At 50.7% G+C, this 72,089-nt stretch overlaps 1 protein-coding gene across 6 annotated transcripts; it reads right to left on the bottom strand.

The window, feature by feature from the left end:
* Nucleotides 1-25,092: 25,092 nt before the first annotated feature.
* LOC109778157 (uncharacterized) lies at nucleotides 25,093-41,689 on the bottom strand. 6 transcript variants are annotated; one of them, XM_020336713.4, is made up of 16 exons: nucleotides 41,259-41,689; nucleotides 40,386-40,748; nucleotides 40,179-40,307; nucleotides 38,578-38,785; nucleotides 38,176-38,322; nucleotides 37,916-37,990; nucleotides 37,682-37,753; nucleotides 37,429-37,500; nucleotides 35,960-36,031; nucleotides 35,418-35,489; nucleotides 29,223-29,294; nucleotides 28,801-28,872; nucleotides 26,651-26,794; nucleotides 26,224-26,295; nucleotides 25,602-25,748; nucleotides 25,093-25,528 (listed from the first exon to the last, which is right to left on the bottom strand). In XM_020336713.4, exons 2-16 carry the CDS (start codon nucleotides 40,596-40,598, stop codon nucleotides 25,344-25,346), a joined length of 1,752 nt encoding a protein of 583 aa, XP_020192302.1. In that variant the 5' UTR covers nucleotides 40,599-40,748; nucleotides 41,259-41,689; the 3' UTR covers nucleotides 25,093-25,343. The 6 variants fall into 6 exon arrangements, with proteins under 6 accessions (XP_020192302.1, XP_020192303.1, XP_045085864.1 ...); XM_020336714.4 differs by having other exon boundaries at nucleotides 41,263-41,563; XM_045229929.2 differs by lacking the exon at nucleotides 41,259-41,689 and adding an exon at nucleotides 41,119-41,191.
* Nucleotides 41,690-72,089: the final 30,400 nt, after the last annotated feature.

A 72,089-nucleotide genomic window follows, 5' to 3' on the forward strand; every position in this document is an offset into this window, starting at 1 on the left:
TCATACAATAAAGCGACAACCATATGGCTCCTGCCAGTTGCCAATAACTCGGTTACAAAACATGATCATCTCATACAACAAATTATATCACATCACAACATGCCCTGCAAAAACAAGTTAGACGTCCTCTACTTTGTTGTTGCAAGTTTTACGTGGCTGCTACGGGCTTAGCAAGAACCGTTCTTACCTACGCATCAAAACCACAACGATAGTTTGTCAAGTTGGTGCTGTTTTAACCTTCGCAAGGACCGGGCGTAGCCACACTCGGTTCAACTAAAGTGAGAGAGACAGACACCCGCCGGTCACCTTTAAGCAACGAGTGCTCGCAACGGTGAAACCAGTCTCGCGTAAGCGTACGCGTAATGTCGGTCCAGGCCGCTTCATCTCACAATACCGCTGAACCAAAGTATGACATGCTGGTAAGCAGTATGACTTATATCGCCCACAACTCACTTGTGTTCTACTCGTGCATAGCATCAACGCATAAAACCAGGCTCGGATGCCACTGTTGGGAACGTAGTAATTTCAAAAAAATTCCTATGCACACGCAAGATCATGATGATGCATAGCAACAAGAGAGGAGAGTGTTGTCCACGTACCCTCGTAGACCGACAGCGGAAGCGTTATCACAACGCGGTTGATGTAGTCGTACGTCTTCACGATCCGACCGATCAAGTACCGAACGCACGGCACCTCCGAGTTCTACACACGTTCAGCTCGATGACGTCCCTCGAACTCCGATCCAGCCGAGTGTTGAGGGAGAGTTTCGTCAGCACGACGGCGTGGTGACGATGATGATGTTCCACCGACGCAGGGCTTCGCCTAAGCTCCGCAACGGTATTATCGAGGTGTAATATGGTGGACGGGGGCACCGCACACGGCTAAAATATCGTATATCAAGTGTGTCCATGGGGTGCCCCCTGCCCCCGTATATAAAGGAGCAAGGGGGAGAGGGCCGGCCAAGGGGAGGTGGCGCGCCCAAGGGGGGAGTCCTACTCCCACCGGGAGTAGGACTCCTCCTTTCCTTGTGGGAGTAGGAGAAGGGAAGGGGGAAGGAGGAAGAAGGAAGGGGGCGCCCCCCTCCCTAGTCCAATTCGGACTAGCCCATGGGGAGGGGTGCGGCCACCCTTTGGGGTCTTTCTCTCCTTTCCCGTATGGCCCATTAAGGCCCAATACGAATTCCCATAACTCTCCGGTACTCCGAAAAATACCCGAATCACTCGGAACCTTTCCGAAGTCCGAATATAGTCGTCCAATATATCGATTTTTACGTCTCGGCCATTTCGAGACTCCTCGTCATATCCCCGATCTCATCTGGGACTCCGAACTCCTTCGGTACATCAAAACTCAATAAAACTGTCATCGTAACGTTAAGCGTGCGGACCCTACGGGTTCGAGAACTATGTAGACATGACCGAGACACCTCTCCGGTCAATAACCAATAGCGGGACCTGGATGCCCATATTGGCTCCCACATATTCTACGAAGATCTTTATCGGTCAGACCGCATAACAACATACGTTGTTCCCTTTGTCATCGGTATGTTACTTGCCCGAGATTCGATCGTCGGTATCTCGATACCTAGTTCAATCTCGTTACCGGCAAGTCTCTTTACTCGTTCCGTAATACATCATCCCGCAACTAACTCATTAGTCACAATGCTTGCAAGGCTTATAGTGTTGTGCATTACCGAGTGGGCCCAGAGATACCTCTCCGACAATCGGAGTGACAAATCCTAGTCTCGAAATACGCCAACCCAACAAGTACCTTTGGAGACACCTGTAGAGCACCTTTATAATCACCCATTTACGTTGTGACGTTTGGTAGCACACAAAGTGTTCCTCCGGTAAACGGGAGTTGCATAATCTCATAGTCATAGGAACATGTATAAGTCATGAAGAAAGCAATAGCAACATACTAAACGATCGAGTGCTAAGCTAACGGAATGGGTCAAGTCAATCACGTCATTCTCCTAATGAGGTGATCTCGTTAATCAAATGACAACTCATGTCTATGGCTAGGAAACATAACCATCTTTGATTAACGAGCTAGTCAAGTAGAGGCATACTAGCGACACACACTGTTTGTCTATGTATTCACACATGTATTATGTTTCCGGTTAATACAATTCTAGCATGAATAATAAACATTTATCATGATATAAGGAAATATATAATACTTTATTATTGCCTCTAGGGCATATTTCCTTCAGCATTCATATAGAGTCACATTTTGTTCTAAGTATTGAGTTGTAATTTTTGAGTTGTAAGTAAATAAAAGTGTGATGATCTTCATTGTTAGAGCATTGTCCCATGTGAGGAAAGGATGAGGGAGACTATGATTCCCCCACAAGTCGGGATGAGACTCTAAACGAAAAAAAGAGGCCAAAAAATGAGAGAAGGCCCAAATAAAAAATGAGAGAAAAGAGACAAGGGGCAATGCTACTATCCTTTTACCACACTTGTGCTTCAAAATAGCACCTGATCTTCATGATAGAGAGTCTCCTACTAGTGGGAATTTTTCGTTATAGAACTTGGCTTGTATATTCCAATGATGGGTTTCCTCAAATTGTCCTAGGTCTTCGTGAGCAAGCAAGTTGGATGCACACCCACTTAGTTTCTTTTTGAGCTTTCATGAACTTATAGCTCTAGTGCATCTGTTGCATGGCAATCCCTACTCACTCACATTGATATCTATTAATGGGCATCTCCATAGCCCGTTGATACGCCTAGTTGATGTGAGACTATCTCCTTATTTTTGTCTTCTCCACAACCACCGTCTATTCCACCTATAGTGCTATGTACATGGCTCACACTCATGTATTGTGTGAAAGTTGAAAAAGTTTGAGAACATCAAAAGTATGAAACAATTGCTTGGCTTGTTATCGGGTTGTGCATGATTTAAATATTTTGTGTGATGAAGATGGAGTATAGCCAGACTATATGATTTTGTAGGGATAAGCTTTCTTTGGCCATGTTATTTTGAGAAGACATAATTGCCTTGTTAGTATGCTTGAATTATTATTGTTTTTATGTTAATATTAAACTTTTGTTTTGAATTATACAAATTTGAACATTCATGCCACAATAAAAGAAATTACATGGATAAATATGTTAGGTAGCATTCCACATAAAAAATTCTGTTTTTATCATTTACCTACTCGAGGACGAGCAGGAATTAAGCTTGGGGATGCTTGATACGTCTCCAACGTATCTATAATTTTTGATTGTTCCATGCTATTATATTATCTGTTTTGGATGTTTTATATGCATTAATATGCTATTTTATATGATTTTTGGAACTTACCTATTAACCTAGAGCCTAGTGCCAGTTTCTGTTTTTTCCTTGTTTTAGAGTTTCACAGAAAAGGAATACCAAACGGAGTCCAAACGGAATAAAACTTTCGCGATGATTTTTCCTGGACCAGAAGACATCCAGAGGACTTAGAGTGCAAGTCAGAGAAGCCACGAGGAGCCACAAGGACGGAGGGCGCGCCCAGGGGGTAGGGCATGCCCCCACCCTTGTGGGCCCCTCATGACTCCACCGACCTATTTCTTCTGCCTATATATTCTCATATATCTCAAAATAAAAAGAGAGAGCCATGAAAACACTTTTCCACCGCCGCAACCTTCTATACCCGTGAGATCCCATCTAGGGGCCTTTTTCGGCGTCCTGCCGGAGGGGGATTCGAGCACGGAGGGCTTCTACATCAAAACCATTGCCCTTTTGATGAAGCGTGAGTAGTTTACTACAGACCTACCGGGTCCATAGCTAGTAGCTAGATGGCTTCTTCTCTCTCTGATTGTCAATACCATGTTCTCCTAGATGTTCTTGGAGATCTATTCGATGTATTACTTTTTTTGCGGTGTGTTTGCCGAGATCCGATGAATTGTGGATTTATGATCAGCTTATCTATAAATATTATTTGAATCTTCTCTAAATTCTTATATGCATGATTTGATATCTTTGCAAGTCTCTTCGAACTATTGGTTTGGTTTGGCCAACTAGATTGGTTTTTCTTGCAATGGGAGAAGTGCTTAGCTTTGGGTTCAATCTTGCGATGTCCTTTCCCAGTGACAGTAGGGGAAGCAAGGCACGTATTGTATTGTTGCCATCGAGGATAGCAAGATGGGGTTTTCATCATATTGCTTGAGTTTATCCCGCTACATCATGTCATCTTACTTAATGCGTTACTCTATTCTTATGAACTTAATACTCTAGATGCAGGCAGGAGTCGGTCAATGTGTGGAGTAATAGTAGTAGATGCAGGCAGGAGTCGGTCTACTTGACACGGACGTGGTGCTTATATTCATGATCATTGCCTTAGATATCGTTATAACTTTGCACTTTTCTATCAATTGCTCGGCGGTAATTTGTTCACCCACCGTAATATTTTCTATCTTGAGAGAAGCCTCTAGTGAAACCTATGGCCCCCGGGTCTATTTTCCATCATATAAGTTTCCGATCTACAATTTTAGTTTCTGATTTACTTTCTTTGCAATCTTTTGCTGTCTAATCTATAAACCAAAAATACCAAAAATACTTACTTTACCGTTTATCTATCTCTATTCGATCTCACTTTTGCAAGTAACCGTGAAGGGATTGACAACCCCTTTATCGCGTTGGATGCAAGTTGCCGATTGTTTTTGCAGATATTTGGTGACTTGTTCATTGTCTCCTAATGGATTGATACCTTGGTTCTCAAACTGAGGGTAATACTTACTCTACTTTGCTGCATCACCCTTTCCTCTTCAAGGGAAAAATCAACGCAAGCTCAAGAAGTAGCAATAGACCGGCTGTGTGACAAGTTCAAACTGTCACCGATTAAATTATTGAATTGGACCCTTATGTTGCATGGAATACACTATGTAACAATTAAGAATAATGTAGTCAATAATTAATGATATGTACAGTACAAGAATTGAGAAAATGGTTAGAATTGAATGATGAACATTGTTACCCCAGATTTTTCAAATCCATCCCTCAAGAAGAGCACGAATTCTACTGCATGGGATAAACTATCCCTACAGGAATTTTTGCAGACGTTGCAGACCTTAAGCACCATGATCCCCTCATTCAAAAGTTAAAAAATGCCATCAATAAGAGGTATGGATTTTTAACTTTTGAAGGAGGGGATCATGGTGCTTAAAGTCTGCAATGTCTGCAAAAATCCCTATAGGGATAGTTTATCCCATGCAGTAGAATTCGTGCTCTTCTTGAGGGATGGATTTGAAAAATCTATGGTAACAATGTTCATCATTCAATTCTAACCATTTTCTCAATTCTTGTACTGTGCATATCATTAATTATTGACTGCATTATTCTTAATTGTTACATAGTGTATTCCATGCAACGTAAGGGTCCAATTCAATAATTTAATCGGTGACAGTTTGAACTTTTTGGATGGTCAAGGGCGATTGTACAAAATTGACGTTTGTAAACAAAAGGATAAAACCATCATAGGAGGCGTTGGATGGAACAACTACATTTCAAATAATAAGCTCATCGGGGGAGAGTACATAGGCTTTTACTTGAAGAAAGTGGTCAACAAGTTAAGGATTAAGTATTTCTCTGACCAAGATGATGAGCTTGACGAAGATGATGCTGATGATTCCCAGGATGATGAGGATGATGATGATGATGAGAGCGAGGAGGATGGTGATGCTAGCGAGGATGACGATAGCTAGGAGGATGAGGATGAGGAAGATGATGAGGGTACCGAAGATGATGACGATGATGATCCATACAATTATGTAATTTTGTCTCAAAGAATGGAAGATCTTAATGAGGATGAGAAGGCCAATCTCATCACGATCCTACCATCAAGTGTGCACTACTTGGGGAGGCCAATTGTGCACCGTTTTACCAAGACCAACATCGTGAACCACACGATGGTATGTTTTGTATCTTTTCTCTCTTTTTTGTTCATAACACTATATGGTAAGATGTCTAACATTGTGTGCTCTATTTTGCTTTTAATCACGAGGATCATAGAAATTACCTATGAAGATGATTTCCGCCGAGGACATCCCTGCTGTCGGCATGGCTGGAGTACGCCTTGGAGTAGCAGGTCCTGTCACCAGCGTTCGATACAAGACGACCACAGACGGCCGCATATCATTCTATGAGGTCGGCTGGCGGGAATTCCAGAAGGGAAAGAGACGACGACTAACGGTTGACACAACAATGGTCCTCACGATAAGGAACAACGTGAACAAAAACTTTGAGATGATGGTTGTTGTAGATCTTATTTAGAAATAAGGTCTAGTCAAATATCTCCAAGCCGATGAACACTTAGTTACTTAGTTAACATACTGTGATTCTTTGATGTTGGTTTGTTAATTGGAACAAATTTGAAGTGTTAGTAGTTGTTATGAAGAGTACTAATTACCTGTGAATAAGTTGCATGCCTAATCTTTCAATGTGTGCTTTGTTTGCTTCTAGTATTGAATTTTTCTTATATACGGTTTATGCAAAACACAGCCATGGCAACACAATTAGTGTTGTGGCTAATTTTTTTTAATTTGCATGAATAAGCTTGCAGTGGTGGGCGCTCCTGTACACTCGCCATTGCAACAGGAATAAATAGTGGTGGGCGAGGGCGCGCCGCTCGCCAATAAAGAGACACACTCAGTGGTGGGCAAGTACTCGTTGCCCGCCACTGTTGCGATCTACTAGTGGCGGACGCGCGCCCACCACTGATGGGGTACTAGCAGTGGTAGGAGGTCGGTGGTGGGTGCCCCTAGTAGCCCGGCCCACCATTGCTGGCCTTTTTGCGCCCGCCACTGCTAGGCATTCCTGCAGTAGTGATATGTCTGGATCGTGCGGTCCAGGCGTGTTTTACCATCCAAAATGGTCATGTATCTGTCCATGGGCCAGTCCGGGCATCTTTTTCCTGCAAACTGGAACCAAACCATGGGGGCCATGCGGGCCCGGACCACTACCACCATGTACGACCGACAACCTGAGCCCACCCAAACTCTCTTCCTTGCCCATTGTTGGAAATATGCCCTAGAGGCAATAATATTGTATTATTATATTTCCATATTCATAATTAAGTGTTTATATTTCATGCTAGATGGGCAACACTGGGCCTTTGTGTGTCCCACAAGCCAGCTAGGCGCGCCCTGGGGGGTAGTGTGCACCCCTTGGCTTGTGACCCCACCAAGGGTCTTCTCCGGTACTTCTTTCTTCCAGTATTTTTATATATTCCAAAATAAATTTCCGTAAATTTTCACATCAATTGGAGCTCCAGAGAATTTCTATCTCCGATATAGCTTTTTCAGTCACAATTCTAGCTGCCGGCAATCTCCTCCTTTGATGTGTCATGCATATTAAGAGAGAAAATACATTAGTGTTGCATCATAATAAGGAATATAACTACAAATATATATAAATAACAGTAAGAAAACATGATGCAAAATGGATGTATTAGCCTGCCAATGTCCTTTGGCCTATATATTTCCTCCCGACCTTAAAACCCATATGGGCTTTTTCAGCCGTCCTCTGCGAGGTGGAACATAAGAGACCGCTTTTGCCTTGCAGCAGACTGTTGATCTAACGAAGATCCATCGCCCCGGGAGGGAGAATTCGAAGCCATCGCCATCACGAACACTCATTTCATCATTGTGATCACCATCGTCATCTCCTCAACCCTAGCTTTCTGATATATGAAGTAGTACCTCACATCCTTTTTTGGGGTATAGTTTCTGGTGTTGATTACTCTTTGTATTATTAGAACTTTTATTGGTGAAAAATTCATATGTTCATATTTTCAACATAAAAAAGCTCAAGTTTCTTCTTCAGGCGTTATCAGCAATCAATACTTCAGTTACCAGTTGCAACGCTTGTAATAAACCTCATACCTCAATCCCCTCTGTAACCTAGCTAGGCGAAGGGGCGGTGCGCTCTATATAAGCCGCCCCATTGAACTTGGACAGGGGTTCGCATTCTCTGTAATCTTCCATACACAAGGAAAACAAACGGCTCCAGAGCTCGAGACATAGGGTCTTTACCTCCACCGCGAGGGGCCTGAACTCGTAAACCCTTGTGTCACATCGTTGTTGTACCTAGAGCATGCTACTCTACCCTACCCCTCTTCTACTGTCAGGACCGTTCCCACGACAGTGTCGACTGTGCTGGGAGTCAGGGGGTTTCTGATCGGGGCCTTAGAACATCTCTAGCCCTTCCGTCATATCGCTTAACCCCCCCCCCCCACACACACAAATTTTTTGGTTCGGGCATTAACACCTACCCCTGGTTCTTTAATCCCCCATATATAGGGTAGCGACAGTTGTCCCCGTCCGCCCTTGTCCCCGACACTGGCAAACAGGAGTGCTAAAGCATAAAAATAAGAAGAAGGCGTCGCACGCCCTGTAGCCTCCCCCTCGGCCTTCCACGGAGCCGATGCCCCCTCACAGCGATGTACCGCAGCCGCTCCACAACCCCCTCCACCTTCGACGACAGTTGAGGAGCTGGATTTTGATTATGGGCAAGCCAGCTGATGCGGCTTGAACTACTTCGGTATTTCCCCAAAGAGGAAGGGATGATGCAGCACAAGTACGGTAGGTATTTCCCTCAGTGATGAGACCAACACTACTGCAGGATGCTGCTAACGCGACACTACGATCAGAGACCCTTCGAGAAACTGTGTGCGATGCAATAATCGCAAACGGTGCTGTATGGAAACCGTCAGAAATGTATAAAACATTTGCGATGACGGATGCATCAAACATGGTTCAGGTTTTAGTTGCGTGTGCGATGAAGGGCATACGGTTCAGTTCAATTAACTATTTGCGATGAGGAGGAACAAAAGAAACGGGCAGCCAGATGAAGGCGTGTGCGATACACAGCATACGGTTCACTCGGATGAACTGTTTGTGATTAGGCAACACAAAATAAATGGGCAGCCAGATGAAGGTGTGTGTGAGATACAGCATACGGTTCACTCGGATGAACTGTTTGTGATTAGGCAACACAAAAGAAACGGTCAGCCAGATCAAGGTGTGTGCGATATATGCATGCGGTTCACTCGGCCCTTGTCGTCAGTGTGTGACCTCTGTGGCAACCGTTCGCTCCCCAGGCGCCTCTTCGTATACCGTGGCAACCGTCCACCGCATCTTCGTATTTCCCTCTCGATTTGGAACTGTTGTCGCACGCTCTTCCTCCCTCCATTTGCCTTCACCCTTCCTTCTGCCATTGTTCGATCATCTTCTCCATGGAGGGAACAGGCCGGAAACGACTCCGTTATTCTTGCCCCGATCTGAAAGATGACGTGGTGGAGGAACTCATTGATTGGTGCGACGTCATCACCTCGGCTAGCATGGCAGGTTCGTTCAAGACCATTCTCGACTCAACTAATAACATCATTACAAGGAACCCAAGGGTCCATGAGTGGTTTGATCTCCCCTATCTTCTTTGCCGAGACCCTGCTGACTGGCGCGGGGACGAGGGAAGCCTCGCCTTGTGCAAGTTGATGCCGCTTGATAATGATATGTATGATGTTAAGATGCCATCGCTTGAGGGCAAGGCTTGGGCAGGCGCAAATGGAGATTGGGTTGTTTATATTGGGTACAACTGCGAGTGGGAACTTGTGAATGTGTACACTCGTCACCGGGTTCCACTTCCAAAAATCTCAGACGACTGCCCAGAGGTTGAGTACACCGGTATTCTACTTGAGTTCAAATACGACCATGGTGACAGTCGTCTACGGAAGATAGCAATTTGTCGAGTTCCCAACTGCTATTGGGATTACTCGAACTATGAAGTTGTTGCTATCTTCGACAAGCTTGATGCCTTCCTTACTTCCACGCCTCGATGGATATTGCTCAAAAATCAATTTCTGTACATGGATGAGTACTATGATGCAATTCAATACGAGGGTCTTGTGTTTGCTGCCACCACTCATGGCACTGTTTTTGCATGGAATCATCATGCTTTCGGTACATTTGTCTTCCACCATAATTATAATTGTTTCATCCACATGCATGCGGGTTAGCTAGTTTCCCTTTACTAATTAATTAACCTTCTTGTGTTTCCAAGGTCCTGTGAACATTCCACCACCTATAATTGAAAAACTTTATAACCAAGGGGAGATGACGATGCTGATGATCACGAGCATGAGGACGAGCTGGACCCATATACTCAGTGGCGCCTGGCAACTTATTCCGATGGATCACCTCTTCTTGTCTGTATACAAGGCACTGCTGATGTTACTAAGGAAGCAGGTGTTGTCTCGCATGGTCGCACTCTCTGGACATATTCCAACATCCGTTGCAGGGTATTCGGGATGGATACTAGTGTACTAGCGCCAACACCTTCTCCCTGGTTCAGTATTGAAAGTCTTGGAGGAAACTCGCTCTTCCTTGGACAAAACTATCCAATGATGGTGGAAGGCGATCCAGCTGCTGTTGACACAACGTTACTACCATTTATGAGAAGCAACTGTATCTATACCTTGGACATTGCTATGCTTCCCTACCGTCCCAATATGGGTCCTGACATAGGCCGCTTCATCCTGGATGATCAGTCCTGCGTTGGTCTCGAGATTGACAGTAGTTGGCCCTTCCCAGAGAATCACTTCTGGTTCAAAGCAAGCGTTTCCAACATCGACGAGTGGTTGAGCTGAAGTTCATTTCATTGCTTTGTTATTTGTTGTGTGAGAAAAACTTTACTAGATTGTTTTGTTGGAAATGATCTATAATCCAACATGTATCCTCGTTGTCGTTGTGGGCTGATGACTTGTTGTATGTAATCAATGGTACATTTGCATATGCGTCCATCAACTCATGCCTGCTAGTGGTGTCCTTTTGACAAATCGCAGTGTTACAAGGTTGACAAATGGAAATGTTACTAGATAAACAAATGTCAACCTTTCCAGTTTGACAAATGGCAACATACCCAAATGACAGATATGCAAATCTTACCCAATTGTTTGTACGTGGTTGCACACGGGTCATGCAAAACAACCGTTTGCGTTGAAGGGATGCAGAAATCCTGCTCAGCACATTTTCCCTTGGCTTCCTGGGGAAGCTGTCGGTTTGCATCCGGGTGTTCTAACTAAAACATTTGCGATGAGTGTTTTATATTTAAAAACCATTGATGTTTTTTTAAAGTAAATGGTTTGATAAGTCTGTACATTAAGAGAGAAAAACGCAAGTTTGTTCAAACCATATCTTTCATTCAGTCACACTGCGAATTTATATTCATATGATCGAGAATTCGAGATACAGTATTAAACCCCAAAAAAACTATTTCCGGCGGCGGCGGAGGCGGCGTGCCGCGCCGTCGTTGTTGTCCTCCGGGACGCCGTTGTTGAAGTCTTCAAGGCAGCACAAAATGTTCTTCACTTGTAAATCAAACATCATGTCGTCGCGCGATCGACGGGCGGGGCGCGGGAGGACGACAACTGGCGCCGCTGAGAGGTAGCGGTCGACGGCAGCGTCCCGTGCCGCTGAGGGGGGCGCGCGCACGGGCACGGGCGCGGCAGGTGCAGCCAAACGCACGGGGGCCGGTGCCACGGTCGGTGGAGGGAGCGCACAGGCACAGGCACGGGCGCTGGTGCTGGCATGTACACGAGCTCGCGCGGGTCCGCGGAGACCTCGCTGACGCCCGCGGCTTCCAGCTCTGCGATAGTGCTCGGCGACCAGCCCATCAATGCTGCGGGGATGGTCGCTGGCGCGGGCGCGGGGATGGGAGCTGGGACGGGAGCGGGGGCAGCAACCGCCATGGCCAGCTCGTTCTGGGCCATGTCCATGAGGCCCCATTCCTCCTTATTTTTTATCTCCTCCGGCTCGGAGTCGACTTCACCAAACTTGAAGACTAGTGACAGATGATCGTTCTGCGCCATGGCGTTGGTGGAGGTCCGCGGGAGGGAGGGGAATGGGAGGCGAACAGTAAGGCCGCCCGTATTAAACAGCGGCTCGGGCGCCATTAATGGAGAGGAAGGCGGGCGGCCATGGAAGTCAAAGGGCTCGCTTCCTAGTGAGCCTGCGCAGCGTACAGCTCGAATGCTTCCCGGTGAGCCTGCGCATTGGAGGACAGCTTGCACGCCTCTCGGTCAGCCTGCGCACCGGACTACGCTCGCACGCCTCCCGTTCATTCAAGGTCAAGCAGCTGTCCGCACGGCACCTCCTACAGCCATTAAAACCAAGACACGTGGTGTCACGTGAATGGTTAAAAGAACGCACACGGTTTGAATTCTACAAACGTTTGAGATATTAAAGTGGCAGCTATTTTTTCAAAATGCCTTTGTTGGCTGTCATTATTCGAGTGCGCCTTCTCTCAAAATGGACACGAAAAATGCCACAGCATGTCGGGAGCCATTCCATGATAGCATGCCAAGTTTCGTGAATTTCAGACGAGTTTTGGATTTACTAGAATTTAAAAACCAAGCATCTCAATGTTTTGCCGGCAATCAACGGTGCCCTGGTGTTTGAAATTCATTCCCATTTCTTGCATGTGACCTAAGCATGCACCCAAAGACACAGATTTGTTTTTTCAACCAATTTATATGCACTGGAGCATGTGCATGTAGTTCAAATTTGAATTATGCACATAAATGCATTGAAAACTCAGTTAATGCATAAAAATATCCAAACGAACCCCGAAAAATCACAAAGATTGACACAACTCTCCTGTTGTTCTATCTTGACACGAGAAACTTTTTGAAAGCAATAAGAGGCAATGGATATCATTTCGTACCCAAAGGTGGGACATTCCATACCGAACCATCATGCTTGTTGTGAGAAGCTCTGGTTTGTGAGAAGCGTATAACCGAACCTGCCCCGAATGGGACAATTTTTTTACCACGGCATGTTGATGCCGCTCCATGATAGCATGCCAAGTTTCATGAATTGAAGATGAGTTTTGGATTTACTAGAATTTAAAACCAGGCATATCAATGTTTTGCCGGCAATCAAGAGTGCCCTGTGTTTGAATTTCATTCTCATCTCTTGCATGGGACCTAGAAATTCACCCAAGGACACAGATTTGATTTTTCAACCAACTATAGTGCATTGGAGCATGTGCTTGTAGTTCAAATTTGAATTATGCACATAAAATGCCTAGAAAATCTAGTTAATGCATAAAAATGTCCAAACGAACCCCGAAAAATCACAAAAATTGACACAACACTCCTGTTGTTCTATGTTGACACTAGAAATTTTTTGAAAGCAATAAGAGGCAATGGATATCGTTTCATCCCCAAAGGTGGGACGTTCCCTATCGAAACCATCATGCTTGTTGTGAGAAGCTCTGGTTTGTGAGAAGCTTATACCCGAACCTGCCCCAAATGGGACAAATTTTTTACCACGACATGTTGATGCCGCTCCATGATAGCATGCCAAGTTTCTTGAATTTCAGACGAGTTTTGGATTTACAAGAATTTTAAAACCAGGCATCTCAACGTTTTGCCGGCAATCAACAGTTCCCTAGTGTTTGAATTTCATTCCAATCTCTTGTATGGGACCTAGAAATTCACCCTAGGATACACATGTGATTTCTCAACCAACTTTGGTGCATTGGAGCATGTGCTTGTAGTACAAATTTGAAATATGCACATAAAATGCTTACAAAACCCAGTTAATGTATAAAAAAGGCCAAATGAACCCCGAAAAATTCCAAGATTAAACACAACACTCCTGTTGTTCTATGTTGACACTAGAAATTTTTTGAAAGCAATAAGAGGCAACGGATATCGTTCCGTCCCCAAAGGTGGTACGTTCCTTGTCGAAACCATCATGCTTGTTGTGAGAAGCTCTGTTTTGTGAGAAGCTTATACCCAAACCTGTCCCAAATGGGACAAAATTTTCACCACGGCATGTTGATGCCGCTCCATGGTAGCATGCCAAGTTTCATGAATTTCAGACGAGTTTTGGATTTACCAGAATTTAAAAACCAGGTATCTCAACGTTTTGCCGGCAATCAACAGTGCCCTGGTGTTTGAAATTCATTCTCGTCTCTTGCATGGGACCTAAGCATGCACCCAAGGACACACATGTGATTTTTCAACCAATTTATATGCACTGGAGCATGTGCATGTAGTTCAAATTTGTATTATGCACATAAAATGCCTAGAAAACTCAGTTGATGCATAAAAATGTCCAAACGAACCCCAAAAAATCCCAAAATTCTTACACAGCACTCCTGTTGTTCTATGTTGGCGCGAGAAATTTTTTGAAAGCAATAAGAGGCAATGGATATCGTTTCGTCCCCAAAGGTAGGACGTACGTTCCCTACCGAAACCATCAGGCTTGTTGTGAGAAGCTCTGGTTTGTGAGAAGCATATACCCAAACCTGCCCCAAATGGGACAATTTTTTTACCACGGCGTGTTTATGCCGCTCCATGATAGCATGCAAAGTTTCATGAATTTCAGACGAGTTTTGGATTTATTAGAATTTAAAAACCAGGCATCTCAATGTTTTGCCGGCAATCAAGAGTGCCCTGGTGTTTGAAATTCATTCCCATTTCTTGCATGGGACCTAAGCATGCACCCAAGGACACATATTTGATTTTTCAACCAATTTATATGCACTGGAGCATGTGCATGTAGTTCAAATTTGAATTATGCACATAAATGCATTGAAAACTCAGTTAATGCATAAAAATGTCCAAACGAACCCCGAAAAATCCCAAAAATTGACACAACACTCCTGTTGTTCTATGTTGACACGAGGAAAAAATTTGAAAGCAATAAGAGGCAATGGATATCGTTTCGTCCCCAAAGGTGGGATGTTCCCTATCGAAACCGTCATGCTTGTTGTGAGAAGCTCTGGTTTGTGAGAAGCTTATACCCGAACTTGCCCCAAATGGGACAAATTTTTACCACGGCATGTTGATGCCGCTCCATGATAGCATGCCAAGTTTCATGAATTTCACACGAGTTTTGGATTTACTAGAATTTAAAAACCAAGCATCTCAACATTTTGCCGGCAATCAACATGCCCTGGTGTTTGAATTTCATCCCAATCTCTTGCATGGGACCTAGAAATTCACCCAAGGACACACATGTGATTTTTCAACCAACTTTAGTGCATTGGAGCATGTGCTTGTAGTTCAAATTTGAATTATGCACATAAAATGCCTACAAAACCCAGTTAATGTATAAAAAAATGCCAAACGAACCCCGAAAAATTCCAAGATTAACCACAACACTCCTGTTGTTTTATGTTGACACTAGAAATTTTTGAAAGCAATAAGAGGCAACGGATATCGTCCCGTCCCCAAAGGTGGTACGTTACCTATCGAAACCATCATGCTTGTTGTGAGAAGCTCTGGTTTGTGAGAAGCTTATACCCAAACCTTCCCCAAATGGGACAAAATTTTCACCACGACATGTTGATGCCGCTCCATGATAGCATGCCAAGTTTCATGAATGTCAGATGAGTTTTGGATTTACTAGAATTTAAAAACCAGGTATCTCAACGTTTTTCCGACAATCAACAGTGCCCAGGTGTTTGAAATTCATTCCCATCTCTTGCATGGGACCTAGAAATTCACCCAAGGACTCACATGTGATTTTTCAACCAACTTTGGTGCATTGGAGCATGTGCTTTTAGTTCAAATTTGAATTATGCACATAAAATGCCTAGAAAACCCAGTTAATGTATAAAAAAGGCCAAACGAACCCCGAAAAATTAATTCCCATTTCTTGCATGGGACCTAAGCATGCACTGAAGGACACAGATTTGATTTTTCAACCAATTTGTATGCACCGGAGCATGTGCATGTAGTTTAATTTTGAATTGTGCACGTGAAATGGCTAGAAAACCAGTTTATTGTATAAAATGTCCAAATGTTTTCTTTATAAATTCAATTCTTTTACGACACACATATAGTTGCATGTTCACTGCAGATAAAAGGTCTAGCAATTCAAACAACGTCCATTGTCGTTGTGACCCCATTTTGTAATTCAAATCAAGTAGATCCCACACAGTTTATTATCACCAACCGTCTGAGATGTAGTATAAAATATCTTGGAGCACCGTCAGTGTACTTCACGCCTATGGCTTACGCGAGAAGGTGCGTCGGCTACAGTCCACAGCCGGCGTGTCCAGCACATTAGCTCACTCCCCAAAAACTCCCGCCTCTCCATCCCTCGCAATCTCGAAAATATCTACCGCCTGGAAGGTTTTAATGTTTGATAGCACACGATTAGTATGTGCGGACCGTGTGCGATGTCTGTTACTCCCGCTCTGCTTCAGTCCCTTGATTCAAATTTTCAGTAGCCCCGGCATTTTACTTCCGCCTCTGCATCCCTCGCAATCTCAAAAATATCTGCTCGCCCTTGATCCAAATTTTCAGTAGCCCCGCCTTGTTACTCCCGCCTAGTAAAATTCTCAGTTGCCGCAGTATTTCCTCAAACACAACCTTGCCCCCCCTCCACACACACCCCCCAAAACCTCCGCTCACACAGACACACACAACCCTCGAAACCATTGGTAGGTCGCTGCCATCGCCGGCGCCTCCATCCTCAACCTCTGCCTGTGTGTCGGGGAGCTCGAGGAGCCAATGGCCAAAAAGAGGTTTATCGCGGCCTTTTCGCCCGACGCCGGCGAGGTGGCCGCCGAGGTGTCCCCGTCGTCCTCCGCGGGCCCGATCCACCGTCGCCGGTCCCCCGATCCGCCCGTCGCCGTGCCCCTACGCCGGTTCGAGGACTTCCCCGTCCTCCCTCAGACCCGGCAGCCGACGAAGTCCTACCTCGGGGTCTGGCAGCGGCGATGGGGGACGTGAGTCGCCGAGATTACAGATTGAGAGACCCACACCCGCCGGTGGCTCGGTAGCTTCCACACGGCCGAGCTCGCGGCCATGGAGTACGACCGCTGGCAGGTCCGCTACCACGGCACGGCGGCTAGGCTCAATTTCCCCTTCGGCACACGTCTGGTCCACCTCGTTCCCCCGGAGCCAGGGGTGGTGAGCTCGGCTATGGCGGGGGAGGACCGCGAGGCGTGGGAGCGCCTCGAGGCCAAGGCCGCCGACGAGGCCTACATGCAAGAGCTTCACCGGCAGCACCCAGAGCTCATGGAGGTGGAGCGGGCGATCTTTGCCGGCACGGAGGGCGGCGAGGTTATCGCGCTCTCCTCCGATGACAAGGTCGAAGGCGGCGAGGACGGCGGCGAGGTTATCGCGCTCTCCTCTGATGATGAGGTCGAAGGCGGCGGCAGCAGCATGGAGGGCGTTGAGGTGGGCCCCGAGGACGAGGAGATCGACGTCGATGAGTGGAGGAGTGCCTTCCGCAATGACCCCGACGATGGTACTGGCCCGGACCAGGCTCGCGGCACACCATACATGACGAGGAAGGATTGGCTCGACCTCTACTTCGACCGAAAGTAGTTTAGCTTAGTTTAAATTTATGTTTTATGTTCGGTTATGCAAAACTATCTATGTTTATGTTTGAATGCATGCTACTTTCGGTTGAACCTGCTTTGAACTTGATCAAATTGAAGTTTACAACCTTAAGTTTAGGGGATCGACTAGAAAAGGCCAAAAATTGCTGGAGTATATATATATCCACTAAGGGTTTTAGTCCTTTAACTTTTTAAAGATCGCCTAGAGATGTCCTTATGACTTGTTTATTTAAGTTCTTCACAATGTGATGCTCTATATGTGCAACTATTTGCCGTGCAGTTCAATTTCACCAATAACATTTTCAACAGTACCACTATGAATTATGATATTTGGTTGCTGTTAAGGATATTGCAGTTAACATTCCTTTTTGTTTTTCAATTGTTGTTTAGCAACATGCATTGTACTGAATGACTAAATATGCAATCCCAGGCTACATAGCAACCAGGAAGAGTGTTACCTTAATGTTCTGATGATGTCTAGATATACATGTAATAAAATCTTATATAATGGGATGGATGGAGTGTTGTACTACATCATTTTTCAATTGTTGTTTAGCTTCTAATATTAACTTGGTGCTTTTAGGTACATATATCATTGCCAAAGATCCACACTTCGACCCTTTCTGCGTATGGGGCAATGAGATATTCATGAACCAGCATCAAGTGAGGTAACTGATAAAGATTGTTATTAAAATGGGTCAAAAGATGTCAATCGAACTATTTGTTTACACTTTATGCAAGACAACAGTGAACTGCAGGATGGTAAGTAAGAACCCTGTAGCCTTCTTTTTACTGCCCGTAATGAGTTGTGTTAGATGACAATATCTGAATCTTTTTTCTTTTGCAGTGGATCCTGAAGCAGTTTACTCAAGATTACCTCTCAAACTACATGATTGGCGGCCGGCCTTCAGAAGGGGTTGGACTAGAGTCCTGCATGCCTTCTGCATCCAGGAGAGCACAATAGGGCCATTTCGCTTCACCTTGTTCAGCAACTGAAATGTCTGTCGCCTCTTTCTTTACCATTTGTAATAGTACAAGTATAGAACCCTGGTACATCATTCTTTATTTGGTGCTTATGTAATTCTTAAACATATGTACCCGTGAATCGAATAATGCATTGGTTGTTTGAACCTGATGGATATGAATAAAGCTATAGCCTACTTTCAAGTTTAAATTAGGTACAATTTTAAATAGCAGCAATTAAATTAGGGCGAAATTACGTTGTGCAGGTCATTACGGCACACACGGTTGGTAAAACACAAACGTTTGCAATATACACCATAATCCGAGACGGTTCACAGAGAGGAAACGTGTGCAAGCATTCACACAGTTGCCGTTTGCAAAGCGTGTGTGATGTCAGACACTATCACACACGGTGCGGGAAAACTAAATGTGTGTGATTGTCTACCCATCGTACACGGTTTATAATCATGAACTGTTTGTGATGTGCCAGACATCGTAAAACTCCCATGCCTAGAATCTGCCTGGAAAACTCCCGTGCCTGGAATCTGCCTGGTTTTAGGCAGAACCACAAAACTCCGACTACGATGGCAATGCGAGCACAAACGAGTAGCAAGGATGAAGCGTTTGGGATATTCGAGATATCAGAAACGGTTATATAGGGACAACTGTATGCATCAAGGCTCCCTATCCCCGACAATTTCTGGGTCGTGTGGGAAGGACCCCCCTATCGCCCACACTCACTTGGAGACGGTTCCAAAGGCCGTCGCGGAAAGGGGTTAAAAACCGTTTGTTTAGGACCGACGTGCACCAGTGCAAGGTTATCGAACCAGTAGGAGAACCACGCAACACTACGTGAACGGCACCTGCACACAAAGAACAAATACTTGCAACCCGACGTAAAATAGGGGTTGTCAATCCCTCCTGGGTAAAAGATAGGTAAAATTTGTAGTAGATTGGATAAATAGATCTCGTGGGAACGCGAGATAAAATAAATAATTAAAAATTGCAGCAAGGTATTTTTGGGTTTTTGGATTAATAGATCTGAAAATAAAAGCAAATAAAAATAGATCTCGAAGGCAAATATAATAAAGAAGAGATCTGGGGGCCGTAGATTTCACTAGTGGTTTGTCTCGCGAAAAATAGCATACGGTGGGTAAACAAATTACTGTTGGGTGATAGAACTTCAAATAATCATGGCGATATCCAGGCAATGATCATTACATAGGCATCACGTCCAAGATTAGTAGACCGATTCCTACCTGCATCTACTACTATTACTCCACACATCAACCGCTCAGCATGCATCTAGTGTATTAAGTTCATGGAGAAATGGAGTAATGCAATAAGAACGGGGACATGATGTAGACAAGATCTATTCATGTAGGAATAGACCCCATCTTTTTATCCTTAATAGCAACGATACATATGTGTCATTTCCCCTTCTGTCATTGGGATTGAGCACCATAAGATCGAACCTATCACAAAGCACCTCTTCCCATGGCAAGAAAAATCGATCTAGTCGGCCTAACTAAACCAAAGATTCGAATAAGAAATACGAGGCTATAAGTAATCATGCATATAAGAGATCAAAAGACTCAAATAACTTTCATGGATAAAAACATAGATCTGATCATAAACTCAAAGTTCATCGGATCCCAACAAACACACCACAAAAAGAGTTACATCAAATAGATCTCCAAGAGACCATTGTATTGAGAATCAAAAGAGAGAGAGAGGAAGTCATCTAGCTACTAACTACGGACCTGTAGGTCTACAATGAACTACTCACGCATCATGGGAGAGGCACCAATGAGGATGATGAACCCCTCCATGATGGTGTCTAGATTGGATCCGTGGTTTCTGAAACTTGCGGCGGCTGGAATTGTTTTTCGTCGACTCCCCTAGGGTTTCTGGAATATTGGGGTATTTATAGAGCAAAGAGGCGGTGCGGGAGGCCACCGAGGTGGGCACAACCCACCAGGGCGCGCCTTGGCCCCTAGGCACGCCCAGGTGGTTTGTGCCCCCCTTGGGGCTCCCCTCTGGTACTTATTTGGCCCATCATGTGTCTTCTAGCCCAGAAAAATTCTCCAAAAAGTTACGCTGCGTTTGGACTCTGTTTGGTATTGATTTTCTGCGAGGTAAAAAACAAGCAAAAAATAGCAACTGGCACTGGGCACTATGTCAATAGGTTAGTTCCAAAAATGATATAAAGTTGGTAAAAATGATTGTAAACATCCAAAATGATAATATAACAGCATGGAACAATAAAAAGTTATAGATACGTTGGAGACGTATCACCGGCCCGCTCGATGAAATGCCGACATAGTTTTTCCCTGTTTTTTCTTTTTAATTTCCAATGGATCAATTGAATGTTGAATGGTGTGATACTAACTATTATGATGTTTTTTTCTATTGTAGTGAGCAAATGGAGCCTAATGAGATGTTTGAGTTCATGACACAATTGGACGCAAGCCACACCCTTGGCCTCAATGATATTGCCATGTACATGTCCAATAGCCAAGAAATGAGAAGGAATGCCAACATAGAGGTGGGGGAGGAGGTTGAAGAGGTTGGGATCCTGACACCCAAACAATGAGGAGGAAGGCTCAAAGGCCATTAACTGCAAGATGGAAGACAATGTTGCTTTGTACGATGCTTGGATGAACACCTCTCTTGATGCTACGGTCGGGGCCAAATAAACACATGAAACATTTTGGAGAAGGATCAATGAGTACTATTCTAGCCATGTGGAGATTCCCTCCAACCACACAACTAGTTCTCTCACTTGTCGTTGGAGTGTCATCCAAGACCAATGCAACCGGTGGTCCAGTTCTGTTAATCAAGTCAACCTCGCACCGTCAAATGGAGTACCCATCAATAAGTATGGGCCCATAAAGTGGAGTACAAGGAAAGGAACAAGAGGGGTGGCGACAAGGGCTTCTCTTTGCTTCATTGCTACAAGGCTCTTATGGGAAATAAGAAGTGGGCAAGGAGGACCTATGAAACATCATCGAGGATTGCAAGAATTAACACCGCTCTTAATGATGATGACTTGGTAGAGACCCCTCCACTCCTCAAAAAAAAGGGACTTACTTGATTTTAGAATTCCACAATGAAATACTGGATGCTCAAGTGGAATTTGGAACATTCCAAAAAGTGGGAGCCATCCAGATGAAGCAAAAGTTGCAAAGGAGGTGAAGAAGAATGGAGGTGTTGGAGCATACCAAGAAGAGCTCATTGCGATGATGGTGGTAAACATCGCATTGGCGGCCGAAAGGAAGAAGAAGTTGACTCAGTTCTTCGAGCTCAAGATGATGGAGGAGGATAGGTGAAAGGAAAATGCGATGACCAAGGAGAGGAAGGTGCTAGCAAAACAAAGGGGGTTTGCAATTGAGCAGCAAAGGATTCCAATGGAGGCCAAAGAACAAAAGAACAAGAGAAACATTGAGGAGTAAAGTCTTGCATTGGAGGCCGAGGAACAAAAGAACAAGAGAACAATCGAGGAGCATGCTATCATGTTCATGGATCCAAGCAAGATGGTCAAGAGGGCGAGACAATATTGAGGTCTCACTCGTGGGAAGATCTTGGCTAAGTCAATGGGCGATGGCGACGACAATGATGGTGGCGGCAACGACCATGGTGGTGCTCGTGGCGATGGCGCGAGTGCGTGATTCATTTGAGATTGGCGTTGGTTGATCCACCATGTGCTTGGCAGGTTTTTATAGTGAACTTGTTGAATTTGATGCCTTTTGCTTAAATATGATTATGTCTTGGTCGTTTGTTGAACTGGATGAAGAATGTTTATGTTCATAGATGAATTATGATATGGTGTTGAATTGGATGAAGAATGTTTATGTTCATAGTTGAATTATAATGTGGTGCATCCGAATGGTTTAAGTCTATGTCAAAATGTGATGCATTTGTCTGGAATGGTGCAAAACTTCAAAAGAATTAGCAAAAGAAAAAAGTTGAAGTAATAACTTTTGAAGGGTTGGGTGCACAAAAGTTTAATTCCTCAAAAAATAGGGGATGGGTTAGAAAATGGGGGGTGATTTAGAAATGCTCTTACTACTTTCTCCGTTCCATATTTCTACCAAGTCAACGACACGTAATATTGAACCGAGGAAATAGTATACAACTCACGGCCAACTTATACAATCATTTTGAACAGCCTGGAGTAACCAAGAGCAAGTTAATATTTACGGGAAAGTGAAAAATGACGTTCAAGAAAGCGCATAGCCCAAGGAGGTATCAGTGCAGAACACACCGGACACCATTCGTTGGAGGTGGACCGAGAGTGGCACCTACTCTTCCAAGTCCTGCTACCTCGCGCTCTTTCATGGATCCACGACTTCGCCTACTTGGAGCCTCACCTGGAAGCCCTGGGCACCGGAGGGGATCAAGATCTTCCTCTGGCTTGCCGGTCTTGATCATTGCTGGACTTCCGTGTGTCTAGCCCGCCACGGCCTACCACGCACTTGTGCATGTGCTCTTTACGACCAAGAGGAGGAGACCATGCATCATCTGCTTGTCGGATGCATTGTGTCCCGCATGGTTTGGTACGACATTCTCTTCTGGTGCCGCCTTACTACACAACCACTTGATGGCATCGTGGACTTCTATGATTGGTGGGCAACGGCTTTCCATGACTCCCCAGCAAGCCAGCACAAAGGCACAACAACTCTCATCGCATTTACTGTCTAGACCATTTGGAGGCACTGCAACACTTGCATCTTGGATGGTGTTGCACCATTCACATCCCTCCTGGTGCACGACATCAAGGAGGAAGCTCGCACCTAGGCCAATGCCGGTGCTCTGAGGGAGGGCCAATTCTTTTGCTAGCTTTTAGAATAAACTGAAATAAGCTACCTTCTACCCAGCTTATTCTAGAAGCCCAACTAATTTTTTTTTAAGCCTAATAGTTAAGACTTGACTAGTAGGTTTAAAAAAAAATTGATCCGGCTTCTAGAATAAGCTAGGTAGGAGGTAGCTTATTCTGGAAGCCTAAAAAAGCCAACAAAAGAATTAGCTCAGTTCGATCATTCGTGTAACTTGACTTTGTCATGTGAGGGCTGAGCATCCCATCCTCTGCTCATAGCGACCTCGTAAGCGCCTCGTGTACGCTTTATGAGGTCCGCAACTGTACTTTCTTTCCTTCTATCAATCAATGGAATGGAATGATAAGCTCTGCGCATATTCGTGAAAAAAGAATCTGTAACACCCAATTACATATACTAATCCTACATTTTTTTTAAAAGGAGGATAACCCCCGGCCTCTGCATCTAGGCGATGCATACGGCCACTTTATTAATTATTCTCACAAGACCTTACAAAGTAATACAACAGTAAGACTAAAGCCGCCGTCTAAGCACCTCTATCCAGCTGATGAAGGGGCGTAGATAGCCTGGGCCTAATACCAAACAGACATCGCAGCTAAACCTAACATCTAAGACCTGAGATCCCATCCAGGACGCCTGCCGGACATGAATCTCACCGGTCCGGCGTGCACTCAGCTGCTGCCGCCGTCAACTGCCACCGCTCCATCTTCAGAACTGTACTGATGCATCAACCTTACTCGATCTAGCTATCGTCGACGCCACCACGGCGCCAAACGACACCTCCTCCCTGCGCGCAAACAGCTGAGCACGTCGCGGTCGCCACTGATACACCTCAGCGCCATGCTGCCAGGTACCACCAGCCGACACAGCTTGAAGTCCTTGGAAGATCTGTCGTGCGTAGCACCTGCCGACCAGGCATGACAAAGCGTAGCACCTGTCGGTCAGGCATGACTTGACATCACCACCGAAGCTCCATGCAAGACGAAGCCGCTCCACCTCCTGCCTCTGACATCCAGCGCTGCTCCGCAAACGATGCTCCCAAGAGAGAAACGACGCCGCAGTGCCGCCATCGTCCGATCTGGAACACCAGATCCTAGGGTTTCCCCCGGAGCAACACGAGTGGGTCGACAGTAGTTACACGACGATGCCTCCATCAAGGTAACGGCGAGAACGCCGCCATCGCCTGCCGTCGGCTCGGTTTTCACCGGCAACCATGTCTCCCCTACTCGCAGCCGGGACAAGATGATGGATCTCGAGATCCGATCACCAAGCCTCTGGCCGGCCATCTCGGGATGAAGATGACCACCACGTCTACCAGCGTCACCACGCCGGGCACGCGTCGCCTCCAGCACCCCCATGGTGCCTAGAGGCCGACAAGCCCCGACGATTCCCATGCCTCGCCAGCCGCCATGGCCTAGACCCAGGCACCACCAGATCCAGATCGGATCGGGGTCAAGGGCCCCAAGCCGCAACCGCCGCGGAGGCAGCACCACTGGACGGTGCCTAGCCTTCCAGCCCGCCGCCGAGTCATCGCCAGAGCTCCGCCGCGCCCACGCCGCCAAGCCGCCGCCGGGATAACTCGCGCCGCCTCCAGAGAAGCCGCAGCCGCCGCACGTTGGAGGGGCCTCAAGCCGCAGCTGCACCGCCGCCAGGCAGGGGCGCCGCCACCCAGCACGCCCTCCGCCGCGCCGCTGGGCCCCGCCCAGCCCAGCGCCGTCTCACCCAGCGCCCAGCGCCGTCTCGCGCCGGACGCCAACCGCGAGGAGAGGGGCAAGATCCCCGCCGCCACCAACGCCGGTCGGTCTTTGCCCGGCGGCGCTGTGCGGTGGCGGCGGGGGGAGAGATCGACAAGGGAGGACGAGGGGCGGCGCGCTAGGGTTTCCCCCGAGGACGCTCGCGGGAGCGGCTCGGGGCTTACAACCCCACATGGCGAGGAAGCGTGATATTTACAATTTTGTTCCTGCCCGTGGTTCGGCATGGAACAAAAGAAGAAATAGGATAGCAGTCGTGGTTTTTCGTCGCTTCAAACGAAGAACTTACAGTAGAGAGAAAACCTGCGTAAATAACAGGAAAAAAAAAACTATGGCACGGGCCTGCGGAACCATGGTCTTGGGGCCCGATCAGCCGCTCACTCACGTCCATGATGAGGGCGGGATAGGCGGTTTGCCGTACAGGAGGTACTGGGCGCCATGGAGACTACTCAGGCCGAACACTTATCAGATTGGGGAGCGCTGTCACCCTGAGCTTCTTCATCTCGTTCGCTGTCACCCTGCACGAATCCAGCGTCAGCGAGCGCAAGTTCTGCAGCGCCTTCAGGTGACGGAGACCGGTGTTGGACACCCGGGAGTTGGAGACATTCAAGCAGATCAAAGCGGTCAAGCCTGTAAAAACCAGATCCGTCAGACATGACACGTACAAGAAGATACCATGTTGACAGGGAGGACGAAATAGTACCAGAAATCAGCTCCAGGGTTTTGTCTGTCAGCTTGCCATTTTGCGAAAGGTTGAGGAGCGTCAGAGCTTTGAGGTCCTTGATATTCTTCACTCCAGCATCAGTGATTGACCCACCGCATACCTCAAGGGACTCGAGATTCTTGAAATCTGATGCAGCATAAATCATGCCAGGGAGAAGAGGGTGAGGTCGCGCACTCAAGTGGAGAAAGTTATACTTCCTCCGTTCCTAAATATAAGTCCTTTTAGAGATTTCTATATGGAATACATACAGATGTATATAGACTTATTTTAGAGTGTAGGTTCACTCATTTTGCTCCGTATATAGTCCATATTAGAATCTCTAAAATGACTTATTTTTAGTAAAATGACTTATTTTTAGGAACGGAGGGAGTAATTTCGAATGGTATTTCTGCTAAATGGTCTTAGAATTGGGTGGTGCAATCCTTAAAAGCAAGATCCAAGAGAAGTAACTGGCTCTATGTTTCTGATATAACCTCAACTATTAGCTAGGTACAGCAGAGTAGCAGACAGACAAGTGTTCATACAAGTGGTGCAACAAATGTATGTAGGCTAGCGTAACCAATACAACAATGTGAAAATGATCGTGGAGGTGTGCTCTTACATCTCAAGAAGCTTGTCCCATGGTCAGTCACCCGAGCTCCAAAAAGGTCAAGGTGAGTCAACCCAGTAAGACCTGTATTATCTCCAGGGATCAAACCTCTATATATATCAAGTAATGATGAAACAAAGAATCACGACCAGATTAAGTGCATGCTGCAAAATTATGCTATTCTTTGTATCACAAATCTTATTCGAGGTAACCACCATGCTCGCTAATATGAAATATCAAGCACAAAAAAAGAACACATATGGCACACGAGGTCCATACGAGACAACAGTGAAAACCACAACAATCATGCCATAGTGAAAAACAGAACTGCCCCAGCAACTGGCAACTAACAGTCTCGCATCACTATTGAGCATTAGTACTATTTTAATTCAATGAGTTAACAAAGGATTATGTGCCAACTGCATCATGTGATATATACCTATGAGTGCTGCTAAGCCAACATCAGTTATCAGGCGATTGTCAAGATTAACTGACTTCAGTGAATTCAATGTGGAAATCTTCTTCATGCCGGTGTCTGTGACCAATGTAAATGAGAGATTTATGCTGTACAAATTCCGAAGATCTGCAAAATGGAACAGCTTTGTGATTAGGATGTCTCCCGTGCCTGTACAATAGCCAAACAGGAGGGAACAAAACAACTGCAGATAACTTCTTATTCAACAAGTCCTGGTGACAACCAAGTATTATAATTTCCTTAAGTGAGGAAACAATACACGACCATGTACGGTCAGTCTGTAACTAGAGCACATCTTGATAAGGTGTTTGAGATAATATCTATTCAAGAGCAATGAGAATAGGTGAAGATGTGCATTCTGAGTCTTAACTTCTCTCAACGAAAAATAACTAGTGCCGGAAACATCATATTATCAAGTGACCGACTTTTTCACCATCTTGGCATTCTTCTTCTAATACAAAACGGCACGTGTTTTGAAGCGTGTTCAGAATAAAAGTAACCGCTGAATTGCATTGATATAATATGGCAGAAAGATGAATAAAAATGCACTAGAAAACGATGATAAGGTGCACAAAAACTAAAATTAGCATATCGGTAATTCTCCCTGCCTCTGCATCATAAGATGCACAGAGTCAATATTATCCATTAGTATGCTGGTTTTACTTTTTTTAGAAAAGGAGGTTAAGACCCTGGCCTCTGCATCAATCGACGCATTCAGCCATCTTTATTAATTATTCAACAAAAGTCTGACAAGAACATACATCAAGCCACCCGAAGCCACCACCCATACCTACAAGCTCGATAATGTGGAGTGCTCTCACTCCCCATATCTAAAACCGGTGTCGTCCGATCCACATCCACATAACGTATCGGAACCTACAGCCAGTGCAGCAAGCCTAAAGCGTACACCACATGCACACGTTTTAGAAGCCGTCATGATCATCGTACCGCTGACCCATCTTCAGGAGGAGATCCGCGTCATCCTTACCAGTCCGGCCACCCGTCGACACCACCATAGTGCCCAACGGCGCCACCTCCCTGCGCACGAACTGCTGAGCATGTCGCGGTCGCCGCCGGTACACACCTCAGCACCATGCCACCAAGTACCACCAGCCGACACAACTTGAAGTCTCCGGAAGATCTGTCGTGTGTAGCACCTACCGAACAGGCATGCCACAGCATAGCACCTGTCGGCCAGGCATGACTTGACATCTCCACCGAAGCTCCGTGCAAGACAAAGCCGCTCCACCTCCCGCCTCAGTCTTCCAGCGCTGCTCCACAAACGATGCTCCCAAGAGAGAAACAACACTGCAGTGCCGCCATCGTCCGATCTGGAAGACCAAATCCTAGGGTTTCCCCCGGAACAGCACGAGTGGGTCGACATTAGTTACACGACGATGCCTTCATCCAGGGAACGACGCAGAGCGCCGCCATCGGCTCGGTTTTCACTGGCAACTATGCCTCCCCGACTCTCAGCCGGGAGTAGATGACGAATCTCGAGATACGACCACCCAACCGCAGGCCGACCACCTCTGACGGAAGAGATGACCACCACCGCCGGCTGCATCGGCCAGAGCAGATATGACGAGGTGTCGCTGACGCGTCCACCAGGCCCTCCACGCTGCCGCGGCCGATCCAAAGGCAGATAGAGCGCCGCCGCCGCCCGAACAGGCCCGGCCGCCACGCCCACAGCCCACGTCTGAGGCAGGGCCGACCACCACGCCGCCACACCGCAGCCATTGCCATCGTGCCGCAAAGATCGGATCAGGCGCACCTCCACACGATTAAGGGCCCCGCACAACCCCAGAGACGCGGGAGAGAGGCGGTGTCCTCCGCCACCGCCGTCGGCCCCCGGGCTTAACCCGGCGGCGTCCCCCGGCGGCGGCGGAGGGAGGGGAGGAGGGAGTGTGCGCCCCCGGCGGCTGGGTTTAGGGCGCCGCCCATGTCGCCCTAGCGGGGACGACGCGGGAGCTGGTTTTACTACACGAATGCTTGCCATATTCATTATATCTGAATGCAACTTTTATCCAATGTTTTACGATATGAATAGAATAGCACTTAACTGCTATAAGAAATGAAAACTGAAAAGATCAATATCGAAAGCAAAGACAAACCAGAAAGATGCCGGAGCCCATTGCTTCCAATTGCAGTGTCAGAAAGCTCCAAGCTTGTCAATAACACAAGGCCTACATTAACACAGGGACAGAATCTCGTGAGCATAAAAGAGAACAATATTACCAATGATTACAATCAAGTGATACTCTAAAACAGCCACAGTTACAAGCCAACAAACAATTTAGCTTAATAAAGTGCAGTCAACAGCATATGACTGATGCTAGTTCTGCACTAATATTTGGGGAATCACAAGGAATAAACAAATTACTAAATCAACTTACTAGATACAACCCAATTTTGAGATCAAACACCTACTGAAGACCACGAACAAAAATAAATAATAGAACGGTACTTCGTAAATGCTAAACCTCCAGTTTGCTCATATATGCTAAGCCTCAAGACTGGTAAGAAAATAACCCACCCTTCAGATGTAATAGACCTTCATCTCCGATCTTGCATGAATCCAGGTTCAAGGACTCCAAATTGATTAATCCTAGAAGAAGAAAAATGCACAGCTAGGTTTATATACCGCATAAAAGCCGTGCAACTCAAAAATGATTGTCTAGCTTTGATGTATTTCTTCAGGCACCAAAACTAGAAGAAGTGCGGCCATCAGTCTACAGCGACTACCATGATGGCCAATGTACAAGGGAATCCCATGCGTTGCTTTTTATCTTGTCTTTGCAGTTTGTGATGCACATTTAATTTAGAGACATATATGAAGTACAATAGTATATTGCGCTTATTAATGGACAAATATCTCCAACATTTCAGCTTCAAACCAACCACCAACAACTTGTCAATTTCATGTTTTATAAACAATATCAAGTGTTTCCAGGCATGTTCATCATTAATTCATTATAAGATAACCATTAATGGCACCAAGCCCATTTCTCCTTCCAAACACACGTACTTCAGCCGTTGCAAGAAAGAAGCACGATTGGATATCTAATAAGGTGATATCAGGGTGCAAAATCAAGCTAGAAGTGTTGTGTAGATAAACCAGCAGATGTGTTATGACCGGTTTAGCTTATAACCGAAGGAGGCCCACCGGGCAGTAGTTAGGGGCTTGGCCCACAAGTTATCTTAGGCTATTCGTATTGAGGTTATAAATACTAGATGTAAAACACTTTTGAGATCAAGCAATAAGAATATTATTATCCCTATTGCCCGGCTCCCAGAGGAGCCGGAACCCTAGCCGCCGCCGCCATCTCCCTCCTACGCGACGGCGCCCAGCCGCTGGCGCGCCCGCTCGTCACCTCGCCCCGCTCCATCCTTCCCCTACAACCTCCGGAGCAGGTCCGGTAGGACCCCTGGTTCTACCAATTTGGTATCTAGAGACAAGGTTGCGATCATGTCGTCATCATCCTCCACGCCAATGCTGCCCGGCGGCACCACCGCCCCGATGACGACCGCTCCGCTGGCCACCGCCCCGATGGCCTCCGCCGGGGCCCCCATGTTGTCGGATCAGGTCACGACCGCGGGCTCCCCCACGCCGCCAGCCCCAGTCACCTCCGCGCCGCCACCAGCCGCTGTCTTCACGTCGGAACCGATGACCAGCACGCTGCAGCAGCTCGTGACGGCCGTCCAAGGTCTCCACATGAACCAGTACCATCAGTACATGGCAGGAGCATACGGCCCCCCGCCGGCTGCACCGATCGCCACCTACGGCCACCCAGCGCCGTGGCCGTTCCCGGGCGCACCCGCAGGCGGCGGGCCCCCGCTGTTGCCGTTCCAGGCGGGGAACCCCAGCAGGCCACCACCAGCCGCCGCGGGCCTGTGGCATCTGCCGCCGCCGCCATCGACGGCGGCCCTCTGGCACCTGCAGCCGCCACCGTCCCCGGCACCCGCCGGCCCTGTCCAGCCCCGCCGCTGCCGCTGCACCCACCGGCGCCGCCCCTGCCCAGCTCGGGGGCACCCTCGCCGGCCGGCCTTCCAATACACCAAGTCCGGTTTCCGCCATCCCCGTCGCCACTACCAGCTTGGGCGGCTGGGTCTTCGCCTTCGCCGGTCTACACCACGGCTCCGGAGCAACCGACCCCGTTTCCGCAGTTCGGCGGGCCATCCGGCTCCCCGGGTCCCTACCCGGAGTACTCCGACCAGGCGCCACCTGCCTCGCTGCTCCGCACATCCGAGCCCTCTCGACACGGCGCTCCGACCCAGACACCGCCGCGGTTCGCCAAGATCGACTTCGCCACCTATGACGGCACGGAGGACCCCCCTCAACTGGCTCAACCAGTGCGACCAGTTCTTTCACGGGCAACGCACCCTTGCCTCGGAGCGGACCTGGCTCGCCTCGTACCATCTCCGCGGCGCGGCACAGACCTGGTATTACGCCCTCGAGCAGGACGAGGGCGCCATGCCCCCTTGGGAGCGCTTCCGCGAGCTTTGCCTCCTTCGCTTTGGGCCTCCGGTGCGCGGGAGCCGACTGGCGGAGCTCGCCCGCCTTCCCTTCACCTCCACGGTGCAGGACTTCGCCGACCGTTTCCAGGCCCTGGCATGCCATGCGTCAGGTGTGACGGCGCAGCAGCGGGCCGACCTCTTTGTCGGTGGCCTTCCGGATCACATCCGCATGGACGTGGCGCTTCGCGGCCCTCAGGATCTCCAGACGACCATGTATTACGCCCGCGCCTTCGAGGCTCGCGCCCAGGCCATGCTACCGGCCGCCCCGGCTCGAGGAGGCCGGCCACCTCCGGCCGCTTCCGCGACTACTACACCAGCCACGACGCGACCCTTCCGTCGTCTCTCTCCGGCGGAGCAGATGGAGCGGCGGCGCTAGGGCCTCTGCTTTAACTGCGATGAGCCCTATACGCCGAGCCATGTCTGCCCGCGCCTCTTCTACTTGGAGACGGTCGACTACATCAAGGAGGACGCCTCGCCCGACGGGGCCGACGCACTGCCGCCCCCAGCGGTTGCTGAGACCGGACCCCCCGGCGACGGCCCTCGTGGTCTCTCTCCACGCGCTCGCGGGCATCCGCGACGAGCGGACCATGCTGTTGCCGGTGATGATCCACGGCGAGCGCTTGGTGGCCTTGGTGGACACAGGCTCCACCCATAACTTCCTGTCCGAGGCTACCATGCGGCGCTTAGCACTTCAGCCGACGGGCGGGGAGCAACTTCGGGTCACGGTGGCCAACGGCGATCGTCTCCGGTGTCATGGACTCGCCCGGGACGTCCCCATCACCATCGGCAACGAACACTTCTCTATCACATGTGCGGGCATCGACTTGGGCTGCTTCGACTTCATCCTTGGCGTCGACTTCCTTCGGACCCTCGGTCCCATCCTTTGGAACTTCGACGCTCTGACGATGACCTTCTGGCGACTGGGCCGCCGCATCCGGTGGGACGGCATTGGGGGCGCCGCACCGGCGACGCCGCAGCTCCAGCTGGCTGCGGCCACCTCTGAGGCCGAGCATCCCCTCCTGGATCACCTCCTGCAGCAGCACAACGACCTCTTCGACGAGCCACACCTGCCCGGGTGTATGATCACCGTATTCATCTCCTGCCGGGCTCCGCACCGGTGGCGGTTCGTCCTTACCGCTATCCGCAGCTGCAGAAGGACGAGTTGGAGCGGCAGTGTGCACTCATGCTCGCCGCGGGCATCATTCGGATCTCCACGTCGCCCTTCACCGCACCGGTCCTCCTCGTCCGCAAGTCGGACGCCACGTGGCGCTTCTGCATCGACTACCGCGCCCTTTATGCGCTCACACTCAAGGATAAGTTTCCTATCCCGGTGGTCGATGAGTTACTGGACGAGCTCCATGGGGCGCGCTTCTTCACCAAGCTCGATCTCCGGTCGGGGTACCACCAGGTGCGCATGCACCCGGACGACATCGCCAAGACGGCGTTCCGGACTCACCACGGCCACTTCGAGTTCTTGGTGATGCCCTTTGGCTGCGCCAACGCGCCGGCAACCTTCCAGGCCCTGATGAACGACGTCCTCCGTCCCTACTTATGTCGGTTTGTGCTCGTTTTCTTTGATGACATTCTTATCTACAGCGCCTCGTGGGCGGAGCACCTCCAGCACGTCGCCATCGTCTTCAACGAGATTCGAGCGCATCATCTTCATCTTAAGCGCTCGAAGTGCTCGTTCGAGACGCCGTCAGTCGCCTACCTCGACCACGTCATTTCAGCTGACGGGGTTGCTATGGATGCCGACAAGGTGGCACCCGTCGCTACCTGGCCGACGCCGCACTCACCGCGGGCTCTTCGCGGTTTTCTCGGCCTCGCGGGCTACTACCGGAAGTTTATCCGGGAGTTCGGCCTTATCGCGTCGCCCCTCACGCGTTTGCTGCGTCGCGACGCCTTCGCCTGGGACGACGAGGCGACGGCGGCACTCGAGGCCCTCAAGGGGGCCCTCACGACGGGACCCGTTCTTCAGATGCCGGACTTTGACCGCCCATTCGTGGTGGACTGTGACGCCTCGGGTGCAGGGTTCGGTGCCGTGCTTCATCAGGGCGATGGCCCTCTCGCCTTCTTCAGCCGGCCCTTCGCTCCGCGCCATCTTAAGCTCGCGGCATACGAGCGGGAGCTCATTGGCTTGGTACAGGCCGTACGCCATTGGCGGCCCTATTTGTGGGGTTGGTCTTTCCGCATTCGCACGGACCACTACAGTCTCAAGTTCTTGCTAGACCAGAGGCTCTCGACCGTGCCGCAGCATCAGTGGATCAGCAAGCTTTTCGGCTTCGACTTCTTCGTCGAGTATCGTCTGGGTCGCCTTAATACCGTGGCCGACGCCTTGTCTCGCCGCGACGCCGACCTCGACTCCACCGTCGGCGACTCCGAGGGGGTGGCGCTGTGCATCCGCTCTGGGCCGACCTTCGGACTCTTCGACGACATCCGCCGGGCGACGGCGACCGCCGCCGCCGCCGTCCTTCTTCAGCAGCAGCTGGTGGCCGGCGACTTGGAGGAGCCTTGGCGCTTCACCGACGGCCTGCTCCTCCATGGGCGCCGGTCTTCGTACCGGCGCATGATGATCTCCGTCACCAGGTGTTGCTGCTAGCCCACTCGGCTAGCCATGAGGGTGTGCAGAAAACCCTCCATCGCCTCCGCGCCGACTTCTACATTCCTGGTGATCGAGCCCTGGTCCGTGACTGGGTTCGGTCTTGTATGACGTGCCAGCGCAACAAGATGGAGACATTACGGCCGGCTGGTCTGCTTCAGCCCTTGGAGGTGCCATCTTAGGTCTGGGCAGATATATCCATGGACTTCATCGAGGGCCTCCCCAAGGTGGGCGGCAAATCAGTCATTCTCACGGTGGTCGACCGCTTCTCCAAGTATGCTCACTTCATCGCGCTGGGGCATCCGTATACCGCCGCGTCTGTGGCCCGTGCCTTCTTCGACGACATCGTCCGTCTTCACGGTTTCCCCTCTTCGATCGTCAGCGACTAGGACCCGGTGTTCACGGGCCATGTCTGGCGCGACCTCTTCAGGATGGCGGGCGTCAAGCTCCGCCTGAGCACGGCCTTCCACCCTCAGACGGACGGCCAATCCAAGGTGGTTAACAAGGTGATTGCCATGTATTTGCGCTGTGTTACAGGTGATCGACCTCGGGCCTGGGTGGATTGGCTCGCTTGGGCGGAGTACTGCTACAACACCTCCTATCACTCCGCCCTGCGTGCTACGCCATTTGAGGTGGTCTACGGTCGGCCGCCCCCGCCTATCTTGCCGGTGGACCCGGCGACGGCTCGGACAGAGGCAGCGGGTGACCTTATCCGCACCCGTGACGAGATGCTTGCAGAGGTCCGTCAGCGTCTCCTTCAGGCCCAGCAGCTGGCCAAGCATTACTATGACGGCCACCATCGCGAGGCGGAGTTCGCGGTGGGTGATTGGGTGTGGCTGCGTCTTCTCCACCGCTCTACGCAGTCACTGGACCAGCGCGCGAAGCGCAAGCTCGGGCCTCGCTACGCCGGGCCCTTCGCCGGTGCTCGCATCCACGACGTCTTCCATGTGGGGCTGCTCAAGCCTTTCCGTGGGGAGCCTCCTGCAGGCCCTTCCGCGCTTCCTCCGACCTTCGATGGACGCCTTCTTCCGGAACCGGAGAAGGTGTTGCAGGCGCAGCTCCGTCGTGGAGTGTGGTTCGTCTTGATCCAGTGGGCGGGACTTCCAGCGGAAGAGGCTACTTGGGAGCAGCGTGACGACTTCCGCCAACACTACCCAGACTTCCAGCTCGAGGACGAGCTGTTTGCGCGGACGGGGAGAGATGTTATGACCGGTTTAGCTTATAACCGGAGGAGGCCCACCAGGCAGTAGTTAGGGGCTTGGCCCACAAGTTATCTTAGGCTATTCGTATTGAGGTTATAAATACTAGATGTAAAACACTTTTGAGATCAAGCAATAAGAATATTATTATCCCTATTGCCCGGCTCCCAGAGGAGCCGGAACCCTAGCCGCCTCCAACCCTAGCCGCCGCCGCCATCTCCCTCCTACGCGACGGCGCCCAGCCGCCGGCGCGCCCGCTCGTCACCTCGCCCCGTTCCATCCTTCCCCTACAACCTCCGGAGCAGGTCCGGTAGGACCCCTGGTTCTACCAAGATGTGACTCCAATACTTACACATTCTATATGTGAACATAAAAAACTGAAGAATATGAGAAATATTAAACAACATAGTCATACCTTTCAGATGCACCAAACATGCATCTGTAATATGGTTAAAGCCCAAATTTAAGACCTTCAATTTTTTAAGATCTGCAAAGCAGCAGCATTTTAATGAATAAGACAACAGTACAATACAAATTTGCAGAGTGCTATTTAGTTATCATGACAATACATATCAAGTGCTAACTAAGCGAGGTGTATTCAGAAAACCTTCTCGATTTAACAGTTATGGTAGACATTCAACAAAGCAGAGGAGAGGAGAACCTGAGTCCTCTTTGTGTAGCACACAAATGGCAGATTCAAAGGACATTTAACAATGTATGTGTATGTTGGAACTTACATGTGAGAAAACTCACACGGGCTCACATGCACTGTGAAATTTTCAAGGACCTAAACTATTTATGCATCCAAAACCAGAAGCATTTCCAAAAGAGGCTACATGATAATGTTTTGAAACTGCCAGACCAAACAAAAGTTTCATAACCGTTTTCGTTAACACATATGCTTGCTTATTGTGAAACTGCATTTCTACATCATAGTAGTAAGAACACAGCATTTACCTTCAAAGCTTTCACAGCCTTCATCATATATGCCACACCGATTCAAATTCAACAACATCAGTGAAGCCAATCCTACAGAAGCAAATGATGCATAAGGTTATATTTTTACACTTTAATGTCTTTAAGATGAAAATGTAATTGCCTTGCATAATTTGTAGCAATTCTGGTTTCATCTTACAGCTAAAAACAATACTAGTACTAATTTTTCCCGATAAGGCCTTCTTTGGTTCATAGGAATATTGTAGGAATTGTAAAGGATAGGAACTTTGTAGGAAAAATTTCTTTGGAGCCCTTTGGTTTGTAGGAATGGATTCCTATTCCTATGTAGGATAGGAATCAATCCTTCACATTTCAAAGGGAAAAAAACATTGGCCTAGACTCAATGGAAAAATTCCTATCCTATGCATCAAATGTCATCTCTTTCTCTGTAGGATTTGAGATGCATGTTATCTCACTTCCTATGATTTTCATATTCCTATCCTATGAACCAAAGGAGGCAGGAGATTTAATTGACTCTTAACAACATATCGAGCTATACATCCATAAAGAGTTTACCAGCCTCTGCATAACAAGATATACACAGCCCTTACAAGACAGCTGTAAAACACAAGAACATGAATCATATATGACTCGCATAAATCAGTGACCAATGCAAGACAAGTGCCAAAGTTCATAAACCACTGGAAACTGGCTGGTCTATCCGAACAAGTAACGCACTTGTTTTCCACAATAGGGCTGGCTAAGGCTGTTAAGGACACTGACCCCAATCTCCATTTTAGGTGGAATAAAGATATTGTTATCTGTTCCACTTGACTTAAACATCAGAATTTCGAAATAATAAATATATTTTTTTCAAAAACAAAAACATTTTTTCTTAAACCACCCACACTGGAACAACCCAGGTAGCTAAATACCAAACAAAGTGATTTAACTCTGCACTATCAGGAGACCTTACGTATAATGAACAGAACATATGAGATACGGTTAGGAGCTGTTTGGAAGAACATTATTTCTTGGTAAGTTAAGGTGGTTAATTAAAATTTAAAGTCCAAAAAGGCTTGCAAGGAGGAAAAGAATTATGTTCGCCACCCCTACAGCTATAGATGGACCAAATCATCCTTCAATCAGCAGAATCAGACTACTCTTTTCAATTTTTATTGAGTCTATTACTAAGTTTTCGAGTAAACTGAACTTACCAGTGACCTTCAACGAGGGAGAAAAAAAGGATTGTGCAATATCAAACTGTTAAACTTCTCATGAATAAGGTGTTGTGCGGTTACTTGCTGTAATAAGCAGCCTCGTAAAGCATGTTTTACGTGAATGTAAAATAGTATGAAATGCCAAAAAATATAAGAAATATTTTACTAGTTAACAAACTAAATGACGAAAAATCTAAGCAATTGAAGCATTCAAGCCTGGTGGATCAAGGTACAAGCCATTATTAGGAAAGTTGCGGAAAGTTGCAGGACCTGAGATAGCTTCCAAGCAAGCAGCGGTCACTGGACAGCTCTCCAAATTTAGGTGTGTTAACTTGGACAAGCCTACAAAAAACAGATAAAATTGTAAACACATAAGCTTTGGATCAGATCAAAGTCAAGCAGTTAAATACAGATCATGCATTGACCCATAGAACACCAAACAATGATCCTTAGATCATTCCAACATTCAAAATTAAAGCACCAAGTTCTAAATAGGAAAGTGGCAGGTTATAGCCATGTTTACCTGTAAGATAAGAAATACCCAGGTCTGTAATTCTACAAGAAGACAATTGCAGTTCCTTCAAATTTGTGAGATCTGCAAAAGAGAAGTGTTTGTCAAATTTTCAGGGATGGGATATGTGGTATAGATTCATTAAATACTTCCTTCCTATTCAGAGAACGGGTCTAAGTCTGACAGACGGCATATGATATACCAAAGCAGAGAATATCAAAGGAAATAAATAGACTATTCTGTTACCTGATAAATACTTGATATCTGAATCCGTAATGTAGTTACAATATCTCATATTAAGTGACTCCAGCTTTCTCAGGCCTGAAAACAGTAATTGCTTCTCAAATACCAATATCAACAACTCAAAAGGTTGTCAAATTTAAGACAGGGCAAGAATAGTGTGGTGTCAAATGCCATCATGACATTCCAAAACAAAAGGGTCGCATTTAAAATTTTAGGTACCTATAGCAGTAAGTAAATTAATGTGATGTTCAGAAGGGTGATACCTTTCATATGAACAAGGCCACCATGAATCTTCAGGCATCGCTCGAGGTCAAGATTTACCAAATTAACTAAATTTGCAAACACACTCATTCCTTTAGCAGTAACACCGTCACTTCTCTTGAAACTTAAAGATGTCAAGTTTGAGAAACCTGCAAATCCAATATATAGCAAAATAAATAAAAACTTAATTGGCGGAAAGTTAGAATATTATTCTCCATTTGAAGTGAAAGCTTAGGCTTATCAACATTAAGGGAGTTTAACTTCATCTAACAACCAATTCCACACCTAATCGGATATAATTCATTAGGCTTGCAGCGTTTGTAACAGCTACAAGCTCATACTCAAACCCATCTAATACTAAGACATTTAGGTAAGAGTAACTCAGTAAGTAGTGTGTCACTGACCTGACAAAACTCCAAGGCCATGTTCTGAGACATGTTCACAGTAATTACATGACAAGCTTTGCATGTTTGAGCAATCACTAAGAAAATTTAAGCCACTATCAGTAACTTCAGAGCAAGAAATGTCAACGGACAATAATGACTGCCTTTGTGAAGCCACTACTTCCATCCAGGCATCCTTAACTCCAGGATACTCCCCCAAACAAATGTCCTGATAGTGAAATACAAGAAGCAGTTAACCCGCGAAGACAAAACTCTGTCTCAAAATATAGTATTCAGAATATTTTGTAAGTACGATTTATTAGATCTGAGAAGTTGCCTTGTCATTCATAAATATCAGGTTTCAGTGTCATATGATCCCAATACAAGGAGGTTATTGATTATATCCGAAGCAGGAAAGAGCACATAAAGTGATCAATAACTTTAATTTTACATAGAAGTATTAAGTTTGATGGAACCATATCGGGGCGGTGGCCTCGATCGGTGGCGCGTGGTGCGGGTGCAGATGGGGGGCCTTCGACGGCTGCATGGGCGACGTGGAGGCGGCGGCGCTACGGCGGCTCCTCGATGGCCGACCGGAGTTCCATGGGAGGCGTCGTCTCCGACTCGATCTACTCCGGTTCGTGCTGGCTACGGTAGCGACTACAGTCGACGCCAATACTGCCTGGACGGATCTGGCGGGTGGGCAAGGATCCGGGGGAAACTCCAGGCCGGCGTGGCGGCCGCACCAAAGTCGACGCCCTCGGCGCCGATTCCCTTCCTCGAGGCTTCGGTGTGGATCATACGCCCCCCACCTCTGCCATGAGCGCAGGCGAAAGCCTCTGTTCCTCCGTTTGGGCAACAATGGCACTTTGGTGTCGTGTTCCTTCCTGAAGGCGTCGGTCGGGGACTGCTCAGGGTGGTGGAGTTGCTGATAGTTCGGAGTCGACGCGAGATGGCATGTAGGTGGAGCGGTGTGGCATCAACCGTATCGTCGACGGTGGGTCTCGGCGGCATGGCGCAGTGGAGACTCGGCGTCTGATGCGCGGAGATGGACTCGCGCAGGAGGAGGAAGTTGTCTGGCGTCATGGTGGCGTTGATGGCAGAGAGGCCTGGCAAGGTCGGTGCATCAGTTCTGCTCTGAGGATGGACCGATGGAAGATGGAGGTGACGGCCCTTGCAGCGTGCGGTGCTCACTGGGAGTGTGCCAGACCGGAATGGGACCCATTCCAGGTAGTGGCTTGGATGAGACACCCGGCTTTAGATGTTAGGCTTTGGTGTGATGTCTGTTTGGTATTAGGCCCAGATATTCGGCACACCTTCATCAAGGGGATAGGAGTAGCAACAGCGTTGCCAAGATGGTGGCTTCAGGCTTATTGATGTACCACCTTGTATGGTCTTTGTGAATAATTAATAATATGGCTCCATGCATCGTCCAGATGCAGAGACCGGGGGTACATCCTCCTTTATATATATATATAAATATATATATATATATATAAATATATATATATATATATATCGGGTTTACTGCTTTCTTTATCAAGACCACCGGCTTATTGTTCAGTGTCTTATGAGACTAAATTGAGCATCACACTTGTAAGCATAGGCAACAGAAACCTTACATGCAGCGCACAATCCCGAAAGGTTTCAAGCGATTCCTCCGTGAGGCAGTTCGAGTCCACCATTTCATCGAAAACCTGCTGGCTGAGATCACTCGGCAGCATAGCAAAAGTAGAATACTTGCTGATATCCTGCATATGCATTTGACGTCATCAAACAAAAATGCAGCATTTCTCCGCAAAGCAAAACACATATGCCCACAGAACTACCTTGCAGACTTTGGCGACACAGAGCTCCATGAGTGTCGGGCACCGGCCAGGGCCCTTCCCTGGTCCCTTACGGGAGATATCGGAGCTGCTGCGGGGCAGCGTGAGCAGCAGCCATTTCAAGCTGCTGGTCTTCGAGAACCTCGTCGGTGTCTGGAGAGAATCGTCGTCATCCTCCACCAATTGGCTTCGCTTCCTTGAACAGACGCCACCCATGATCACTGTGAATTGGAACTGTCACTCCCTGTGTGGAGTCGAAGGGATCTACGAGCCTGCACAATCTTGGTTCTGAATGGCTGACAGCTGCATCGCGTCAACCATTTGCGGCGTATGCCCTTACTTAATTAGTCAAGCTTCCACTCCATTCTGCGACATGAAAGAAATCATACAGTTTTAGGAGCAGAACAGAACTTTACCATTACAGTTTATTTTAAAATATTAATCATGCATGATGCACGCACTACATACTACAGTAGATGGCCAAAAACCCAATCCTGAATAAAATGGATCAACCGAAACTGAAGATAGCATTAAAACAAAAGGAGCGAGCAACAGAGCCCCAGCTCTCCAGCAGGCCAGCTGAAGTAACAAAGTTAAAAAAATCCAAATAAACTAACAGCACAACTGCACTCCAATCCAAGCTCAGATGAACCAAGAGCCGATCAAAGCGACCTCAAAAGCCTCACCGATCAATCAATACGTATCGGATTAACAGACGGTAGCAGTGGCAGATTACCCCAGCAAAAGCGGATAAAGAAGGTAAGCCAAGGCTTTGGGGAAAAGGAACAGTGGCCCAACCAACCCCGCAGAGCCCAGAGAGTCCCCACAAAGAAGCATGGAAACAAACAACGCCATAGTCGGACACCGAACTCTCACCTACCCCACCGCCGCGGAGCCGCCACGGAAGCCACCAGCAGCTAAACCCAAACCCCCGGCGCTAGGGTTCAGCTCCACGGTTTTAATCCCGCCGCTTCGACGCGAGACAAACGGAGCGCGACGAGTCCTCGCCGGATGGGGGCAGCGCAGTGGAGAAGAAAGGGAGGGAGGAAATGGAAGCGGGGGAAACTGTTATTGTAGCAAGAACCGGAGCTGCGGGCGAGCTCCACGTGTCCTGTGGGGCCACGAAGCTCGGCGTCCCTGGCTTGTGGGCTCGGGTGTCGGTCTGGACCCCTCTCGGGGCTGCGGGGAGCGGCCGGTAGCCGGTTTGGAGGGTGGGATAAGGCGAAGAGGGGTGAGGCAAGGGGCCGGCCACACGCTACCGGCCGATTGTGCGGCCGGGTATGTCCGTATTGGCCCCCCTTCTTTGGGATACACACCGCCTAGAGTGTACAGTTCAGTTAAGTATTGTTTGTGGTGCCGTTGCTTGATTTTTGGATTCCTTTCGAGTACTATATACAGTATATAGTAAGTGTAAAAATGAATAGAGGTTGCGGGCTCGGAGACTTGATACGAATGGTGGCATTTTTCTATATTTATTTCAGGTTTTTTAATGTTTTATTTAGCAATATGACATGCCCCTCAATTATGAGGAGCTTGTGGCGACTTCCTTAATCTCAAGATTTGTCGGTTCGGTCTTTTAAAGGAGTCTTGTGATGAAAATAGGTTAATTTGTCCTCGTCTCCAACTTGCACAATCTGATGATTGTCGTGGTCTTAACTTGCACGTTGCTAGAGCTAGGGAGTCATTGACGAACATTGCCAGGAGATGCCAATGTTGATGATCTCAAACATGGATCACTGACCTGGGGAAGAATGTGAAGATCAGATAAATAGACCCAACCAATGTTAATGTTGAAAACATCATCGTGGATCCTATTGACGAAACCACCCGCACTAACGCGAATCGAGACGAAGGCATCATTTGGATAAATGAACCCACACACGTCTACAACGATACCGGAACTAGCACTAGCATACACAGAGGTATATTGTTCAAACCACAAATATCTCTAGGCCAGCCATCGACCTTATGTGTTGTGTGTGTGTGTGTGTGTGTGTGTGTGTGTGGGGGGGGGGGGGGGGGGGGGGGGACATCGGGTTCAATCGTAGAGAGCGCGGGAGGTATTAGCAAAAGTGCAATGACGCTAAATGTGTCACCAATTCGGCCGACAGATCCATGTGTCTGCCAAACGACAGGTTGTGATAGGCAGAGACCTTTTTTGCCACATCATGTTAAATTTGTGTTTCCATTTATTTCAGTTCAAAAATTTATGAACAAACAATAACATGCAAGTAAGGAGGTTTAGTACTACACAACCTATTACGCTCTGCGTTCTAAAATAATTGTGGTGGTTTTAGTTTAAATTCAAATATTCAAATTTAAACTAAAACCACGACACATATTTTGGAACGGAGAAAGTATCTCAATTGAAGAACACATATGCCAAGTGTGAGACTTGCACCGGCTTTTCTTCACCCCCCTCCCCCTCTCCCGTTTAAGGCGAAACTTACAAAGCAACCAGAGCCTCCTTGCCAAATCTCCGGACGTTTGTACAGTTGGTACTTTGCTGCCGTTTCTCCTACCCAAATGATAAGTGTCACACGTCAGGTGTGTGCCACTCCGGCCCTGACGTCTTTAAAATGGCAATTCCAGTAACACAAGGATGGCAATTTCCGTGACAGACGGCAAGTTTTTGTCAAAAATAAACTGAAGCATGAAAGTTTTCATGCTTGGCAAGTTGTCATCCTCGCGTCACTAAGCTTGACGTCGGAAACATTTAGATTTGTCATGTGCTCACACCTGCCATGTGACACTTATCATGGTCCTTCACCTATCAATCGAAAACACTGCTCTCCGGCTTCCTTTAAAAAAACGGCCGTACATGAAGTGATTTCCTAGGTACCACCTACCGGCCAGTTATTCCATATTGATCAGAAGTACATTGCTGCTTTTCGGCGTGGTTGCTGACCATCTTTTCGGCGTGGTTGCTGACCATCTTTTCGGTGTGGTTGCTGACCATCCAAGCTTCTGAGACCCCTTTCCTCCAAATCCGGGCAATCAGTTTGAAGTGCTCCTAGATCATAAACCCTTTTCAGCCTCAAAATACGCCTTTTACTGATTTGGGAGTGCTTTTGTGATCACGGGTTACTTCGTAGGCGTGCAAGGTATGTTCGGTAGGTGACTAAAGATGTCGGGTTAAAACATCCAGAATAGTATTTTCGCATAAAAAGAAGAAGAGGAGAAAAAAAAACATCCGGAATAGTAGAGTCTAAGAGCATCCACAACAAGACAACCCATAAAAGCATCTACAGCCGGATATGGTAAATATGGCCCCTCAAAAGCCCGCGGACGCGCAGGCGCGTCCGCGGGCAGTGACCGGGCACGCCTCAAATTTCACTTGTTGCATCCGGATATCTCATACTAGATTCTTAAATCTATACAAAGACACGCACACGAAATAAGCCTACGTACTACGTCCGGATCTCCTCCTGGATCTCAGGCGGCGCTCCGCGCGTGAGCATTACATAGTAGGTGATCTTCGTACGAACCATGGCGGACCGCCGGAGCGTGCGCAGAGCGCGGAGCGTGGGCAAAGCGCCGGAGCGGGAGAGGGAGAAGGTGGATGGGCTTGGACTGGCGGCGCCGAGAGGGGGGAGGTGGATGGACTAGGGTTGCTGGACTCCGGCCAGTTAAATAGGCGGATTTGCTCTCGGGTGGCGAGCGGGAGCGGCGCCACGTGGCGTTCCCACCGCGGCGACGGGGGAGGCGTCCATCAGACCGCCAGGTTCCGGGGCGAGTCCGCGTGGGACCCCTTCATCAGTCCTACATGGCGGGCGTACCCGGGCGCCCCCCATATTCGGACTGGATATGAGGGGTGTCGGTCAGCCCGGGCATTTGAGGGTCGTTTGACGGGGGAGTCTTGGTCAGAAAATCGTGACCAGTCAGTGACCGGGCGGCCTGCCCGGGCGTATGAGGCGGGTTTGAGGTGCCCTGCTGTAGAAGCTCTAACCGCCCCAAACGTCCTGATGGGCTACCCGGTCAGTGCCCGGACAAGTTTCGGCCACCCAACCAGGCTCCCCGCGGCCGGGCCAGATGCCCAGCCTGACCGGCACTCCGCATATCCGACCCATATCTAGGGCGGATATGGGGAGGTCCAGTTGCGCCCGGGCACGCCTATCATGTAGGACTGAAAGATAGGGCCCACACGGAGATGTGGAGAGACAGTTGTTCCAACATGTACCTCCTCCGCTCCGTGTCGCGTGGCGCCGCTTTGGCATGCCGTCCGAGGAAGGAAGCCAGCTATTTAAACCGGATGGCGGTGACAGAACCCTAGTACGCCCCATTTTTCCCTCTTTCTCGTCTCTATCGCCGGCACTTCCACTTCCTTCCGCCGCTTGCCATGCCGAGGCATCGGATCACCACCCACGCCTAACTCACTCCGGAGCGAAGGGTGCATCTATTGGGGCAGATCCAGGCGAGGCGGGCTGCTCGTTTCGGCGTCGGCCTTCCTCCGAATCATCGTCAGAGGAGGAGGAGGAGGGGTAGGCGGGGGGAGGAGGCTCATGGAGGAGGAGGTGGAGGTGGAGATGTTACCGGCTGCGGGCTTCGCCATGGCGGAGGCGGAGAGGAGTACGAGGCCGCTCAAGCGATGGAGATGGTGGAGCAGACCGCCATCCTCGAGTCCATCCAAGACGAGATCTACATCGAGGCCAATCGACAGTTCATCCGGCAAGAAGGGGCGGCGACGAAGGCGCTGTTCGCCAAATGGACGTGGAGGCACGGGGGTGCCAGAGCCTCCGCAGGCGTAGGAGCTTCCGCACTTGCCCGTCTATCCGGCGGCGGGCACGAAGATTGTCGAGATCTCTGACGACGAGTATAGTTTAGCCTATGTACATAGTACCTAGATTTTTATTTGTATGGGTATTATGGATTTGAGGCATGAAGTTTGAGTTTTATGGTTATGACGGATGTTTTTTTTGGTATTCGATCATTGTCGACGGACATGTTTACAGCTGGACTCTAAGGTAAGAGCATCTACAGTCGAAGAGGACAAATATGACCCCTCAAACGCCCGCGGACGCGTCCGCGGGCGGTGATCGGGCGCTCTTCAAATAGCGTCGTCCACATCCGTGTATCTCATATTCGATCCCCATATATCCATGCTAAACCATGCAACGTCGATCAAACTACTAGATCAGCAAATAGACACAGGCAAGCACAATACTTTCACCAAAAGATCGGATGTTCAAACAACCACCAAAGTTCACATAAACGAAGGGCAACTTGAAACTACATCTAAAATTTGAAATTAAATTGAAGAAAAGTGGATCTTCACCCCTTCCGGGCCGGCCCCTTCCCCTTCCGGTTGCTGGTGCAACTGTAGCCGTCGGCGGCTGGTGGAGAATCGTCCGAGTCGTTGGACGAGGAGTCGTCGTCGAAGGAGGAGGAGGAGACGATGATGAGGCCCTTGAGGCGCCGGAACGCCCGGTCCTGCTATCGCTTGAGATTCGCCAGTTGAGCCGCCTCTGTCGCCTTCTCCCTGGCCTCGTGCTCGGACTGCTCGATAGCTAGCTGGAGAATAGTCCTGGCCATCTCTGGCCCGGCCCTATCAGCCCACCCAGGCCCGGCCCTAAAATCCAGGGCCTAGGCCTGATGGGCTTGCCCGTGGGCCGGGCTTGGGCCTGAGTTTTGAGCCCACCAGCAGGGCCTGGACGGGCTTGGGCTTGGCATATTGGCATTTTAAGGAAGAGGCCCGGCCACGGCCCTAAGCCCTAAGGGCTTTTGAGGGATTTTTACCAGATGGGTCGGGCTTGGGCTTGAAAAGTAGGCCCGATGGTAGGGCTTGGGCCTCAGTTTTCTGTCGTGGGCTTTTTTAGGCCCGACCCAAGCCCGGCCTGGCCCGGCCCATGGCCAGGTATACTGGAGAGCCTTCGCATTCTTCAGGCGGAGCCGTCGAGCGTCTGTCTCCGCCGTCGTAAGCGACCGGCGGTAGAACCACGCGAGGAGCCGCTCGTCCTCGTCGGGCTTCGCGGGTAACCCGCTGCGGCGGCGGACAGAGCTCTCCGTCGCGTCCCTTTCCCTTGGCCGCTGCCTCTCGGGGCGGGCGACGCGCGTCACTGACTCCGGCGTGCGTGTCCGGGCCGGCGGGGCGGGCACAAGCACCCATCGCTGCCCGCGTGGGGAGCAGCAGGCGGCGGGGCCAGAGGACGGCGTGGGGGAGGCACGTACTGCGCAGCCCACGCGGAGCCAAGCGCGGGCCAGGAGGAGCCAACGCCAGCTTCCTTGTTGCGGCGGCGGGGGAGAGGCGAGGCCGATCCGGAACTGCCACCCGTGACCACCTTGGACCTCTCAAGGGAAATGCGGAGGGCTAGGTCCTCGTCGTAGTCGGATGAGGAGCGACTGTCGGCGCTCGACATGATCGTCGCAGTCACAGGAGTGGTCGGAGTGGATCGAATCGGAGAAATCGAAGGAAAGAAGAAAAGACGGATCGAGAATGGAGTGAGTTAGGGTATCCGGATTGAGAATATTTATGGGGACGGAGTAGGGTCGGGGTGGGCCGGGCCGGGCCGACGTGAGGGCGTGCCCGGACGCGTATTCTCCCCATATTTGGGTTGAATATGAGGACGCCAGACAGTCCGGACGTTTGAGGGCCGTTTGAGACGTCCGGCTGGGTAAAAAACATGAGCGGTCAGTAATGGGACATGCCGTCCCGGAGTTTGAGACCAATTTAAGATGGCCAACCATAGATGCTCTAAGCTTTGTCTCGAAGAAAATGCTCTAAGCTGGTCGTCTAGAGCCTAGATGCGCAGTGACGGTGACGCCTTTCTTTTCCGCCCATCCTTTTCTTGCGATTCGGCGAAGTATCGGTGCGCTGGACGACGATGGCACGCCATCGCGCGCCAACGACATGATGGGGCGGAGGACGATGGATGGATCGGTGCCTGCGCGGGCCTACCGATCGATTCGTTTGTGATCCTTAATTTTCTCTTGCGATCTATATCATGTCGGCGTGCCTCGTGTTGTCGATCGAGTCCCTCCACCTGCGTGGACACGTGAACGTAGTAGCAGTAGCAGGTAGGCGCCTGGCTTACTTTAAGTTTTGCGTGCCACGCCTTGCCTCGTCGTATTGTTCTGTTGCTGCCACCGTGCCGCGCGCTGAGCGTATCACAGTCATGCTGTGCTGCGTTCTCGAAAGAACCGACGTGCTGTGGCACTTGGTTGTAAGGGAACCCGTCGCACGTAGTAGTACGTACGTATATAGTGTGATGCATGTTTTTTATTTTTATTTTATATTTTTTTCGAATTGTCTAAGGATGCATCATTAGGGCATCTTTGTTTCGCCAACCGTCCGCGGCCAAGTGAACCAGTCTGCGGACTGTGAGAGCCGGCTATTCAATGCTATCGTGTATATGCCCATCAGTAAAGAGCAATTTACGGACCGCGGGAGTCAGTTATCTAATGCTATCGTGTATATGTCCGTAAGTAAAGAGCTATTTGAAATTCAAATAAAAGCCCAATCCATAACCCATGCCGATCACATCAGCGTCGGATCACACGCCCAATCACAACCAAAGAAGGCAAGTATACTTAAATTTTTTACATGACCGATCCCAATCACAAAAGAATTTCAGTCCGTGCAGATCTGAGCCTTCTCTATACTCAAGGTGTCGTCACCATCGCGTATGCAGTCTCCGCCTCCATCTCCTTGTCCGCCGCCTCCTCCTCCTCCTTGTCGCCGCCTTCATCTCATCTTTCTGCCGCTGCAACATCTTGTAGCGGACAGCTTGCACAATCATTCTTGTCTCGGCATCCAAAGATTTCACCTTCAAGAACAACATCTTGGCATCTGGACGATGGGCGATACCATTTGCGCTCCACGATCCTGGCCACGACCTCCACCATGTCCGTGACCAGCACGCCCACCGCCACATACGCCATCAGCACGCCCTCCACCGACCTTCCGCTTCTTCACGAGTGTTGCCTCCTTTACGGCATTCGCTTTGACACAACGATTTTGCCGCGTCGCCGAGTTGATCTTTCGGGCGTGGGTGATGCTCGGATCCTCCTACACCTTCACCACCTCCATCTCCGACAGGTCCTGGTCTGATTCCATGCGTCGGTGGCGGCGAAGAAGAAAGTGGGAGAAAAGAACGGGAATTGGGTGGAGAGCGGCGGGATGGAAGGAGAGTGGGGGATTTTGGCGCGAAAACAGTGCAGGATGCTACAAAAGGGTGGAGCTCGTCTTTCTTTTGGGTGGGCCATGGGAGTAAGAGTCCAACGTGTCTCTTGTTCGGACTCTTGCAAAGCCTCCCACGTTTGGTTTTAGTTTGCGGGGAAATATGGTCTGGACCGCTCGGCGGACGATACATGACCGCGTTGGATGGCTTTCGTGGTCCGGACCACACGATCTAAACATATGCGTGCGGTTTGAGGGTTGGCGTTGGAGATGCCCTTAGACCAACTGTTGTCACATCTTCACTCATCATATGAGATATGGAACGTGGTGTATATATAGATACAGAGGCCGTGGCCATAAACACAACACATAGTCGACATAATATGATCTTCATGATTTTATTTTTATTTTGTCATTTGCTTCAACTTTGTAGGAGCACTTTAAGCTTAAATTGGTCTAAAGAAATGCATGAATCAACACAATAACTTAATAACGGCTATATTCAATGGACAAAATAAGCATTATCGCGCGAGAGAGAGAGACCATCGAAGTAGGCGCACGGGGCGGACTCACGAGCAGGAGCTACTCCCTCCGTTTCAAATTACTCCTCGTGGTTTCAGTTCAAATTACTCATCGTGGTTTCAGTTCAAATTTGAGCTAAAACCACGACGAGTAATTTGGAACGGAGGGAGTACTAGCTGCCGCTACTTCTCATTATTGGTGAGTGTGGGGTTGTACTCTTTGTTAGAGTATATAGACATATCTTTGTATATGGTAGACTATGATTTGTAATCATCTCCTGCCTTATCTCTAGGAGAGGCTTCTTGCCCTCCAAGCCTTGTATTCTATATAAACCGTCCGAGAGGCTCAATACAACATCCATCATATTCCGCACCAAATTCATTTCTCCCTTCTAACATGGTATCAGTTTCCGGGTTCTAAACCCTAGCCGCCGCCGCTTCCGCACCCGCGCGCCGCCCCCTGGGCGGTCGGCCTCCATGACCGCAGCCGGGGGCCGCGCCGGCCGTACCTAGGGTTCGTCCGCCGGTCGTGTTGACCGGCTGCCCTAGAGAGTCTTTTTCCCGAGCCCTTGCTTCGGGTTTTCTCTCTCTCTCGCCGGTCGTTTTGATCGGCGTTTTTCTTTTTGATTTTCTGATCTATACTTGATCGGTTTGTGTCGCCCGCCGCCGCCGTCGACCCCCGTGCGCCTCTACTCCGACATCGGCGCGACCGGCCGGCCTCTTCATCGACCCGGCAGCCTCGCGCGACAGGTAGCCCCTAACGTCTGTCGTCCGCGCATCTGCTCACCCGTCGCCCCGACCTGGCGGCCTCGCGCAACAGGCGGCCCCTCACGGCCGTCGTCCACGCGTCGGCCCGCTCGTTGATCTACGCCGGCCATCACCGCACTGTCCTTGAGTTCAGCGCGCCCTCCGCCGATCGAGCAACAGGCTGCCGCTGCGTCGCCCCATCGAGCCGCAGCGCCGCCGCCCGTGGTTCTCCCCGTGGCTGCACCGATCCGCGCCGCCGCTGCGTCGCCTTCAGGCCGTAGTGTCGCGGCAAGTAATCTCCGCCGCCGCCCTGAGGCCATTCCCGTGGTTGTACCACCTCGCGCGATACCGCTGCGTCGCCCCTTCGAGCCGTAGTGCCGCTTCCCGCGGTCAACCGCCGCACCGAGGCCGTCCTCTCCAGGCCGTCCCCGAGGCTGCACCGACCCTCGCGCTGCCGCTACGTCGCCACGTCAGGCCGTAGCGAGCGTGGCACGCGATCCCTGCAACCGCCCTGAGGTCTTCCCTGCCGTCGCCCCGACCTGCCCGCCGATGAGGGAGTCCTGGATTAAGGGGTCCTCGGGCGTCCGACCTATGTGATGTGGGCCGGACTGATGGGCCATGAAGATACAGGACAGAAGACTTCCTCCCGTGTCTGGATGGGACTCTCCTTTGCGTGGAAGGCAAGCTTGGCGTTCGGATATGAAGATTCCTTCCTCTGTAAACCGACTCTGTACAACCCTAGGCCCCTCCGGTGTCTATATAAACCGGAGGGTTTAGTCCGTAGAGGCAATCATAATCATACAGGCTAGACATCTAGGGTTTAGCCATTACGATCTCGTGGTAGATCAACTCTTGTAATGCTCATATTCATCAAGATCAATCAAGCAGGAAGTAGGGTATTACCTCCATCAAGAGGGCCCGAACCTGGGTAAATATCGTGTCCCCTGTCTCCTGTTACCATCGACCTTAGACGCACAGTTCGGGACCCCCTACCCGAGATCTGCCGGTTTTGACACCGACATGGGTGCTTTCATTGAGAGTTCCGTTGTGTCATCATCAGAAGGTTCGATAGCTCCATCAGTTATCTACAACAATACTGCCCTGGGAGAGCTTTTTCTCCCCGGCCAGATCTTCGTATTCGGCGGCTTCGCACTGTGGGCCAACTCGCATGGCCATCTAGAGCAGATCGACAGCTACGCCCCAGGTCACCAGATTAGTTTTGGAAATCTGGACTATGTCGCTGATATCCGAGGAGACTTGATCTTCCAAGGGTTCACGACCCCTCCGGCCTTAGAGCCGGAGCGCATCGCTAGGTCCGAAGACGGGATTCTCCAGCCTGCCGGACTATCTGTGGCTACTAAGCCCGGTACAGGAGAGCCGGAGGAAGTAGTGTCGCTGGCAACCGTCACAAAGCCGGACTCTTCTCCGGACACTGGCTCCGAATCCTCGGAGTCAGCATCGTGTGAGCTCGGCCAAGGAGTCTCCTCCCCGCCGTACTCCACGGACTCTCTCCTCTCTGGCCAAACCTCGCCTTTAAGCGAGGCTCTGGACTTGATGCGATCCCTCGTCATTACAGAGGAGCGATGTCCGAACTACGCCCAGCCCGGACTAGGGGCTGAGAGTGGGGAATTTTACGTCCCACCCACCACCCACTTCATAGCCACTGTCGCGAATTCAACTGACATGCTCGATTACGGCTCCGAAGACATCGACGGTATGGATGACGATGCCGGAGAAGGGCAGGTCCAAAACCCGTCGTTTACCGGACGTTGGACGGCCACCTCTGCGTATGACATGTACATGGTGGATACACCCAAAGAGGATAACGGCGAAAATGAGAAGAATCCAGTCGAGGATAAACCTCCTGAGATACGACCAAAGCGCTGACGGCGCCGCTCTAAATCACGCCGTAGTAGGGACAACAGTACTCCAGACAACACCGAAGACCAAGAAAACCCCGTCGGGCCAACCTCCGAACAGGACGATCGGGAAGATGGGCAAGTTAGCCGTGATGAACAGGCCGTACACGAAGACTCGGAGGACAGTAATTATCTTCCACTCTCCAAGCATGAGGCGAGCCTCGGCGACGAAGACTTTACCGTGCCTGAGGAACCCCTCGAGCAGGAGCGCTTTAAGCACCGGCTACTAGCCACCGCAAGGAGCCTGAAAAAGAAGCAGCAACAGCTTCAAGCTGATCAAGATCTACTCAACGACAGGTGGACTAACGTCCTGGCAGCCGAGGAATATGGCCTCGAGCGCCCAACCAAAAGTTACCCGAAGCGTAAACTTCTACCTCAGTTTGACGATGAGGCACTGGACCCCGTATCGTCAGCGCGTAATGCGGCTGACCGAGCACCACGTGGCCGGGACAAAATGGCAATTCAAGCCGAACACCAGCCCATACCACCTCGCCGTAAAGGTAGAGACACAATAGCTCGAGGATATACATATGACCTGCGACAGGACCTGGAAAACAGAGCAGGCCAGACCAGATCGATCTACGGATCACGGGGGCATGCTCCGGCACGTGACGACGACTATCTAGCCGGACGCGACAAGCACAACCACGTTCGGGCCGAAAACCGCAGACGGACTCCATCAGAACTACGTCACGACTTGGCCCGATATAGAGGTGCCACACACCCCCTCTGCTTCACTGATGAAGTAATAGAGAACGAATTCCCAGAAGGGTTTAAACCCGTGAATATCGAATCATACGATGGAACAACAGATCCCGCGGTATGGATTGAGGACTTTCTTCTCCATATTCATATGGCCCGCGGTGATGATCTTCATGCCATCAAATACCTCCCGCTAAAGCTCAAGGGACCGGCTCGGCACTGGTTAAACAGCCTTCCTGAAAACTCCATTGGCAGCTGGGAGGACCTGGAAGACGCCTTCCGTGACAACTTCCAAGGCACATACGTCTGACCTCCGGATGCCGATGACTTAAGTCATATAGTGCAACAGCCCGGAGAGTCAGCCAGGAAACTCTGGACTAGGTTCCTAATTAAAAAGAACCAAATTGTCGACTGTCCGGAAGCTGAAGCACTCGCGGCCTTTAAACATAGTGTCCGCGACGAGTGGCTCGCTCACCTCGGCCAAGAAAAGCCAAGATCCATGGAAGCTCTTACCGCACTAATGACCCGCTTTTTCATGGGAGAGGATAGCTGGCTCGCTCGTAGAAGCAGTAGAGCGAGCGATCCTGGCACCTCCGAAGTCAGGGACGGCAACGGCAAGCCACGACGCAATAAAGACAAGCGTCGCAACAATAATGCAGGAACCCCAGACACAATGGTCAACGCCGGATTTAGTGGCTCGAAAGCCGGTCAACGGAAAAAGGCATTTAAGTCAAACAGAGATGGTTCATCCAGCCCTGACAGACCCGCCTACCATACCAACAGGAATTGTTGGGTTTCCAAACAAGCCGGCAAGCTCAATGCCGAACACAAAGGGAAGGGTCCGCCCAATGATAGTGAAGAAGAGGAGGCTCGACCACTGAGCACCAGGGTACAAAAGCAATTTCCCCCCGAAGTAAAAACAGTAAACATGATATACGTGATGCATACCTCTGAAAGGGAGCGCAAGCACGAACTATGAGACGACCACGTCATAAAGCTGGACGACCCTAAATTGAACCCATGGGCGGCCTGCTCGATCACTTTTGATCGCAAGGACCACCCAACCAGTATCCGTCACGGAGGTTCGGCAGTTTTGGTCCTCGATCCAATTATCGGCGGATTCCATCTCACGTGAGTCCTTATGGACGGCGGCAGTAGCCTTAATTTACTCTATCAAGACAATGTCCGTAAAATGGGCATTGACCCTTCAAGGATCAAAGCCCACCACAACTACCTTCAAGGGAGTAATACCCGGCGTAGAAGCTCACGGCACAGGCTCAATCTCACTGGAAGTCGTCTTCGGTTCACCGGAAAACTTCTGATGCGAAGACTTGATCTTCGATATTGTCCCATTCTGAACTGGCTACCATGAACTGTTTGGTCGGACCGCGTTTGCTCGTTTCAATGTGGTCCCAAACTACGCCCATCCAAAGATTAAGATGCCCGGTCCACGCGGCACCATTACGGTCAACAGAAACATGGGACGTTCCCTCCGCAGTGAGGGGCATCCTGTGGCAATCACGACCGAAGTACAAAGCGGCCTTCTCAGGCCGCATATCTCATCGGCCATTAAACCACGGACCTCTACTGCACAGGATCGGTCAATTCTAGAGCTGGATTAGCAGCTGCGCCTCCGTCATTCGCCTCTTGCACCCGCAGAGTTTGCACCGCGCATACATAAGTATGCACTCAAAATACCTTGGTCATCGGCGGAGACACAATACGGACATGCCTACAAAGCGGTTCGTCCGAACTTTAACCTTTTCTCTTTTTCCTAACTACTTCCTTATCTTTTTGCCACAGGTGAAACAATACCTGTCCGTCCTATGGACTTGAAAGGACTCTTCATGAGCCCGGCTTTCCTACAAGTAATCGGGGATTGCTCCCTTTAAGGAAGCCTTTTCACAGGCAGCGCAGACGTGCGACAGGAGGTCCAAAAGATTTTTTGTAGACCAAAAACTCTATTTGAAACTTGTACAGAGCCTTTTTTCCCTTAGCCCTCGACCCCTGGCACGTAAGATGGCCTGGGTGGTGGTGTCATAATCTGTAAGATTACGTTCAACGTATCAATCAGATTTCAGTGAACATAATCCGTCTTTAGTATTTGCTTTTCCGCATACAAACGTACCTTGCTTATTCGGTTGTTTCACGCAGACACCTCGGCACACATCGCCGGGGGCTTGATACGGCAATATATGGGTTGCCGAAAAAAGAGTGAACATCTCTATAGCATACTTCGGCGTCACGAGTTTGGCATTACATGCATCAGCTCCGAATCATGTCTTTGGTCAATAGTTGGGTTGTCCGACTCCTATGCTGGCTACCCTACATTCCGTCTTATCGGCTAGGGTAGTAAAGGGAGAACTACTGCGATTGTGATTTTGGTTCACCTGGTCAAACACCTCAGTAGAGAAAGCCGAAAACTGACTGTCATGATGCGGCGAGAGCTAGTCAACCACTCGGTGGCTTATCAGAATCTTCCGCGATTTCTTTCGTATTACACGAAGGACCGTCTTTCTGGTCACCTATGTAACGCAACCGTATTCAGATAACTGCGTACATGCCAGGGGCTACATCGTAGACCCACCGTAAAACTCCTATGGCTAAGTGAAGGTGTTAAAGCCCTATAGTCCGATTGCCTAGTTCGCCGCACTGACACCTCCGTTCCGGACCAAGACGTTGGGTCAAGAGTGATCAGGTGCTATTCCGAACACCCCGGTATTATATGCGAGGGGGCTGAAGCCGACGACTGGCAAACTTTCAGGTTATAAGAAACGGCCGCACAGGAGAAAATAAATGGCAAAGGTATATAACACAGCCTTAATGTATCATAATATTGTTTTCAATTCAGGTACATTTACTCAAATATAATATCCTTCGAGCAGTGACCCTCTATCAAGCGGGCGCCCTCTAGGACATCCTCCAAATAATGCTCCGGCGTGCGATGGTCCTTGCCTCTAGGCGGACCCTTGGTTGCAACATCGATGGCCTTCATCTTTGCCCAAAACGTCTTGACGCGGGTGAATGCCATCCGAGCACCTTCTATGCACACTGACCGCTTGACGGCGTCAATACGCGGCACTGCATCGACAAACCGCTGTACCAAGCCGAAATAGCTACTCAGAACTGGTTCAGTCGGCCATAGCCGAACCGCGACGTCCTTCATGGCGGCTCCGGACATCTTGTGTAACTCGGCCCACTGGGCCATCTGTTCGTTCAGCAGATGTCGGATCTCGGGTTCTGGCAAAACCCTTGAGGTTCGAACACTGGGGTGCGCATGAAGATTTCCCCCTACCTAATCACGCCCTCAACCTCGCCGCGATCTCAAAGCCTAGCTCGACGAACCCGCAACACAAGAGACACGAGATTTATACTGGTTCGGGCCACCGTTGTGGTGTAATACCCTACTTAAGTGTGGTGTGGTGGATTGCCTCTCAGGCTGAGGATGAACAGTACAAGGGGAAGAACAGCCTCCTGAGGAGAGGTGTTCTTGTGCTTGGTGGGTGTGAGGATGGAGTGGCTCCAGTCCAAGATGAGTTGCCTCCTACCGTGGTGGCTAGTCCTATTTATAGAGGCCCTGGTCCTCTCCCCAAATATTGAGTGGGAAGGGAGCCAACAATGGCCAATTTGAAAGGGGACAACTAGTACAAGCTATCCTGACTAAAGGTGGTCTTTGCCTGCCAAAGGCTCTGGTGGTGACGCCGTCTTGGGCTCCACGGTGACCTCCATCCTGCCGTCCGGCTGGTCTTGGTCTTGTTGCACCGATATGGAAACATTTGCCTGATGCCTCGGTACTCCTCGCCTGCGCTTGCCTCCTTAGCACCAAAGAGGAAACGAGGACACTGTGCACGCTGGCGCCCGCCTGGCCTTGGTCGTCACGGTTGACGTCGTAGGAACCTCACGAGGTTCGCCTTGCCTTGATCTCTCTGCCCCTCACGAGCCAGCCTGGTGAGGCCACTCCCGAAGAGGTCTTGTGCCATCCGCCTCGCGAGGCTTGGCCCCTCGCGAGGGTCTTGAGTGCTTGTTGGTGAAGACGGGTCATACTGGGCCGCGAGTGGAGCCACGCCGCGGGCCGCAGGCAGGCAAGTCTGGGGACCCCCATTCCCAGAACGCCGATAGTAGCCCCCGGGCCCAAGGCACGCTCGGGCTTGGCTTCGAGGGAAAGCCAAAGGGCAAGTGCGGAGCGCCGCGGGCCCCAACAGCCTGCGGCCTTGGTCGACACGTGGCGATTGATTGGACGTGGGAGTCTCTGCTTCCCCATGCTGCCTCGGCAACTGCCCGTCTGACAAAAGGCTGGCGCGGGCTACGCTTGCCTTCATTGCTTTCTTCCGCCTTGCTCCAGATCCCCTTTCTCGCCCCTTGCTTCCGAAATCTCCAGATCTGCTCCCATCCCCTTCCGAAACATCGACCAATGGCGCCCCGAAAGGTCAAGGTTTCTTCGCCGCCCGCCTGGTACGAGCCAGCTCTGGATGCGCCCAATGTCTCAGAGAAGAACCTCGCCGTCACGCGCCTACTGATGGCGGGAGAGAGCAACGAGAGGGGGAAGACCGAGCTCCGGGCTAGCTCTGCCATGCCGGAGCCTGCGGGAAGCACGTTCTTCCCCTTCTTCATGAGCAGTGTCGTCGCGGGGCTGGTTCCCCCCTTCTGCGACTTCTTCTATGAGGTCCTTGGCCATTACGGGCTGCAGGCGCTGCATCTCCATCCCAACTCTGTTCTCCTTCTGTCGATCTTCGCCTTCTACTGCGAGGCGTATGTCGGCGTGATGCCGTTTGTGGCTCTACTGCGCCACTTCTTCTTCCTTCGCATCAACGATGGTCGCACCTCTGGGTGCGCCAACTTCATCGCGGCCGGCAAGGCCAACTCGATCTCGAAGGCTGGGAAGAAGGCCAAAGGCTTCCGGAGCAAGTGGATCATGATGGACGCCAAGTGCGTCCACCCACGCTTGGCGCTGCCGACGGAGATGCCCCAGTCTGACGCGGGGTGGTCTCGTGCGAAGCTCACTGACGACCGAGCGATGTTGGTGCTGGAGAAGATGAACGCCGACCTAAAGCCGGGCAACGCGAAGGCCGCGAAGGTGACAGGGGCCATGCTCCTGAGGGAATTCCTGATGCTGCGTGTGGCCCCGCTTCAGGCGTGTACACGCCCCTTATGGAGGCTTGGGGGCGAAGGGGACAAGCTTCGCTTGAGCTCGGAGGCCTAGCCTGACGAGGAGTTGGCCGCGGCCTTCGCCTCCTGGTCAGAGACGACCAAGAATACCCGCCAAGTGCCTTCGTTCCCTTGTTCCGCCGCAAGGACGGGGCGCAGGTTGTGGCTGCCATGCCAACCTTTGATGGGCGCGGGCTGGTGCCGCCAACACCTCCTACTGTCCCGGCTACGACGGCGCCGGTGGACGTGTCCTCTGACGACTCTCGCCAGGAGGAGGAAGAGGAGGAAGACGAGGAGCACGACTCGGAGGCGACCCCCGAGGGGATGGGGGAGACCCCCCCTTGCGCAAGGCTGACATCCTCCACACCCTGCCTGACAATGACGACGAGTTCGATGCCCTCCAGAGGGGGGAGCCGCCTACGATCCCGACGAGGGGCAGGTCGGCTCTGATCTCCCGAGGTGCTGCTCCTGCTCTGACACCGCCTGGGGCTGCTTCTGGGCCATCTGATGCCCCTCCTTCTGCTCCTGGAGCCCGCGCGCCCGTGCCCTAGGCTGGTAGGCTCTCGGGCTTCAAGCTTAGCAAGAGGAGGGTGGACTACACCGCGGTGGATCAGTAAGTGCTCTTGCCTTGTTTCATTCTTGCTTCTGCTGCTTGACCTTGATGCTTCTCCGGTGTGCGATTAGGCCGACGCCTGCGGCGAAGAAGAGGAAGGAGGAGGCGGTGGTGCCGCTCGGGACCAACCCGCCTGCTCCGGCTGCGTCTCCCTCCATGGAGAAGGGCAGCGTTGGCGCTCATGTTTCTTCGGCCCGATCGTCCTCACGAGTCCTGGGGGAGAATCCTCGGGAGGATTCAGCCCCCGTGGCCCTGCTGGCTCCGGAGGCACCGGTGTCCGGCTCGGCTACTAAAGTCTCCAAGGCTCAGGAGCCCCCAGTCTCCCAGGCTATGGTGACGATACCTTCTCCTCCTCCTGCTGCTGCACTGCTGATTCCAGGTCCTTCTGCCTCCCCTGACGTCTTGGAGCGCTCTCTTTCTGAGATGACCCAACTGCGAGAAGATCTTCAGGGCGCCGCCCCCCTCCTGGTGGCCGGGCGCCTGGAGCTGGTCTCTGGCTGGCTCCATTCTGACGTGTCCGTTCGGGCGGCACTGAGCCAGGCCACGACGACCTCCGAGAAGGAGAAGTAGGCCGCCGCCCAAGCAGCGGCTGCTTGCAAGGCGGCGCTAAAGGACGTCGAGGCCGCCAAGAGTCGCTGCCGGGCACTGGAGGCCGAGCTGAAGATCCTGCGCAACGAACGTGCAGAAGAAGCCCGTAGCCGCAAGGCGGAGGAGGAGAAGATGAAGGCCCGGGAGGACACCGTCAAGGGTCGCGACACCGAGCTGGAGCAGTCGGCGAAGGCGCAGGCCGCCGAGCGCGGCCGACTGGAGGAGCTGGAGCGGAAGGTGAAGTCGGAGAAAGCCGAACTTGACGCCAAGGTGAAGGTTCTGGCCGAGGACCGCACGGCCTTCGCGCTCCTCGAGGAGAGGTCTCGCGTGGCACTGAAGACACTCTATGAGTAGGGATTGGAGAAGCCGCTGACCACCGACGAGGACGGCCCTGCCCAGCTACTTCCCTACTTGGTCGAGGCGCTTGAGGAAGTCGTGAGCGGCATCGGCCCCATGGCAGAGGAAGAGGCTCGCATCCTTTCCTCAGCTACGCTGATGCGTGTCTTCAGCCACCTCCATCTTCGCGATCCCGCAGCCCGTCTTGACGAGCTGCTGGAGCCTGTGGACGACGAGCACTGCGCAGCCGCAGCCGCAGCCGTGAAGGGTCAGGTGGAGGCCCAGCTGAAGAAGTTCCGCGCCTTCGCTCCCGCACCTTCGACCGGCGGTGCTACTGATCCTGCAGCTCCGGCCGGTGGTACAGGCGAAGGCGACGCCACCAAGGAGGGAGCACCCTTTGCGGGCGACGGCGACATCCAGGGATGACTTGCTCACGACTGCTTTCCTGCTTTACTCCTGCTTCATGCATCATGCCTCGTGGAGGCGTTTAAACTTGCGTTTGGTATTGTGAGAACAATATGTCTTGTAATATTTGCTTGAGATTTTGTGATTTTCTTCCTATTTGCTTTTCGTTCTACGTCGGCAGGGCCCAGCCCTGCGCATACCTCAGCCGCCGTTGGGTCGTCCGGAGACCAGGACGAGACCAAGGAGTGAGGGGCTACGTGACCAGTTAGGCTCCTGAGTCACGATGCTCAGGAGTCCCCCTTGACGCTCAAACGACCTTCATACCTTTGTCTTCGCCGAGGCTCGGCTCGGGAGGGGCGCGCGACGACCAGGTCCGGGGGACCTGGCTGGGTGGTGTACGCTTGGGCGTGACCCGAGCGCAGCCCCCGTGTCCAGCCCCCTCGCGCGACTCTCCCGAGGGGAGGTGTTGCGAGGAGGCCAGACACTGAGCTCAAGGGCTCCCTGAGGTTGATACTGCTGCGAGGCCGCCCTCAGTTGTTTATCACCAGCACAGAGCATGGCGCTTCCGCACTTGCACGGGCATAGCCGCTCCTCGACAGTGTCGACGGCCAGCGCGGAGCATGGTGCTTCCACTAGTACGTGGGAGGGGGCTCCCTACTGTGGAGAGCCCCCCGGGGCGTGTACAGCCCCGCCCTGACACGTGGCTTGCACGGCAGGGCTAGACGAGGTGTGTCTGGGCACTCGTGAGCCAGCGCGGGACTCACGAGGCCCTACCTCAAGGCGGGTTGCGCCTGGTCTTGATTCTTGATGGCTGCGGCGGTCCTGCGAGATGGTTAGACAACCTGCACCGGACGAATCTCATGAGGTTATCGCGTGAGAAGGCCAAGCACCAACGACCCCAGGAGGTGACTTGAACGGGGCCGGCCCGCCAGACAGAGCTCAGCCGTTGGATTTATCGACGCTGCAGGGACGGGCCCGAGCACAGACGCCGTGCCTAGCCTTCTTATGCGAAGGGCCCTGAAGAAAGACATTCGGTGCACGGCTCCCATGGTGGGCGGCAATCGAGCAGGTGATAATCACAGATAGGCTAAGCATGAAAAGCAGACTAGCTTAGGTAAATGCTTGAATGATACATGCCACTGGGCTGGACCCGAGTGGCTTGGGGATGATGCAGCCCGAGGGGCGCTCCCGACAGAGTAAGCTAAAGATGTAAAGGGATACATGCCACAGGGACAGACCCACGCGGCCTGGGAATGATGCAGCCCGAGGGGCGCTCCCAGCTAAATAAACTTGGAAAATGTCACCTGGTTCTGTTGTTGAAGGAATGCTGGGGCAGCCGAAGACGCGTGACGAAGGGGTCGCTCCTCACGAGCCACCGGGACCCTGAGCCTCGGGAGGCTCTGGGGGTCCAGGTGGTTCCTTGAGGACCGTCTCCATCTCCGCCAGAACGGCGTGGTGTCTGGCCTCCTGAGCCGCCAGGATGCCCCACAGGTTGCGTTGGAAGGCGGACGCTATGGCACCCCGATCCGCATGGAGCAGGGGGCCTTCGCACGTCAGCCCAGGATAACACCTGACGCACGACAGGTCCATAATACAACATTCCAGGTACAATAATATTCATCAAATACATGTGCATAAGATTACATCATTGATGAATACAATTATCTGGCATAGCCCTAAGGCTATTTAAATGGTAGCGGAAGTCTATTAAAATGGCGGCGGAAGTCTTGGTTTGATAGCATAACAACTGTGGCTGGGCTCCACAACTCACAGGACTGGCAAGGTTACGGCCTAGCACGACGGATCAAGCGAACAATTCGGGTACGACCTACAAAACTGGCATGACACGCCAGGTCAGTACATTGAATGTACTTGCAAGACAACCAAATACATAGCATCCAAACAAGCAGAAGACAAAGCAAGAACCAAGCGCGTGCAACAACCTATCTCATATCAATTACTAAACATGGCATGATATAGGTCAACTAAGCATGAACAACATCATAGAATCTACTAACATGGTAATAACATGGCATATCAAAACCTGCTTCTAACATGGCAATAGAAAAACATAGCATATCATCTCAATCATGGCATAATTTAACATATCAATCAAAGCATGGCATGGCCTCACGAAACTATGCTGAATATAAACTACCGGTCATATCCAATGCAGACATAGCATGTTATCTTTATGCAACTATCTACTGTTCTGCCATGGTTCCTTAATGCAAACATATTACTCATGCAATGCAAACAAACTTGTGCACAGAGTCCCTCGGACTCTCTTACCAACGGGTTGCCTCGCAACCGACCGGTGATCACTCACGGATCACAAACGGAACCATACTCGGTTCAATGGGTTACCTTGTAACCAAACAGTGATCTTTCCGGCGATCACAACCATGACCAACACTTGGTCTCCAACACTCACCGAGACCTCGTCTCGTGATCATATCAACACATCATCATGATTACTCACGACTGTCTCATAGTCCAAGTCACCACATTCTTGTTACACATTATTCATCAACTTAATTATTTCAGGTTTATCCTCCATTTCGACCAAGACCTGATAGTGTGACCTACTACGAACTGTGTTGCTATCAATAGACTTTATAAACACTCTGCAGAGGTAGCGCATTGTACCCACACCACGGAACCCATGGCCTCGTCATCCCATTCGGGTGGACCAACGACATTCCGACAAAACCGACCTACTGCCATGACACTCTCCCGGCCACTCCGACTCACTCCCCACTGGGCTAGTCCTGGGTGGCCCCGTGTCTACCAAAGACACCAACGGCCACCGTCGTGGCCAAACATAAACGGTCCCAATCGGAGACATGAGCTCAAAATAACAAACCCGAGCACACAAGGCTTATGTCCGCCTACCTGATCAGGGTAGCGCGCGCCCATAACCTTCCCTCGTTGGAGGCACCGGCGAGAGGCACGACAATAGATCGCATTAAGGCCTTCCCATAAAGGCAAAATGTAGATGCACTGAAGAAGTTCGATTTGGTGGCACTATGACTCGATCCCATCGATGACGGAGGAGGTTTGTTATTATTAAGTCATTTTATTTCCTTCTCCATCATCATGAACATGAATGCAACAATGAGCATGCATCATACAAATGCTTTAATAAAATACCAAACTTCTCAAGTGAACAACTACAGCATAAAGAACATGACAATACCAAGTACTAGCATATCAACGGTGTACTACAATCATCATATAATTTTATAACGATGTCATGAAAATAAAGTAGAGTAGTGACATGGCATTATCAATAATAACATTCTAATTAGCATGGCAAAAGATACCATGAATACACAAGCATGCATGGTAAGCATAATGGAATGACTGCAAACGAAAACGATAAGAAACAACTGTAGCTACACACACACAAGGTGCAAGCCAAGTCAACATGCAAGTTCGGGGCTCATGATAAGAGGCTGGCTTGCCTGGGGGTCGACAAATACTCCGGGAAGAAGTGTGAAACGATTGCGGAAAGATTTGCCGGAAATAGTTCTCTCTCGGAGGGGGCTGTTTACGGGCAAGGGAAAAATAGTCATTTTCAGAATGTGCAAACATCAAGAAAATGGTCCCATCGGGGCTCGAAGAACAGAGAAATTGAGCGTTAGAATCACCTCATTCGGAGTTACGGGTAAAGAGATACGGACGTTTAAAGCTCATGGACTAGTCTGTAAAAATACTTCTACAAATAGGTCCCTGGTAGTTTAAACATAACGTGTCTTTTCTGAGAATATGTTTTCCAGAGAGGAAAACGTATTTCCGGCCGAAGAAGAGGAAAAATACGCTTTCGGTGATTGAAAGTGCACTTTCCAGGAATACGCTTTCCCGTGGGGAAAGCGGCTTCGCGGCTGGGGCACGTCCACTTATCCGACGTGGCCAGCGGGGCCATGCCCTACGGTCGCCGACAGGTGGGGTCGCACGGGAAGGGGCCCGCCTGGCCCTGGCGTCTTCAACCTCCGGCTCGGGAGCTAGCGAGGCCGAGGGAGGGGATCGCCTCGACGGTGATTGCCGGCGACTCTGGCCATCTCTCGGGTCGTGCGACCTACCGAAATGCGTAGGACAGAGAGGCGCATCTCGGGGTGGTGGTTACTGCCGCCGGCGAGCTTCGTAGCGGCCGCAACAGGGCTTGCGGCGGAGCAGGGCTTCGGCCGCTGGTGGATCGATTGCTTCGGTGGTGGGGATGAGGGGCTGAGGCTACAGGGAGACTCGCCGGAGCATGGGGGATGCAGTGGCGGTGGAGGAACGGCGAGGGGAGATCGGGATCACCAGAATCAGGCAAGACCCGAGGCGGCGGCCATGGCGATGGGGAGGGGGCCAAAGAGGGGCTCCGGGAAGAATGAGTGCTCGGGGAGGCGTAGAAGAGGGTGGGGGAGCTGCTGATGATCTCCGGAGGGTCGAGGACGGGCTATATATAGCCGGGGCAGGGGCACCCGAGCTGGTCGCCGCCGAGCCCGTCCGGCCATGGCTCTACCGGCTGCAGCAGTCATGGGGGGCACGGGAAGCCGAGGAGGAGGGTGCAGACGAGCGCCAGAGTGTCACGAAGACGAGCGACGCTCGCGGACGAGAAGGGGAAGAGGACAGGAGAGAGGAAGAAGACGATGGCCACAGTAGCACACTATTTGGTCATTGGAACGGCTCACCGGAGAAGAAAACAGAGGGGGCAAGAGGTCCAGGTGGAAGACGACAGCGAGGGGGAACTGTAGGACATTAATGGCGAGGCCAGAGCCGGTCGGAGCAGCGATGCCGACGGGAACAGTGGCTAGACCACCGTTTTGGGCTGGCTACACTCGTGATCACCACGGACATGGCGCGCTCTGGAGTTTTTACTGATGCCAGCTCATGTCTACCGCGTAGTCCTTCGAAGAGAGAGTGTTACTATGGTAAAGAAACGGGCAGAGACAAATTGAGCTGAGTAAACCAAGCTCCACAAGTTTACTGTTGCAAACTTGGCCACACTCTAGAGATTAAACCAGAGAGGTGAAAAGGTAAATTTGATGTCTGAGAGGCTTAGGGTAGCAAGGACTACGGTCCTGGGAATTATGAGGTCATTAGGGCAATGATTTAGCATAGTTGCAGTACAAATGCCAAATCTGGTCCAGAAACTAAATGAGGAAGAAGCACTCAGTAGGAGTGATGGATTGAGCTAAAATTTGGCAAAGCTTGATGATTTGGACATACAATGATGCTGTAAAAATTTCATACCAGATGGACTTGCCAAATTGGTACTTCCTTCACAGCCATCAGTTCTGCCCAAAAACTTCAGAAAAATCCTCAGGGCAGTTGGCTAGATGAAATGAGCCAAAATCTTGTGGAGATAGGTTATATAAGTAGGAGAAGGCCTGGGAATATTTTCAGCCATAACAGAGCAAGATAAAATATACTTGCTTCACAAACTGAGAATGTGGACAGAAACAAAGAATTGCTCCTGTGCTCACATAGTTCAATGGAATGAGATGAATCTTGGAGGAGTGTGATAATATGATCATTAGAGACTGATGGAAAAGTTTCAGCTCATTTTGATCATCTATGAGGGTACTTCCTTCACAGACAAACAATCTGAACAGAAACTTGAGAAAATTGCCAAGGAAGATTGGATAGATGGATTGAGCTGAATTTTGGTATCCAGAGGCGATTTATCAATGTTAAGCACCCTGCCAAATTTGAGCTCAAATGGACCAAGGGTTCAAACACTTCCTTTGCAAAAATTTCAGACAGGGCAGAAACTTGCATTGGATCATGTGCCAAATTTTGAACTGTAGAATCATAAGATTAGGATGGAACTAGTGAATATATAGCAAGGACAAGCTCCGCAATTTATGTGGGAATTTTCTCTGCTATAAAAATAGTAGTTCCTTTGGATAATGGTAGAAATGCAATATTGGCTTAAAATAGGAAAAGGCAATTTTCCTTATTTAATTATGGCCAATATCTTTGCCAGAGCTTGGATTAGGCATAAATATCAACTCCACCAATTCACATGAATTTAGGAGATGGCTAGCTATGCCTTTGGATTTTATTCCTCAGAAAGGCAAGAAAAGGAATAAATCATAATTGAAAAATATTGCATGGGACTTGGCAATATTTTTGCATATCCAAGGTTTAGAAGGATAGGAGTGTCTCTGGGAACAGATGGGATGATCAACAGACCAAAGAAAATGATGACTCCTTTGTATTCACAAAGGGCATATTCAAATTCCAAAAATTTGGAATTAGGGCTTGAGAGGGTTTGAGATGATGCAAATGAGGTCTTGCCCAGTGACAAAGACATGAGCAAGGTTTTGAAAGGTTGGAAATGACAAGAATTCTCAGAGTCATCCAACAAACTCAAGAGAAAGATTTTCAAAATGAGTGCCAGGAAGGAATAACGGCTCAAAAATTGATAACCCAATTTTGGGGCTGTTACAGACGCCACGCGCGGCAGGCCAAAAGGCATGCGAACGTAGCTGTGAGGCGGGCCCTCGCAGCGGCCCATGTGCGAAGGCCAGAAAAGCTCCTGAGATGCGGCCCTGCTTAGCCCTGGGATGTCGATGCAGATGCGCAACCCGCCATCCTCGCTTGGATGGGGAGCCGCGCCAGGTGAGCGGCAGTCGCCGCGCATGGCTCTTGCATCCTGCAGTTTCTGAGTGGTCTTGGCAATGAACTCCTGAGCGCTGGGCGCTCCTCGCCCGGTGTCCTCATGAGGGAAACGTGTTGTGAAGCACGCCTCCACGTGGTGCCCGAGCGCCTCCCTCGTGACGTTGGCAGGGTCGGAGGCCCTCCAGAAGAGAGCCCTCGGGCCCTGCCCAAGGAGGGCGCCGGGCGCGCCTTCCTATGCGAGGGAGGGAGGCGCCCCAGGCGCGGGTGCTGATCCTGACGTGGCTCCACTTGCGGCGCCGCTCTCCTGAGGCCCTGAGCGGAGTAGCTGCTTCTTCTTCTTGGGGACGACCTCAGGAGGGTACTGTGCTGCATTGCTGTCGGGGTCTTCGATTGACGCTGCTTGGAAGGCGCGCTCGAGGGAGCACACCGCAACTCTTTCTTCTCAGGGGACTGTGATGATCCTGCCACTTCCTGTCATCTTGAGGACGTTGTAGCCATGCGGTGTCACAGCCATGAACTTGGCCAGGGCCAGGTACCCGAGGATGGCGTTGTATGGCAGGCGGATGTGGGCGACGTCGAAGTCGATGAGCTCAATGCGGTAGTTGTCGCGCTGTCCGAAGGTGACAGGGAGGCGGACCTGCCCTATCGGTGTGGTGGAACCGTCGGTCACTCCTGAGAAGGGCTTGGTAGGATGAAGCTGATCGTAGGGCACTTGAAGGCTGTCGAACATCTTGACGGACAGGACGTTAAGCCCTGCGCCGCTGTCGATGAGGGTCTTGGTGACTTGGATGTTGTTGACGACGGGAGAGCAAAGTATCGGGAGAGCGCCAGCGGTGGCCGCACACTTGAGCTGATCTGCTGAACTGAAAGTGATGGCGCACTTGGACCATCTAAGCGGGCGTGTGGCCTCGGGCCTGGGGAGTTCTGCGTTCACCTCGCGAGCAAACTATTTGAAGATTCGCTGAGAGGTTGGGGCTTGAGCTCCGCCCAGGATGCAGGCGATAGCCCGCGGCTCCTGGAATCCCCCAGCCCCCTCGTCCTGATGGTGGTCGTCGTTCCTTCTTGGTGGTGGCGGCAACGGAGGAAGACCAGCGTTGCCTTTGGGGCGGTCCTCACGAGGCTGATCTCTCCAGGCGCCCTCGCGAGGCTGCTCTTGCTAGCGGTGCTCACAAGGCCGGTCATGCCACTCTTGGCGAGAGCCACGGTCGTCCTAGCATCCTCCGCCGCATCCTCCTCCTTGGCCATAGCCCCGGTCATTGCGCTCGGGGCGTCGACCGAGGCGTCCATCTCGAATGGCCCTGAGCTCCTGACAGTCGTTGGTGTTGTGGCTGTGAACGTTGTGGAAGACGCAGAACGGCCGACTGCTCTTGGATGACTCGGGCTGGTCCCGGCCGCGCTTCGTGTCCGGCTCGGCCGCGAGTACAGCCACTCCCTTGCACTTCACGTCCTTGGCCTTGGCTTTCTTCTCCTCCAGGTCGGCAGCTGGGAGCTCGAGAAGGGAAAGGCGCCCTTCCTTAGCCCTTGCGCACTTGGTCGCCAAGTTGAACAACTCCAAGGCCGTGCACAGCTCCTCGTGGATGGCGAGCTCCTCCTTCATCTTGACGTCGCGAACGCCATCGGAAAACGCAAAGATGATGGCCTCGTCCGTCACCTTGGGGATCTTGAGGCAAACGTTGTTGAAGCGCTGTATGTACTTCTGGAGGGTCTCTCCTGGCTGCTGCTTGACGCGGCGCAGGTCGCCCGCGGCCGGAGGGCGGTCGTGAGTGCCCTAGAAGTTGGCGACGAAGCGGTCACGCATCTCATTCCAGGAGGAGATGGAGCCTGGGGGCAGGTTCAGGAGCCATGAGCGGGCACCATCCTTGAGAGCCATGGGGAACCAGTTCGCCATGACTTTTTCGTCCCCGTTGGCCGCCTCGATGCTCAGTTCGTAGAGCTGCAAGAACTCCGCGGGGTCGGGGGTGCCGTCGTAGCGAGGAGGCAGGTCTGGCTTGAACTTGCCCGGCCATGCGACGCTACGCAGCTCAGGATTGAAGGCGCAGCAGCCCGCGGTGGCCACCAGGACCCTTTGCTGATGTGGAGCCTGCCCTTGATGCCCGCGCACCGCCACCGCAGGCGGCGCACGGTCTTGTCGCAGTGGTGCTGGGAGCGTGGGAGCGTTTTCTTGCGGACGAGGAACTTCTTGGCGGCTTCCTTCTTCGCGCACGGGCGCCCGATGCGGCAGGTCGCTGCCGGGGGGCCGCACGCCTTGGCGCCAGGACGCCGTCTTGGCGTGGAGGTGGTGGAGGTGGCGCTCCATGAGCCACGTCGCCCGCAGCTAGCGGAGGGCGAGGCAGCGAGAGGGAGGGCGCATGGGAGCCCCCTGCGGCGCTGACGAGCTCGGCGATGCGGTCTAGCCAGTCCTCATAAAGGTCGTCGGCGGGGCGGTGGCGCAGGAGTTCGCGTGCCATGCACAACGCGGCCTGCGCGACGAGCGTGGGACGACGAGCCGGCCGGGGTTAGCGACAGAGTGGTGGTGCGGCCGTCCCGCCGCACCGAGGGGTGCAGCGAGGACGCTTGCTGCTTGTTTCCCGTCGGGCCGGTGGTGGCATTGGCGGCAGGTGACGGAGAACGATGGGGTGGCCCGCCGACGGGTGCCGTCTGAGCAACGCGGGCGGCGAGGGCAGCCCGGCGCTCAGCGCGAGCTCGGCGAGCGTCCACCATGGATGCGATGAAGCGACAGGACGCGGATAGATGGAAGGAAAGCTTCGGCGCACCCCTACCTGGCGCGCCAAATGTCGGATCTCGGGTTCCGGCAAAACCCTTGAGGTTCGAACACTGGGGTGCGCACAAAGATTTCCCCCTACCTAATCACGCCCTCAACCTCGTCGCGATCTCAAAGCCTAGCTCGACGAACCCGCAACACAAGAGACACGATATTTATACTCGTTCGGGCCACCGTTGTGGTGTAATACCCTACTCCAGTGTGGTGTGGTGGATTGCCTCTCGGCCTGAGGATGAACAGTACAAGGGGAAGAGTAGCCTCCTGAGGAGAGGTGTTCTTGTGCTTGGTGGGTGTGAGGATGGAGTGGCTCCAGTCGAAGATGAGTTGCCTCCTACTGTGGTGGCTAGTCCTCTTTATAGAGGCCCTGGTCCTCTCCCCAAATATTGAGCGGGAAGGGAGCCAACAACGGCCAATTTGAAAGGGGACAACTAGTACAAGCTATCCTGACTAAAGGTGGTCTTTGCCTGCCAAAGGCTCTGGTGGTGACACCGTCTTGGGCTCCACGGTGACCTCCGTCCTGCCGTCCGGCTGGTCTTGGTCTCGTTGCACCGATATGGAAACCTTTGCCTGATGCCTCGGTACTCCTCGCCTGCGCTTGCCTCCTTAGCACCAAGGAGGAAACGAGGACACTGTGCGCGCTAGCGCCCACCTGGCCTTGGTCGTCACAGATGACATCGTAGGAATCTCGCGAGGTTCGCCTTGCCTCGCTCTCTCCGCCATTCACGAGCCAGCCTGGTGAGGCCACTCCCGAGGAGGTCTTGTGCCGTCCGCCTCGCAAGGCTTGGCCCCTCGCGAGGGTCTTGAGTGCTTGTTGGTGAAGACGGGCCATACTGGGCCGCGAGTGGAGCCATGCCGCGGGCCGCAGGCAGGCAAGTCTGGGGACCCTCGTTCCCAGAACGCCGACAGCAGCGCCGGGCGCCTTGCCACGTTGAATTGCGACCAAAAAAGCCTCTCCGCAGCACGTCCTTCTTGTGCTTGGAAGAACTGCGCCGCGTCGGAAACACTCTTCGGCAGATCCAAGAACGCGTCTGGAGAACTCCACATTTGGTTAAGCAGAGCATACTTCGGGTCGCCGAACTTAGACTATAAAAGAAAGGGCTTTCCAGCCGCTATCTCCCCAGCCTGTCGGATCTCCTCCCGAGCCGCTCTGGATTCGGATCGCACTTCTTTTGCCTCTAGTAAGGCCCTGTCGAGTTCGGCTGCCTTGGTTTTGTTATCTTCCTCGAGAGATTTCCACCTGCTAGTGGCATCCTTCAGCTCCCGCTCCATGGTAGATATTCTCTCCTGGCACTGGCACTAAACGGCCTGTTCGGCCTTTAAATCCGCAGCCGCCTTCCTGGCGGCCGCGTCGCTCACTCTGGCCTGCTCCTTGGCCCGGGCAAGTTCAGCCCGAAGGGTCTCAACAGTGGCAGCACCATCTACAGTTATGCACGTCACAGTATATGATTTTCAGCCCCGTGCTAATACTAGTATACATGCATAAACAAGCTACCCGACCACATACCTTGTGCCTCGTCGAGCCGCCTGTTAATAAGAGTGATGTCCTCACCTGCTAACTCAAGTTTCTGCTTTAGATCTGCAACTTCCGTAGCTTGGGCGGTCGCCATGGATGTAACAGCCTGTGTTCAAATTAATTAGGTTACTTCCTGAGCATATCTTTTTGATCCTCTGATCGCCTCCCTGTGGAATGATACGTCTCCAACGTATCTATAAATTTTTGATTGTTCCATGCTATTATATTATCCATCTAGGATGCTTTATATGCATTTATATGCTATTTTATATGATTTTTGGGACTAACCTATTAACCTAGAGCCCAGTGCCGGTTTTTATTTTTCCTTGTTTTTGAGTATCGCAGAAAAGGAAAACCAAACGGAGTCCAATTGACCTGAAATTTCACGGAGATTATTTTTGGACCAGAAGAGGCCCACGGAGTATCGGAGATGTGCCAGAAGAGTCCCGAGGCACCCACGAGGGTGGGGGCGCGCCCTACCCCCCGGGCGCGCCCCCCTACCTCGTGGCCGCCTCGGAGACCCCCCTGACTTGTTCCTGACGCCAAAACCTCTTATATATACAGAAACCCCCAGAACATAACCTAGATCGGGAGTTCCGCCGCCGCAAGCCTCTATAGCCACCAAAAACCAATCGGGACCCTGTTTTGGTACCCTGCCGGAGGGGGGAACCCTCACCAGTGGCCATCTTCATCATCCCGGCGCTCTCCATGACGACGAGGGAGTAGTTCACCCTCGGGGCTGAGGGTATGTACCAGTAGCTATGTGTTTGATCTCTCTCTCGTGTTCTTGATTTGGCTCAATCTTGATGTATCGCGAGCTTTGCTATTATAGTTGGATCTTATGATGTTTCTCCCCCTCTACTCTCTTGTAATGGATTGAGTTTTCCCTTTGAATTTATCTTATCGGATTGAGTCTTTAAGGATTTGAGAACACTTGATGTATGTCTTGCATGTGCTTATCTGTGGTGACAATGGGATATTCACGTGATCCACTTCATGTATGTTTTGGTGATCAACTTGCGGGTTGAGTGACCTTGTGAACTTATGCATAGGGGTTGGCACACGTTATCGTCTTGACTCTCCGGTAGAAACTTTGGGGCACTCTTTGAAGTACATTGTGTTGGTTTGAATAGATGAATCTGAGATTGTGTGATGCATATCGTATAATCATTCCCATGGATACTTGAGGTGACATTGGAGTATCTAGGTGACATTAGGGTTTTGGTTGATTTGTGTCTTAAGGTGTTATTCTAGTATGAACTCTAGGATAGATTGAACGGAAAGAATAGCTTTGTGTTATTTTACTACGGACTCTTGAATAGATCGACCAGAAAGGATAACTTTGAGGTGGTTTCGTACCCTACAATAATCTCTTCGTTTGTTCTCCGCTATTAGTAACTTTGGAGTGACTCTTTGTTGCATGTTGAGGGATAGTTATATGATCCAATTATTTTATTATTGTTGAGAGAACTTGCACTAGTGAAAGTATGAACCCTAGGCCTTGTTTCCTAGCATTGCAATACCGTTTACGCTCACTTTTATTGCTTGTTACCTTGCTGTTTTTATATTTTCAGATTACAAAAACCAACATCTACCATCCATATTGCACTTGTATCACCATCTCTTCGCCGAACTAGTGCACCTATACAATTTACCATTGTATTGGGTTTGTTGGGGACACAAGAGACTCTTTGTTATTTGGTTGCAGGGTTGTTTGAGAGAAACC

Source organism: Aegilops tauschii, chromosome 6 (genome assembly GCF_002575655.3).
Source record: "Aegilops tauschii subsp. strangulata cultivar AL8/78 chromosome 6, Aet v6.0, whole genome shotgun sequence".
NCBI lineage: Eukaryota > Viridiplantae > Streptophyta > Magnoliopsida > Poales > Poaceae > Aegilops > Aegilops tauschii.

What these genes read in the sequence shown, in the direction of transcription:
- LOC109778157 (XM_020336713.4), bottom strand. Translation starts at nt 40,598, where the DNA reads ATGGGTGGCGTCTGTTCAAGGAAGCGAAGCCAATTGGTGGAGGATGAC. An exon ending in GGGTATTTCTTATCTTACAG is followed by an intron (nt 37,501 to 37,681) that starts GTAAACATGGCT and finishes TGTTTTTTGTAG; the next exon opens with GCTTGTCCAAGTTAACACAC. An exon ending in TTGCTTGGAAGCTATCTCAG is followed by an intron (nt 36,032 to 37,428) that starts GTCCTGCAACTT and finishes TTGCTTCTGTAG; the next exon opens with GATTGGCTTCACTGATGTTG.